Raw genomic sequence first — 72,089 nt, forward strand, 5'->3', positions numbered from 1 at the left:
GATCTAGGAAATACTATTGTGAATTGAAAACCAAATTGAAAGTGTATTTCAAAATATTAAGTATCAAAAAACTAAATTTTGATTCTTTTGCACAATTAGTTTCAAGTTGCTTAGCATGTCGATATTTGACTGGATCTTAACCGTACGTTACCCATCTGAAATCTTAATTTAAACCTGACATTATAATAACCTCTCATATAACGAATTTCGGACATTTAGAAGTTAATACTAAGTAACTTGTTTAAGCCGCACAAAATAATAAAATTATTTTATAAATAGGCATATTCTAAAATTACTATACCAGAGATTAGGAAACTATAAAAAATGAACAGTTTATATTACACATAATAAAATAAATAACAAAACATAATTTATGATCTAGTTTGAGAAAGTTTGACCGACTGGTTGATTATCTCACATGAAAAGTGGTTTCATCAACAGCTTCAGTTAATGAAGTAAAGTTATTAATTTTAATGCTAAGATATATTATAAGCAAGTTACTTGTAAAGTAAAAAACTTAATTTTAAACTTTTTAAACTACATGTTTTGTAATAGAATACCATTAAATAGTATTTGACTTGGAATAACCTTTGGAAACTAAACTTTAATTTTAACATTTTATTTTTTTTTATATATATTCAAAAAAAAAATCAAAAGTTTTACAGTTAATTCTGTGGACAGAAAGCAATCGATTAAAAGATTCTTTTAATTAGCTTAAAGTCTTGATTTGTAACTGCAGCAGTCTTTTTAATGGCTTATTTAATACTGTTTTATTTTTTTTTTTTTTTTAGTCATTAGCCTATGATAATTTACCAGAAGAACATAGTGAAAAACTAAAAGCTAGTGTTGAACTATTAAAATAAACAACACATTCTAATTGCTAATATATTAAAAATTAAGATAAATAAAAAACATTTGTATTAATAATTTAAAATTCCTTAATGTATGGGTTTTTTAACGATAATAAATCAAGTTAGAAAATAAAATTGAGTTTAAGAATCTTTTAAATGAAAAATTTGAAGTAATTTCAAATAGAGACCTCAAATCTATACTTTTTTAAAACCAAAAAAAAAACTTCAAATAAAAACTTTAATGGTCATCAAGATTTATTTATTTATACAGATTAAACAAGTAATAACAAAAAAAAAATCAAACAAACACTTTAATCACTATGCTATAAAAACTTTTAATGTAATGTAAAACGACAAATATAAACTACAAAATTAAACAGGTCAATAAAATAGCAACTGACGAAAATAAAATGTTACTAAGATCACTATTAAGGACTTAACCATTTTAAAACAATTTTTTCATTGAAAAATTATATTATACAAACTGAATAAAACTCAAAAATTTTATAAAACGAGCATAACAGTCCGAAAACTGTACCATATAAAAATGTTGACTATTTAAAGATATTTGAAAAAAACCAGGTAAAATTTTATAATAAAAATAAATTATAAAGGTTGTTTAAATAATTTTAAAATTGAAAATTCACTTAGTAATGCCTCTTAGGCAAAGCTCAGCTGAATGCTAATTGTCGGGTTGAACCCAACGACCCCTTCGGCTTTTTTAAACAAGTCTCTGACAGACCTATTCTTGCTTCTTGTCAGGCAACCGAACTTTGGTTCTCTCTTCTTCAAAATAAGAGTATGGGCGAGCACTTCACGAGACCTATCCACTGGTCCAATGAACGATTCGACTGCGTTGATTGCTTGTTCCAACATCTGTTCCATGGTAGCGTCGAAGCTGGTCTCAAAACTCGTCCCACATTTTTGTCCGTTCTGGTCGGTAATAACGCAGTATAACCACAGCTGATCCATGATGTTTAAACAGTTATACAGATCTAAATAAGAATTGTTATCTAGTAAAAATTCATTAACTAAAAAGTAAAATTATTTTGTAAAAGCTTAATTAAATAATTTTCAAAATATTTTTATAAAAATTATATTCTATACTTTTATATAAGAGTTTGTTGTTAAAAAAATATTGCTTAACATTTCAAACTTTACTTTTACTAATTTAATTTATTTTTGAAGTCACTTAAAATTTTGGTCAAAAAGCTTATTAGATAAGCAATTAAAATAAAGTTTAATGATTGTCAAAAAAATATTGTTTGTTATTATTATACTACTAATTTTATAATTTACATTGTTATGAAGTCAAACAAGTTTTATTTTGTAAGCTACAACTTCAAGTGAAATTAGGACTAATCATGGAAACATTTTGGATTTTAATAAAATGTTGTTTTAATTTTTTGACTTATTACTGTAAGGGAACAAACTTTAAAAAAATATGCATTATAGTACCATTAGTTTCGTAAAAATAATTCAATTATTTATCTCCTTAAAAATAAACACAATAAAATTGATAAACCTTGATGTTTTGAAAACTCAAAAAAATATAAACAATATACAAACAAGAGTGAAAAAAAATTGTCTTTACGATATCTCAATTTAAAAATTATGATTTCATGTTTCTGTATGATTAAACTTGAATTTTGTACCGTGTATCATGTATTAATAATTTGATATCGAGTTATTTAAAAACGTATTAGATATAGTGAACATATATATTTATCTAAAAATCAATTTACATAGTTCGCTTCTATGGAACACAGAAAAAAGTATTAGATGTTTTGAACTTTTAGTTATGAAAATAAATACTAAATTTGATTGTGCAAAAAAACTTATGTATACATTAATATCTAGTATTGTTTTCACAACATTTAGATAAGAAGTAAAAAAAAGTTAAAATAATGTATTTGTATACGTGAAAAACTTTAGAAATATTAGATTTTTTTTTAATTATTTAAAACAATTATTTTTGTTTATTAATTTAAAAAAAAAGATAATGTGAAAGTTTATTGTAATGTTTTCACTTTATATGTATAGTTTATAAACTATTTTATAAGACTTTGCAAATACAAAAAATGATGTAAAGAGTCGTTTAATCAAAACAAATGAGGCAAATATAAGTAGTATTTTAGTTGTTTGTTGTTAATTTTTGTTTTCCCAGTAGTTATAAAAATAATCTTTTACTGCTTTTTGTTACTAACGTAAGTTTTAACTTTCAAAACTCAACGTAAAAAGGCATAAAAATTGCAAACGATCGAGTGGGCATTGAAACGAAATTTTGCTTTAAGTTTTTTACAAATACACAGCGCGGAAAGTGAATTTACAGAATTAACATGATTTATTTATGTTTCGTTTAAACTTAGCTTTTTTCTTTATGTTATGTAAACAGTATCCAGTCAAGAACGTTTCTTTAACTTTTACACAATGTATAAGTCAAAATGTATTAAGGCTTATTTTTGCCGCGAAGACCCTTTGAAAAACGGTCATTTTAGCATTATTTTTGTCTTTGTCAAATAATACCAAACACGTTTTTTTTTTAATTAAAGTTAATTATTATATCGCCATGTTAAATGTTTTGTTGTTTTATTCAAAATTTAAATTAAAGATCTAGGCAAAAATGTGTATTTGTTTCGGTAGAACTTATGACAGCACTATTTTTTCGCCAAATTATGACTTAAATATCAAAGATTTTTTTTAATCTTCTATTCTTACTAACTAAGGTCTATTTAAAATTAATGTTTAATTTTTTGTTAATTTGATGTAGTATTCTAAATGCAACCCCTATTAGTTTATCTGTTTTATGTGTATACCAATGTTTTTCATCTGCTTAATATTCCACCATGGCGTAGCTAATTAGTTAAAAACTTATGGCGCTAAAAAGGATAAAAGTGTTTCAAATTCTAAGAACTTATACAAAGGCAGGGACAAAAAATTGCATTAACATTTAAAAAGCAAACATATTGTTAACAAAAAATCATAAAAAACTTGACGAAAATAAATTGCATATTTTAAATTATATAAGCATAAATAAAAATAATATTACTTTAAAAATAATTTAAATTATCACTTATCCCTATTTACTACATTTATTTAAGGAAAGTTTACTTTGAAAATAAACTAGAAGAAAATAGAAAACTACCTATAGATTTTTATTATTTGTGTTATTCTTTAATCTTGAAACTTAACTAGAATTAAATCTTTGCCACAAATTCAATCTTAATATTATAATTTAGCTTGCTTTTAGGTAAATAATTGTTTTAACTATAAGTTTTATATAAAGCATTCGGGCGGGATTTAAATTTTCATAGCTAGAACAAGAACAAGATTGTTTAAATTTTCAACAGTTACGTCACAATTAAAACAAGCTACTTTAATTGCATATCAATTTTTAGCTAACTTTACTAACTAAATTTTTGCTTAAGCAATGTTCACTTGAAAAATTAACTAGAAGAAAAAAGAAAGCTACATACATAAGCTTTTACTATCATTATTGTTATATTAATTATAAAATTCAAACTTTACCTTAAACTTAATTTAATTTTATAATTTAATTCATTTAGATTTTTAAATAAAAATTTTGAGTAAAAGTTTGTTTTTATTTTAATTTAACTGTTTAAATGCTATTTTCCATGACTGTCAGATATCTTTTTTGATTCATTTAAGCTCTGACGAGGTCTTTGACCGAAACTTAGTTTGTAAAATAAATTCTTCAAAGAATAAATTTATTATTTCTCCTCAGTAGTTGAGATCTTTATATTTACTTTCTTAAAACCAAAACATAAAGTATAACTTAAATTACATTAAAAAATAGCTTTTTTTTTAGTTTCAATAATGGTAGCATGCCGAACCTCGAGCCCCTCATTTAAAAAAACACGTAAGAAATGGATCATTTATAATGAGCGACTGCTGGCCCGCCTACAACAAATTCGATAATCTCGTCGACGCCAACTGGGCTTTCATGAATTATTAATAATTTTTTTTTTTGAAAAAAAACCAGTTACCAAGTTTCGAGCGAATTTTCAAATTGTAAATCTGTAGTAAACCAATAATGGTAAAAATGACAAATAATTAAAATTAATTTTAGTTAATTGTTTTTACAAAAAAAAAAAAAAAAAAAATAAAAATCAATAAATTAAGTATTATATTGATGCTAAACAATATTTATTTTAAAAACTATTAAATTATAGTCCATAAAAAAATACGATTAAACCAAAGTATACAGTGGGGTATTGATTTCTAATGGATTTAAAGAGACAAAAGCTTTACAAAGTTAGAAATAATTTGGTGGTAAATTAATATTATTAAGCACATAGTTCCTATAATTAATTAATAACTTAACAATTTTCAAAATATAAGCAGGTAGTAAACACTAGAAAATTTACAAAAGTATTGTTGTTGTTGTTAACACAGTTATATTATGATGACAAAGAATAAAATGGCTTCTTGTGAGAAATATTTGATAATCGAAAAATAGAATTAGGTTTAGACTTCAGATGTTAAAATTACAAATTAAGATAAAAATAAAACATATTTTGTTAAGAAACAATTAAAGAGAGTATAATCTACTAATAATCTAATTCAAAAAGAATAGAATTATACTAATTCGAAAAAAAAAAATAATAATAATAGTTTACAACTGTAAATGGGTATGTTATAAAGTATGCACAACTCACTTAATATTTTAGTAAAATTTAATTTACTACTAAACAGACTTGAAAAAGAGAATAAAAAAAAACAACAATTTAAGACTGGAAATGGAAATACTATTATACTGCACGTACAAATAAAATAATATCTTAATAAATTATAACTATGTGATATATAATCTACAAATATTCATTTAAGTAATGATGGTACTCATTGGGTTATCAGTTCGTTTCTCTTGTTAAAAGTTTTTTTGTCTGCTACGGCTGTATGGAGACTTTCTAGGTTACATAAAGTGCACATGTTAGAATGGTTTGCGTTTGATTTTACTGATTCTACTATTTCCATTCAATTGAGTCATTTACGAATGTTGTCATTCGTAGTCATTTACGGATTTGGAAACCTCAGCTTAATATATGACGTTATGCAACACTTGTTATTCACGGGGCAGTTTGTTTTTGAGTAAATTTACCTAAAAACTAGCTGTTTTAAGTGTTACACTTATTTAAACTTCAACTTATATTTTATTTTGATTTTAGACTTTTTTTTGACGGCAAGATATAATACTTTTAAGAACAAAACGACTAACAATTGTGTACAAAAATTTTAATATAGATACCATATTGCATACCATGTTTATCTGAACGTAGGTAAATTATTAAATTCTATGTCTCTAGTTAACGGGTATAAATAGGTAAAGCAACTTAATTTAGTTTAAAAATAAACAACAAAAAACTATGTACAATTTATTGCTTTCACAAACAAAAGATACAAAATTGAGCGCGACGCTTAAGTATTCTACAAATTAATCTTATACGATATTCAATAACGATAAAGGTTAAAAAGACGATATTTATGAACGTAGAAATCTTATCAAAATTATTTCATATCGTACTACAGCTTATGTCTTCGGCTTCGAAGTCTCACATAAGCTGTTTTATATCGTTCTCTAGTTAACCTCTGCGGCCGCGCAGTCCCAGGCCAACTATTTTGTATCGTACTGCCATTCACGTCTCCGGCCTTGAAGTCTCACGTGAAAAGCTGCAACTACTTCCACGAAGGAAGAGTCGCCCCGTTGAAACAGCCTAGGTCCGCTCCGTAGGGTAGTTAAAGTATAATAACCTGTTTGTCAATGTGCTTCATCGTTTATATAAATTTTTACTCTTTTTTTTGCAGGTGGCTTGACATGTTGACAATTGCAGGTGTTTTGGCATGTTGGAAGCTGCAAGTGTCTCGGCACGGTTTTAATAGCCAGCTTACATACTCACCTGGCTTTGCACACTGCAATTAATAAACACAAAATTGTATTTATTTTGCCTTTGTCAATCAAAAAATATCGAGTAATATTTAAAATATAAATTAGAAAACTGTTGTTATTATTTATTTGACACTTGTCTTTAAAAATAAAATTAATTAAAAATTTTTCTAAATTTATTCTAATGCATGCATCAATATTTGAACGATTGAAGTGAAATAAGTATAATTTCACATAAATGTCCAACAACCACACCATTTCTTAGTTATAACAAATGCTTAATTATAAATAGCATTTGCTAAGAAGATTAGAATATATATTTTAAGTATCAAATAAGTAACATAAAGATAAGGATAACATTTACTTATTATTAAAATTAGTAAAAAAGTATTTTATGTAATTTTAAATCTTTTTTTATTACTATATGTGTTGTTTTATCTTTTTTTTCATTCTTATAAATAAAGTAAACAAATTGTTAAAAGTTGGAAAGTCCCCAGTCTGCTTTTAACTAGCAGCAATATTAAAAAACAGCCATTATAGTAAGTGTATTTGGTACCTCTCGTATCTTTACGATCTCTCGTATCTTTACGCACTTTTTCTGTGGACACAATGTGCGTAAAGATACGAGAGGTTTCTGTAGTTAGATTTCGAACATTAAAATGTCTATTAAGTGCTAATGAATATGGCAAAAAACTTTTTCAAATAAGTCTTATGAGTTTAATAAAATATACATTATATCACTATAAATTATAAAAGCTGTAGTTTAGCATGATTTAGTATTTATATATTAAACAACTGAATATTTTGAACTAATGATATATGTTTTAAACAACAATGTTTTTACATGTTTACTATTTTGTTTAAAAACAGAATATACCAAATACGTTTTATATTAATTCTTAAACAATTTATATTTAAAAGTTTATGTTTTAAAACAGTTTGTAGACATAATTTAACTTTTTTTGAACAACCAACTAAAAAAAAATATGATTGTTTTTATTTTTACTGCTTAATATTAGTTTGTTTATAAGTAAAAGTAAAGATTTTGACGTCTTTGAAACTTTTTAATTTACTATCATACATTTACGAGCATAAAGTTAATTTTATAGACAAATTTATAAATTTTTCAAAAAACATAAAACTTTAATGTCAATTATTTTCCTTATCTTAAAAGCTATCTAAAAATTTTTTTTTATCTTAGAGAACGCACCTTTGTCTTTAATTTAAGAAAAAAAAATCGTTTGGGGTTTGAATTATTTCATGGCGTCCCTCCAAAAATAAAGGGTTTTTTTTTCTTTTTTCATTCATATTGCCTTTATAACCAAAATTTTTTTTTTTCTAATTTTTTTTTTTGATTTCCCTTGTTTTGCATGTTAATTAAACTCTTAAATAGTTATTTTATAAATAATGTTAATATCTTTTACGATTTGGCCCCTAAACAAAATGATGTACATTACACTATCATTTGCCTTGGCCATTTCCTAGATAAAAAGTTGATAAAAGAAAAAAAACGATTAATAAGAATGTAAATTACAACAAATTTAATTTAACTATAATAATTTAATTAAATTTGTTGTAATTCACATTCTTATTAATTGTTTTTTTTCAATTCTTTAATGCTAACTTAGAATTTTTATTTCTAAAGAAAGTTCACGTTTGTCAAATAAGTTGTTTATTTTCGCAAAGTTAAATAATTACTTTTATTGAAAGTAGGTACCACTCAGTAGGAAAATTAAGCATCACTAATTAGATAATATACTACCAAAAATATTTTATTATGCTTATATGCATTTAGAATTCTTTAGCTAAGTGTAAGTGTTTAAAGTACTGAGTTTTTGAAGGCTTTATTTATAACGACTTGGTTTTTAAATAACTTTAGGTCTCTATTTTACAAAAGTATGTTTAAGTAGTAACGTTTAAAATCATTTTTAATGAAGTTTTATATCGTTACAAATAAGTGGCTACAAAATAATACTAAAACAGTGAAATAGGGTTCAGAAATGTACTATAACTTAAATGAAACATTTATGTTCGGCTAATTTAGAATCGATGTATTACTCAATGTCATACCTAAAAACAAACAAAAAAGTTACTTAATGTTTCTGCTGAGTTTTTCTGTAAAAATGTTAAAACATTTGTTAGTTTTAATTTATTTTTATCTAATCAAAAATACTCTATCTTATTTTGGTAAATGTTATTTAAAGTCATAACTTCTTGAAACAAAAATAACATTTTGTTAGTCTCTTTAACAACTCTTGTTTTTACTATTGATTAACCATATAATATTTGGTGCAAAAAATTTCAATCATTAAGTTATGTGTAAATTGAACATTACGAAAAAAAAGGTTATAAAATCAAAAGTAAATACTAACGATTGTTTTTGATAATTTTTCATGACTATCTGATAATTGAAATTAAATTGACTAAAACAATGTTTTTATCATTAAACTAGTTTAAAATTTCTCATTTATTTTAAATTAATTAGAATAATCTTTACAAAGTACATTTTCTACCAAAAACTAAATGATTTGAGACGTTCCCAAATTTTCATTAAAGACCAATTATAAATTGAACATATGTTTAGATATTATTATTATTGTTTATTGAACGATAAAAAAAGCGCTCAAAAAGTTTGGTCTAAGTATCTGGTGTACAAAGGAACCTTTCGGTCATCGAGTCGTACACCGGGTACGATATAAATCAATGTTTGATCATATTCCCCTTAGCCAAATTGTATTTCAAATACTTTGATGTTGTACATTTAGTTCTTTCATTAACTACATTTTCATCAACTACGTTAAATTTTTGTTGGCGTAACTTGAGTTTTTGTAAACAATAAAATTGATGTTTATTTTAGCTTTTATATTGTCAGATGCTTATTTCTATAAATAGGTCAAAAACTAACTTTTAGATCCCACTTGATTTAATAATACTGTACTTATAATGAAATTGTTTTGAAGATAAATATACTTTAGCCTTTGTTTGTTATTTGTTTTAAAGGTAGATAACCATAAACATGTATATCACAGCATTAAAAAAGTAAATAAGCTAAAGTTAATAACAAAAAATTACCTGAAAAATTCCTTTGTGGATCGAAAAAGTTAATTTTTTAAGTGATTGCATAGTTTTGAAAATGTTTATTATAAAACTAAACATAAAGTATATATAAGTAATATTGCAATAAAGTTATAATAAAATAAGCACTACTGTGCAAAAATACATAAAAACCAAATTTCAAGTGTTTACTTAACAGAAAGATATATACGATTTGTTTCTTGAAGATGCTTAATAATAACAACTTAAAATTAAGATATAAACAGAAATGAATTAATAAAACTTATACATACTTGTATTGAACAATATTGTGCTGTTACACTTTTAAGTAGTTTGTTTCGTTTTACACAATTGCTTTATTTAATCACATTAATGAAGTCTGATAGTTTTAGACTAGTCAATAAATAAATTTTTAATTAATATAATAAAAATTAAAAAAAAGTATTTATTATTTCCAAGTAATAGCTTTTAAATCAATATATTTACTTTAGAAGTATATTTTAAACAATGGTATTTGATAACTTTTGAATTTGTTATAAAAACATTTTAACGTAATGGCGTTCTAGTTTAACATGAATCCAAACCAAAAACAATTTATCAAAGCAAAAATATTTTGTAAACAAAAAGTGGTAAATTACTGATATCGAATATTTATATTAAAAAGTAATTAAATGACAAAAAATAAATATTGTAACTACTTGGTACAACATTACCGAATATTAACATAAATAAAATAATTTCATTGTTTAAATTTAAAACTGTTTTAGCTAAGTAGAATAGCTAAACTCAATTTATATAAAGTTTTAAAAAACCTTTTTTTTGCTACAAACAATTTCAATATAAAAGTTTATATATTTTTTTTTTAATATTTATTTGTATCATTTATGTTTTCAGCTTATAAAAATATGTAGGATTTTGTTATGTAAACAAATTTAATAAATTTTCTACTGAAAACTTTTATAGAAAACCAGTTATTTTTAGAATTAATTAAAACTTTTATTGAATCACAATTGTTGTGTATAAGTATGAAAATAAATTAAATAAGTTTTTATAGACGTCAAAATCTTTACTTCTACTTTATAAATAAAACTAATATAAAGCAGTAAAAACATAAACAATATTTTTTTTTTAATTTATTTTTCAAAAAAAATTAAATCATGTCTACATTAATAAGAATGTAAATTACAACAAATTTAATTTAACTATAATAATTTAATTACATTTGTTGTAATTCACATTCTTATTAATTGTTTTTTTCCTTTTATCAATTTTTTATCTGGCAAATGGCCAAGGCAAATGATAGTGTAATATACATCATTTTGTTTTGGGTCCAAATCGTAAAAGATATTAACATTATTTATAAATAACTATTTAAGAGTTTAAATAACATGCAAACTAAGGGAAATCAAAAAAAAAAATTAAAAAAAAAATATTTTTGGTTATAAAGCAATTTTAATAGAAAAAACAAAAAAAAAACCTTTATTTTTTGAGGGACCCCATGAAATAATTCAAACCCCAAACCAAATTTTTTTTTTCTTAAATTAAAGACAAAGGTTTATAAGATAAAAAAATTTTTAGATAGCTTTTAAGATAAGGAAAATAATTAACATTAAAGTTTTATGTTTTTTGAAAAATTTATAAATTTGCCTAAAAAATTAACTTTATGCTCGTAATAAATACTATAAAGGCTATTTTTTGATATTGTTTCTAGTTAAATTCAGACTGAGGACTTTTTCCGCTTTTAACAATTTGTTTACTTTATCTATAAATATGAAAACAAAAGATCAAACAACACATATATTAATAAAAAAAGATTAAAATTTATATAAGATATTTTTTTTAATAATAAATAGATTTTGTCCTTATCTTTATTTATATGTTGCTTGTTTGATACTTAACATTCATATTCTAATCTTCTTAGCAAATACAATTTATAATTAAGCATTTGTTATACATAAGAAATGGTGTGGTATCTATATCAAAATCTTTTCTATAGCTTTTTACAAAAATCCGCATTTAGTGCTGTAATGGATATCTTTTTTTGAACAAAAATATATAAATATAAGGAAATGTTTAAGAAAAAGTAAAATAGTTTATTTTACTACAACTTTGATCTTATTTTATAAAGTTTAAACTAATCTACACGATGTTTTTCACAGATTTCAAATATTCAAACTTTTTTTTTAATTATAGCAGGTCAAAGTTTGAAAAAAAACTAGGTTTCTTATTTAAAGCACAAGCTAAAACTGTAAAAAAAAGATTATTTCACTAAAAATGTATCTACTCCTATGTTTTTTGAGTAAACTACTTTAAACTTTTGGGAAATGTTCCTTGCAATATTTAGAAAATTCTGTCTGAAGGAATTAAAAAAAAATCAAAAACTGTAGTTAAACAAAAAAAAAAAAACAATTTTTTTTTGTTTTTTGTCATAAATTTTTTAAATAGTTTTAGAAATTTTTATTTTGACAAATTTTCTAAATATTACAAGGAAAATTTCCTGGATGTTCAAGGTAGTTATCTCAAAAAGTGTATGAAGAGATAGATTTTTATTAATTTCTGGTTATTCAATGTTTTAGTTAGCGCTACCCATATGAAACCTATTGTAGTCTCTGGCTTTGACCATTTATGTCTAAATAAATATTTTCAGTTTAAAAAATCTGTAAAAAGCAATTTTTAGCTCAGTTAAAACTGAATAAAATAAGACTAATTTTTTAAAAAGATGACTAACCCTTCCCTATGCCCTTACAATATTCCTAATAATTTTCAAGGTATAGTCAGCCTCTGTAAAAAATCCGAAAAAAATGCATTGAGGAAATCTTTCATGAAGTTCTTAAAAGTTATTTAAAGTTCTACATTTAAGCTAAGAACTTTAAATTTTTAATATGTATTTTATGCATTGTTTGTAAAATATCTTTAAAAATAAGTCTTTTACTGCATTCTAAAAAAACTGACAATTTTTAAATATCTGTAGAAGAAAAAATAACTTAAATATACTAATTTTTTACAGTTTTATGTTCTCTATCCATCATGAACCTTTTTAGCACTCTAAATTTTAGATTTCTTTGTCTCAAAGCTATTGAAAAAAGTAAGTTGCAATTACAAGCTTTGATAAAAATAATGTTTTGTGAAAAAAAAAATCTTCTACCAACGCATTGCTTAAAAAATACTCCTTGAGGTTAATATTTTATTATTAATGAAAAATTTGTAACAAAAACAAACATATGTATAAACACACATATTTAAAAGTAACATTTATATTAAAAAATCTTCAGTTCAGTTATTTTATAATAGCTTTATTTAAAATAAGCCTTATGACTAAAGCTGGTTTTTTTTTAATGTTAGCAAACCTTTCTATATAGAGCCAAATTTTGAAAATTTGTTGTTTAAATAACTTAATCTCTAAAATTATTCTGTAAACCACATTTTGTGTCTTATTTCTCAGATAAATAAGCTACCAGTTAATTTTACTGTTTTTAAACTTGAAATTTATGTTATAAAAGCAACCATAATTTGAGAAGGTTTAATGGAGAAAGCCTAACTAACGTTTGTAATTTGTTTCATAAGTGTTTTTATGTAATTAAGAAGATTTTTAAAGTTGTTATTTTAAAATTATAAGTATTGTAAGTTAAGTGGTTATTATAGATATTATATAGATATTAGATATTATAAGTGATTGAAATGAAGCTTTATTTTTTTTATTACCTGAAATTTTTTGCAGGTATGTTTCTTATACAATAAAAATTCTAAAATAAAATTAAACAAGTATATTTTTAAGTAAGTTTTTGAAATAAAAATAATTTTAAATGTAGTTTCAAACTAATTTAAAGTAAAATTAAACTAGACAATTAAAAATTAATTCTAAACCAATGATACTAGCATATAAGAGTTTCAGCCTTGCTATCAAACTAATAAACAAAGACCTCAACCCACAAAGAGGTTACTCAGATCCAGTCAAAAGAGATGCTACTTTGAAACAACTAAATCTTATGTGAACATGATGTGAGGCAAACTGTCAAAAGAATTAGAAAATGTGGAAGATGCCAGCATAACACCTTATGTTGTTGATGAAGATGAGAGGCTGGTACTCCAGCTTGCAATTACCATCCCAAGCAACGCGTTGTAAGTAACCATTTGTTTTAATTAGGTGCAGCTTTTATGACACTGATATTCGAAAACAAGACGAAAATTCTCCTTTCAAAAAGTTAAAGCATCAAACGGTGATAAAACAAGCAGGACTTAATTTGTTCCAAAAGCACTCAGCTCTTTTAGTTATTTTTTGTTTTAATATATCATTTATTCTAAATAAGTCAGCAGTTTTTACTATTTTTAGACCATCTTCTCTAAATAAAAATATACTTTGGTCTTTTAGTTATTTTTAAAAAAGTTTTATTTAGTTCAAAACTTTTTTTTTAACTTATTTAATAGTATGATTCCAACTTTTCCACTACATACAATTTTTATTGTTTTTATAACTCTTCGTTTTAAAAGATATAAATGTATTATATTTAATTATAATGGATTTTCAAATATTTTAAAATAATTTTCGAGTGAAAAACAAGAAATACAACTATTTTTGTAAAAAGTTTCAAATATAAGCATAGGTAAAACAAATTATTTGTAGTACTATTATTAATACATTTAATAATTTACACAACTTTTCCTTTGTTCTTTAAACAAAGAACTTTGAATTTTTATTAATCTTTCTTTGCAATTAAATGAGTAATAAAATTTGAGGTATTTATCTCAAAAAACATAAGAGAAATAAAAATTTAGTAATATTTATTTATTCAAAGATTTTAAGTTTCTGCTCATATAATGAACATGTTGTACTCTTTGACTTAAGCCACTTTTTTTAAAACTAGTTTGAGTAACAAAAAACTATAAAACTCAACTTACAGCTTCGTTTAAACTCTAAAAATTAAGATTAAAATGTAAAAAATGATTTCACCCTTGTGGCTTTAATTATAAAGACTGGTTATATAAAGTTGAATGATTTAGTTGATTTACAAGTTTGTAAGTTTAAGTAGATGACTTTGACCAGAGTGTATGTAGATCACAGTAAATTACATTTTTATGTTCTGCTTATTCTTTCTCTTCACACAAATTTCTAAAAATACTTTAAATGAAAGTTTATAAAATGACTTGACCAAGCTTACCAAAGAGCAGCAGAATGTCAAATTGCATTTGATAACTGTTTAAATTCAATGTAAAGGTTTGTTTTAAAGTTCTTGTTCATCCAAGCATTTAAGAGAAAGCTCGCAAGGTCACATATTTTACTGATGAAATTTTTATAGAGTTTAAACATAGAGAAAACAAAGAGCAGTCACAAGTTTACTGATGCAATGCATTTCCATATAAACTCTCATCAGTTTGAGCAGGTTGTCATTTCTGTAACACCTTGCTGCTGCTAACATGTAGACATTTGTATTATTTGTTGTTTTTTGTAAAGTTCTTTGTTTAACAATGTTGTTTCTTATAGGCAGCCTTTTTTTAATTCTGCATAGTCAAGAGTAATAATATTTTTAACATTCTTAATAATGTTTCTGTGAGAATTAAAAGTGTAGAAGTTTAGAATAAATTTTAAGTAATTTTTAAACTTGATGTTCTTAATATATTTGTTAGTTTTTTTCAATTGTTCTTAAATACAATATTATTATACAATGTCATGTCTAGTGGTATGTAGAGTAGCCCCTAACTATTATTTAGGTAAATGTTAGAATTTTTTTATTATGGTTTAGTTGTGGTTGTACACTACACTATAACCATGTCTACAATTCAATGTTGCTTATAAAAATATAGGTTTTAGTCTGGTGTTCAATTCAACTTTTAAAAAATTGAAAAGATCAATTTAATTGTAGTTATAAAAGTTTTTATACTGACTATAGAAGTTTTGTTTTAAACTTTTATAATGTATAACTCACTAGTTTTTCTAATTGCATGTTGTTTTATTGCTTTGATTTTGCTACCTGTTGTGTGAATCGTATGGTTCAATACTTTGCTTTTTATGGATCTCAAAAAAGCTTTAATTGTATATCAGGGGCGTGTCTAGATAATTTTCAAAGTGGTTCACAATTTTTCTTTTCTTATTTGCCGCCTAAATACGGATTTTTTAGGTATGTATTGCCAGTTAAGTACGCATTGTGGGTACTATGCAATTTTAGCAAACTACTTACAAATTTTTCATTCAAATTCTAACCTCTTTACATTTAAATATCTATTTATAATAAAAATATTTTTTCAAGTAATTTAATCTATAAAAGATAAATTGTATAAATGTTATGGCCAACAGATATACAAAAATAAAGCAACTTAAATAAAATTTGAATTTTCAGCAATAGATATGTGTAGACATATACAATTGAATTAAAATATCTTTAATTATAATTAAATGTTTGCCTGATGGTGTAGGGATTCTAATAATATTTTGAAATCTCTCTGAGTTGAAAGTTTCAAAAAATCAAGAATCAACTTTGTGGCCAACAGATATACAAAAAAAAAAGTTGAATAAAAATATTTAAATACCATTAAATTGCTAGGTGGTGTAGTGGTCTAAATAGGATTTTGAAAACTCTCTGAATTGAGCTTTTCAAGGTTTAAAAGCTTCACACAACATTATTAGGTTATGCATTATTTTAGGTGAGCCCCAATATTAAGATGAAATTTTAACACATTTGGTATTTTATTTAACCAAAATTTTAAGCTAAAAATACTGATACTTAGTTTTAAACAACCTATATAATATTAAAAACTAAACTTAAAAATTATAAACTAATAGACTTAATTTATTTTATTTTACAATACCATAATCAACATAATCTATTGTGTTAATATACTAACTTTATATTGTAAAATAGAAGCGATTAAATATTAAATTTTTGCTAACTTATGATAAATAAGTTTAAGTTTGTTTATCTATTTATAAAAGAAAAATCTTTAGCTTAAAATTATATTTAAATAAGACATCAAATATATTATAATTTCAGCTTGATATTAGTGCTCACCTAAAGTTAAGCATAACCTATTATTATATACAATCAAGTAAGTAAACATAACTTTAGTGGTTATATTGGACATTTTTTAAGTAAAATTGTACTTACTAGTTGAAAAATAATACTTAATCAAAATTGTTTACTAAGTAACAATTTATAATGTGAACTAAAAGTATCTTAGTAAAAAGTTTCCTAGAAAAAAATGCTACTTCAAAACTTTTACCTAATATGACGTCACAATAAAAATTTTCCTTAAAATCTATTTCAGCTGGGCAAAAACGAGCATTTTTTGTTAAGGAAACTTTTTTATCTTTCAGTGTTATAAATTCAATATTAAAAGTTTACTAAATATTCAAAACAAAGTTAATAAACAACGTTTTTAGTAATACTCTAAGAATCTATTTTTCTTTTCTTTTTTTCAGGGGGTTCACTGGAAACCAGTCAAAACACGCCCCTGTTGTATATGCAATAATTTTTAATGTGTTATATAACTAGAATTGACACTAGTTGTTTAAGGTAATTTTTTTAATATTGTACAGCTTATAAGACTACTACATAATTTAGTTCTTTAGATTTAACAAAAAAGACAAAATTAAATGTTATCGATGGACCTATTTTAGGTAGAGATAAAATTATTGAAACAAGAGATTATGTATATAAGAACAAAAACATTTTTTTAAAGGTGAAATTATTCTGAGGAGGATTCAAAAAAGCATGGCTTTACTTTAGCACGGATTAAAATTTTAACACAGAATTTATTTTGCATTTTTTTACTATGCTTTTATAACAATATACACTGTTATAGTTTAAAATCTTAAAATACTACGCAACGTGTAAACTAAAAGTTAAAAAGCATTAAACGAGTTACAAGCTTAACTTCAGTTAAATATAAACCAAAAGTAAATTAAAAACTTTATTATTTTGTTTAACTAATTAATTTTAAATGTAAATATTTTGACACTTTGCTTAAATTAATTTTAATAAGGCTAAACTTTAAGTGTAAGTGTGAGACATATAAGAATTAAAAACTTACTTATTTAAATTTAAAGCTGATAATATGAACTTTATTTTTAATTTTTTTAAGAGAATAGTTTTAAAAAAGCTAGGACTAATTTTCACATTTATTTATTTTTGAAGTTAATATTATTTAAGTGGTTAAACATTTAATAAAAAACAGTTTATAAAATTTAAAATTATTACTTGCTAAAATGTCACTTTGTACTAAAATGTCACTTTGTACTAAAGTGTCACTATGTGCTTAAGTGTCACTCCGTGTTCAAGTGACACTGTGCTTTTCTTGCACCTACCCCTGAGGAGTGCTAACAATTAAAAAGTGTATATATCAACCAAAATCTTACTCCGAGAAACAAACCAACTTTTTACAAGGCTAATTCCTTTACGAAGGAAAGTAATTAGCAATTTATATGGATTAGGAATAAAATAGTTTATAATATAGGGAAGGTAGGACCAAATGCAGTTGTTTTTATAAACATTTTACACTTAAATAATCTAGCCTTTTAAATTAGTTGTATGTTGTTTGTTAAGAAACATTTAGTAGTGCAATGACTGTTGATAAATACCTATATATTGTTTGGTGTGTAAAAATGATCATATATAATATGTGGCCAATGGCCACATTTTAAATGTGGTAAAGTTTCTAATACTCAATTAGTCGTATCAAGTAAATCTAATAAACCTTTTTTTATCAAAAATTAAAAATTTTGTTGTAGCTCTACGTTTGAATTAGTTAGGCAAGCGGTCGTCAAAGCAGGCACAAAATTAATTTAGTGTGCAGTATACTTTTAAGTTTTAAGAAATCAGTTTTGGGGTGCATTAAAAATAGTCATAAAACTTGTAACTTTTTTTAGATGTTTTTAATTAAAAGCAAAAAAAAAAAGTCTTAATGTTTTCAAAGCTATTTATGAAGCTCTAACTAAACTAACTTGTACATTTTGGTTTACAAATGTTTTTGTTTGCAATATAGGGAGCACAAATTTTAATTAACTTGATCACCATTGTACTAAAATACTTGACCGTGAAGCAGTTAAACTACAAAAAGTAACTGTTAAATAAACAATCATTCAAGCAATCTTTCTAGCAACACTACTAGCATAAGTATAATAGTAGTTATTTGACAATTAAAATAAAACTCACAGCAGTTTTTTTTTAATACGACCGTCATAAATATAGTCACCTCTAGCAGTTCTTTGCACATTGTTTCCACTGAAAAAGAATGTAGTTAAACGATAAGTAGCAAATTCACCTAATATAATTGCTATTTTGTTATTTGGCAATTGATTAAATGCAGTTTGGGGACATTTCCTTTTATTTGTTTACAAAAACGACTTTCATTAGAGTTATACATATATAAAAAAGTTTTTCAAATAAAGTTTTTTTTTTTTTTGTATTTTTCTAGTTTGTTACTTACAATGTGTTGTGTACACATTTTTTGTTTAATTTTATTGCCAAATTTAGCTAAAATGCTCTTTTGATTCATACATAATTCATGAGCGCTGTATAGTATTTTTGTGTTGTTTACTTTCATTAATGTTAGTCAGACTGTCATGTTTCTTTCAGAATTTTTATTTAAAACTTTTGTTAACTGAGGCAAATAAAAATGTTATCCATTGGTAACTAACACTAAATTTTACTAAGTCTAAAAATATAATTGTCGTTTTATACATAAGTTTTGTACAATAGTTAAGAAGTTTCAAAAGTATTTGTAATTCTGAGACTTCTAAAATAAGTAACTAAATAAAAGTGCATAGATTTGCGAGAGGTAACTGTAAGCGAATTTTAAACCTACCGCTTTTATTACTTATATTTTCGCGTTTTGTTTATTGCAATTAATTGGTAAATGTTAATTATTGATTATTAATTAACTAAATGTTAATTGAAATCAATTAACGAGAATCACATAACAAAATACCTAAGCAATTAAAACCTTTAGATTTAGACAGGGTTGCCACTCGGTCAGGAAAAATCAGGAAATCAGGAAAGGTCAGGAAAAAATTTAAAAAATGACAAAAGTCAGGAAAAGTCAGGAAATTTGATAAAATAAAAAAAAAGTCAGATTTTGTCCGTTTAAATTTACAAAATTTCTTGTTTTCCAAAGCCCTCAAATAGTAAAAAATAATTAAAAGTCCTTTAAAGTCAGAAAAAAATCCAAAATTTTCCTAGAAATTTACAAAAATATTAAATTTTATTTCCAATTCCTTCATCTGGTATAAATTAGTAAAATATCCTTTACAAAACTGCAAAAATTTTCTATTAACATATTGAACAAGTACCCTACTTGAACAAGCAGATTTTGTAAGCTTTTTAGTATTGATAATCTGTAGCAAGGACACTTCCATAGTGAAACTGTGATATATACACAAAAGTTTATCTATCATATTTTTAGAATCAAAGTGTTTTTTGTTGAAGTAAATAGTTGTGTTCTTTATAACTAAGAAGTTAGTTTAGTACTTTAGGTAACAAGTTAATGTCTATACTTTACCTCTTTATAATTTTTCAAAGTTGTTTGAATTTATAAAATGATTTATAAGAGAGGTATATGCCAAGAATAAATTTACTTATTATTTGTATTTTTTGTAGAGTAACTTAAGTTTTTAAAGTAAATAAGAGTATATTTATTTGTTACAAATTTTATACTAAATGATAAGAGGAAATATTTTATAAATGAAAGTAAAAATAAATGAGTGCCAAAATAAATGAAGCTCTCAAGTTGTGGCTTGATTTAGCGAAAAGATTCTCTTCAACAAGTGTAGGGGAAGCAGATGAGAGCGGTTTAAGTAAAATGAGGCAAATGATTTTAACTGCCAAGAAAATGAAGTGGAATTCAGTTCAGGTGAAGGAAACCATATCTTCATTAGATGAAGAGGTTGAAGTGCTAATAAAAAAAGACGGAGGAAATAAATTTTAGTACATACATTTAAAAAAACAGTATTTGAAAAGTTCTTAATGTTTTAACTGTAAAAATTCGTTATTGTTTTAAGGTTTGAGTTGTGAAAGCTCCTTATTGATTTAAGGTTTTAATTGTAAAAGTTCCATATATGTCGTTTTGTTTATTTAGATACATTTATGCTAGGAAATTCTAAAAAAATGTGTTCTTTATTGTTTTAGAGTTTCAACTGTAAAAATTTGTTATTGTTTTAAGATTTTAGTTGTAAAGTTTGTTATTAATTCAAGGTTTAAGTTGTAAAAGTTCCTTATATGTCGTTTGTTTATCTAGATACATTTATGCTAGGAAATGCTAAAAAATGTGTCTTTTTTCAGACAAGCTGTGTTTATAATGTAATAATACAAGTATTTTGCTGATAGAGCTGTTTATTGCAAGTACATCAATAATACACAGATAGTTTAAGTGATGTACTAGAAGTTTGATTATAGAATTCAGCATAAAACTGTTGTTTTTAACCTGTATTAAAATTAGATTGAAAGCTTTATATAGTTTTAAGTATTAGATTATGTATTTAAGAATAAGTTTTATTTAAGAGTATGATTAAGAAAAGTCAGGAAAAATTTGGTAAAAAGTCAGGAAATTTTTCTCAGCCTGATCAGTGGCAACCATGTTTAGAAAAATTTAATTATGGCAACTCTGCTTTATAATCGTGTAATCCAATGTGTTTAAATATAAAATTACTATTCAAGTAAGTTTTACTAATTTTTCAATGGACATTTACTTTCAAAAAAGTGCTATCTAAATATTATATCGTTTACATGATCCACTAAACACAAGCTTTTAATAAACTTTAAAAATGCAAACTTTGTTACTACAAACGTTTAAAATATTCTTGTTCAGCCTTGTATTCTACTAATTGAGAAGATCGAACAGTATCTTAATTTGGCATTGTAATTATTGTTTTTCTTATTTTGTATTTAGTTAATTAATATTTTTGTAGTCATAAAAAAAATCTCATCAAAAAGATGTTTCGTAATGTAGTATTCATTATTGCAACTTTAATCAAATGAAAATACCAAATAAACTAATTTTTTACAGTTTACTTTTTTGAAAATGACCTTAAATACATTAAAAAAACTATCACTTTCTGACAAAAGTCTGATAAAGAGTGAAAATGTTGAAGATAAGTTTATAGTTTTGTGCAAGAACTCTACCACAACCAGTTTTAAAGTAAATTCCTTGCAACAAGATATCTCAAAATCAGGTAAAATTTATGTTCAAGGCTTGATATGATTAATCTTTCTATATCTGAATCAATTTTTCCAAACTATAATCTTCCATAAAACTTTTAATAACTCTAACAAAACACTACGAGTAAAACTTATTAGCATACATTTTTGCTTCGAAAGTTTTTATTTTTCATTACTTTAAATGTTGTTTTTTAAGTTAAAACGAATTATTTCAAAAAGTTTTTTTAAACATACAATTCAGTACAGCTTTTTTTTGCTTAAGTTTCTTTAAGAATTTCTTGTTTGAACTAAATTGAAGTTTTACAATTTTTTTTAATTTTGATTTAGAAATTCTTTACAAAAATAAAAAAAACTTTTCTAAACAGGTTTTAAGACACTGAATAAACATTTTTTATAACTTATTTTAAAATACAGTAATCTGCCAACTAGGTAAGCACTTGCTAGGTACGAACTGCCGGTATAGTACGCAATTTAGCTGAAAAAGGCACTATTATGTTTAAAACAGAATTTTTACTTGATTTGAAATTAAAAAACAATTTTAAACTAGTAATGCAAAAGAATTATATCTAAAAAATCCTATTTTATTGATATAAATTGAATTATTTCAAACTAATGAAACCGGAAAATAAGAACTAACTTACAAACTGATACGAAATTAAATATTTAAAACAAACATTTTACAGTTTATTTAAAGAAAATCACGAGCAATGCAATTTAAGTTAAGACAACCCATTATTATAATATAGGAATTTAATACTTAAAAAGTTTCTTAAAATTTAAATAAATGAAAATAGTGAACAGTAAAGTTAACTTCTACATACCCAATGATTGTATCATAATTTAAAAAGCGTATAAAAAAGCAATACAATGAAAAAAAAATCATAAATAAATTTGTTATTAGTGCAACTTTTTGTTAGGGTTTTTTGTTGCTTTTTTTGTTGCTTTTTGAAAAAGTTTTTTAACCCTAAACTAGCGCTTTAGAAAAACACAATTAAATAAAAGTATCAGTTATGTTTTAAAAACTATTTATTTATTTCAAATTAGTAATTACACAATTAGTGAACTATGTAAATTTTAAAGGTATAAAAAACACAAGAGAAATAAAATATTTTTGGTTGAATATATACTACAAAATAAATAAGTACTTATACGTAAACTAATAAATTAAATAAAAAGCAAATATTTTCAGTAACCTTTCAATAGTTATGTTCTGTTCTTATGATGAAATTTTTCTTTGAGAATTTTACTTTTAATTGAAAACTTTAGTAGCTTTTAACATGTTTGTATTTGGTTTATTGTAGCTGATTAAAAACCAATATATCCTAGGTACGCACTGCTGGTTATTTACGAAAATTTGTGTACAAAGTGCGTACATAGTAGGAAGGTTACTGTACTAAGTCAAAATAATAATATACAAGTAGAAAGAAAAGTAAAATTTTCTTTACGGACTTTTAAACGCTGTACCATATAAATTATGTTCAATTTATTAATAGCTTTATAAATTTAGTTAAAAAACTTATAAAGTTAAATGAAAGTAAAATTTTGCCATAATTAGTCATTTGTTCACTAATAAGTACGAAATATTATGTAAACCCCAAAAATAACTAAAAATTGTTAAAACACTCATGAGAGAAAAGCGTTTCTAGTTATTAATAATTAATTTAAAGTTTGAACTACAAAGTGTACACAAACTAAAAGTATAACTAATTCTGAAAGTATGTTCTTTTATTGCTTTATATCAAGATGTTAGTACAAAAAAATAAAATGTTTTCAGGTGACTTGACAATGCCAGAAAAAAAGTTCATCAAAACAATAAAAACAAGCGGACTCCCGATTCTAGAAAACTCAAAGTTGGAAATCTCTGAAAGCATGATAAATATATTAAGTACCAAAAATGTCTTACTTTTTTTAACCCTAAGTAATACTTTCAGTCTACCAAATCTCTTCGAGGCGTCTTTAAACTACTCGTGTCGTTGTTTCACTATAATCACTAGAACAAAAAACTTTTCGGAACTGAGCTTTGCAGTTTTGGCGAGAATATTGGCAAGTTGCCAACTTCACGTCACCTCAGAACTTGAAGTTTTCGACGCGGCCGACTTTTGGGTAGGTTGCAAGAGCAGGGAACGACTCAAGTTCGCAAAAGATCTTTTGCTGAAAGTCCGGCTGCCCCTGTTGTCGCGCCATGCTCTACATTCCGTTTTGAAAAGAACCACTCACATTGATTGCGCGGGAGCAATAAACGACGTCTTGAACGAAACAGGAAGCCTTCATCGGACAAATAGGTATTGCGGCCAAAACTGTTTCGACGTGCTCGTTTGCGGGGGCATCGATCGCCGCGTATACACCGGCTCCGTGGATCACGTCGACGGAAGAAGCTTGAAAAGTTTCAAGCGCCTCGCTTTGCCGGTGAAGCGCCAGCAAATGAAAGCGGCCGTCGTGAAAGACGAAGTTTACTTTTTCGGCGGTTTCGAAAAATGCGTTTCGAGCAACGCCGCAGTTTTTAAGTACTCTCTCGCCACCGGACGCGTCACGAACGCGTGCGAAATGTACGACGACCGCTCGGACTACTGCGTGTGCGCTATGGCGGACAAAATTTACGTGGTCGGAGGATCAAAGAGCTACTGCGCAGAGTTCGACACCGGAGGTCGCACTTGGAAAGAGGTGGCGGGAACGATCGAGCCGAGGGAATGCCCGTCGTGCGCCGCGTTCGACGGCAGACTGGTCGTTTCGGGAGGGAGGAGCGTGGAGCTTTACAGCGATTACTTGTCGACTGTGGAAGCGTACGATGGGAACGAGTGGTCGCCCCTTCCCAGCCTGAACTACGCGAGAAGCTGGCACCACTCTGCCGCGGTCGGCGACAAGCTGTTTGTCTCGCCCGGCATGGGTCACGCGTCCTTCGAAATGTTCGACAAAGTTTCGAACGCGTTCGCCGTGCTCAAGCATCACGTGACGTACGCTTGCGCCGGTCTCTGCCCAATCGGAAGCAAGCTGGTCGTGGTTTCGAGCCCTTCGAACACGGTCAAGTGCTACGACGTGGAAAGCGGGGAGTGGACGGAGGAGGCGTTCGAGGTCACAGGGAGCCTGTATGGTTGCTGCTGCGTTACAGTTCCCCAACTGTTACCGAGCGTTTGAAACAAAATGTATTTTTCAAATGCTAATTATGACGCTTTAAGATTCTTTTTTTGTTTCTAATGACTATCAACTGCATTTGTTTTAGGTTTCGGTTTGCAACTCGACTTTACAACTTACGTTGCGAACTTTTTTTCTAATACTTGTTTGTTTTCGTGAATAAATTGTTTATCTAACTGTTGGATTTTTTTTGAATTGTTATTTAAGATTAAAGAGCTTTTTATGAACTTTGATTACATCTAAAAAATATAGCTAAGATGAGTCTAAATGATACAAATGTTAAAAGTTACTTTATAATACAAACATTACAGTAAAAATTAAAATATGAAAGCTACACAATCACTTTAATGTCTATTTTAAAAATAAAACTTTCTATGATACCAATAATTTTCAGATTTATTATTGTTTTTTAAGTTTTTTTATTCAGTTCCTGGTGCTAAAGTCCCTGCTAACTGTTTATTTACGGTTTATTTTTTACTTATTGTACATGCGCCAGCTTTGTACCCTTTTTTAGGTCCGTTTGTAATGTGGAGGTGTTTCCCCTAGTATTTGCTGGGTCAGCAAAAACTATCAAATCATTATTTATTTTATCTCAAAACCGCTTTACCCAAACATATAAAAAAATTATCAAAAAATATTTTTTCAATAACTGAAAACAAAAAAAAATCAGGTACAACAGCATTTTTATTTTGCTAACTAATCAAATATTAGGGAAAAACTTAATGTTTTAACAAGAATCCTCTTTTATCACTATAATTTATCATTCTAACTCAATGCCCACAGTTAACACTTTCTGAAGATAGAACCCTACAAAAAAAGGTCAACTTTTAGAAGTTAGGATTGATCTCTTATATGTGCGGAAATTTAACAACTAGTAGAACTAATAAGTTGTGAAGCAAATTACTTCATTCGTTTAAATGTTTTGTATATGTGCCGACCACCGAATCATGTTGCAATGTTAGACTTAGAGAGTTTTCAAACCTGTAATTAGGATATTAGGTCAAAGAGACTTAACACGATTTTAATTTTAGTATAACACTTATTACAACTTTTTTTAAGTTTATTAAGAACAAAATTATTGTAATAAAGCAGTATTACTTCTGTCTTTGACCTGAACAAATGCACGCTTTTTATTTGATAAGTTATTTCATTTTATAAAAATATATTTTCAAGTTAAATACGGCTCAAAATATATACAATTATTAGTATAAATTTATAAAATAAACAACTTTTTTGGCTATATAACAATTATAAAACATATACTCCATAAAAAAGCAAATAAATAAATACAAAAATATTTCAAAAACTGAGATTTTATAACTAACAACTCAAAAATGCATAAAGTAAACAAGCTAAAATACCAGAGTCTTTTTGTAGCAATATAAAAATCCCCTACTTTAATTAGTAAACTAAAACTATCATATCAGGGACAAAACTTTAAATGTATAGCTAATAAGTTAAAACTACAATATCAGGGAAAAAAAACTTCAATTGTAGATGTCATAAATATTATTTATTACAATATTTAGTTGTACTATTCTGCATAATTCCCACCCAATCAAATCTGAAGATTGCTTATTGACCAAAGGTAAGGGTTTAGTCCTTGGGGTTAAATAGATTGTAAGAAGAAGAAAAAAAGTAAATTAAATAATTAAGTGCCTTAAAATTTAAGTGGGATGGGAATTGATCGTGTGTGTTGTAGACATAAAAAATTGTATTTAACAACGAGTCATAATTAACTAAAATCATGAAAAAGAAAAGCTTATTAAAAGTATATAAGAAAACTATTATAATAATTAATATAACAAACTTAGTTTTTAACAAAACGACAGTAACTACCACTAAAAGAATTAAACACATCTAAAAAAAAATTGTGCTTATACATCAAAATCTAAAAAAAATAGATATAAAAACAGTTTTTTAGCACATTTAATAATAATAAAAAAGTTATGTATCAAAAAATTAACAAACGAAAAAGACTTTATTAAATTGAAAAAAAAAATTAAAGCAAAACAACAATTATATTTGATACTGATTTTACACGCCGAAACTGATTAAGTGTCGCCGTGCAAAAATGACCACGCGCGCAAAAGAGTCGCCTTGCAAAAATGCCCTCGTGCAAAAGTGACACCAATCCCTATTAAGTATTCACATGTTTTCTCTTAGTATTGTTTATCTCGTTTTATAAGTTAATTTTAAGTTGTATACATCTTTTTTTAAGTTCTTATGTTATTAGGCAAGTTTTTTTTGCACATTGTTAAACATGAAATTCAGTTATCTTTCATTTAATTGGTTGTTTTATTACTAAAGATTTAAATATTCATATGATAATTCAAATGAAAGAAATGAAGTTTTTGTAGATTCGTAACTTTTTTCAGCTATCTACGTCCCTGATATGTAGTATATAGAGGCAATTTTTTATGTTTCTGCCTAGGAGCGTTTAAGGAAAAATGAGTATAAAAATCTTGTTTTAGATGAAATACATACAAGACATATAAATATCATTAAAAAGATCGAAATGCAACTTTACCGTTTATAAATTATTATAAGTGGTTTGTAAAATAACAATGTTTCTTTTTTAAACGAAAATGCCTATCGATTTTGTATTTATAGTAAAGATCTACCGAATCTAGAATTTTTTTTTCAAGTTAAGATCTGGTCGGATCCAAGATAAAATCAAGTCCAATAAACTAATTATGTTTTGAGCAATTTTCATCAATAGAATACATAATTAGCATTTTATAAAAGTTTGTAAAACTTTAATTGTATAAAAGTAACCATAACGTATATAAAAAGTAAATAAAAGACAAAAACAACTAGCAACAACTGAAAGTTATTAAACATTAATTAAAAATAACTAATCTTTATGCATGAACAATAAAAAGTCTTATAATATTTTAAGTTTAATCCATTGGCTTAAACCTTAGTATTTAAACTTGAGTATTTTCCTTATAAAAATCAAAATAAAGTTTTACAGAACTAAGAAAAAAAACAAGTTTTGTTTAGTGGGTGAAACATACTAAATTATGTTTTGAATATCTTTATTAAACTCAGGTTGCATGTTTTCGGTTTCCGCACCGTTTTCATTCATTGTGTGAAATCAATTCGTTAATATTTTATTTTATGCGGTATACTATCAAAATCCACCCGCGTTCAAAATCAAACCGTTTTTTTTTTCTTTTTACACATGTTAATTTATTTTTATATTTTTTGCATTTAAAAAAATTTTTTAAATTATTTTCCTCTATTACTTTATCCCTAACCAACGATCGGTAAGCGGTTCTTGAATTTGACTGCGGGTATTTTGATCGGGTGGATTTTGATAAAAAGAAAAACTTTAAACTGTATTAGTATAGAAACCTTTACTTTTTAAAAAGTGTTGTACAATACGAAAATATTGTATAACGTTTTTTTTCCAAATTTGATTTTTTTTTCAATTAAATTTTTACAATGCGTATGATTTTACTCTAACTTAATTTTTTTATGTAAGATTAACACTACGATTTTTCAAATTACTTTTACAAAACATTTATAACATTTTATTTGGTTGAAATTTGGACTAGTAGTTGCTTCTTTGTAAATAAGTACAAAATTTTCTACATGAATATTTACTTATCAACAGAACTATTTAGTAAAACATGAATTGAAAATGTTAAAAAGAGTTAAGCATTTAAATAAAAAAAAAAAACTGAGATTACTGTCTCAATAATAATTTAATCTGTTTTTTAAAAAAATATTTTTTTTTTAGGTTTTTAAATACTATTTGCTTCTTTATAGTTACACTTTTGGGCTTAGAAATATATTAAAAAAGATAGTAGAAAAAGTTTTTTTGTTTTTACTACTATACATTTCCTATTTAGTGCATAAAGTTTAAATGTTGCAGTACTTATTTTTATATTTTTATTTACAAAAGTTTTGTTAGTGTTAAATTTACTTCTTTAAAAACTAACAAAAATACAAAACATCTTTTTTAATTCAACTATAAACTTTTTAAAGTTTTTAAATCAACTATGTAAAAAAAAAAAATTAACATAAAATACATATAAAGTTTAACGTAAAAGTATTTCAGCTTGTAACAATTTTAGCTTCTTCAAGAAAGTTGTGACCTTTTTATTAGTATTTTCATGTCTGTTATTTGTAGTGTTTATGTCGATTTGTAAATTAAGTTGTAGTAATATTTTTAAGCATAACAACTTGGTATACTTCTTATTTTCTATTTTTAAGTTCTAGGTTTAAAATGTATCTTAATTTTTATATTATTAGACAAGTTTTAGAGTACATTAAAAATAAAACTTTCTTAAGTAAACACGTAACTTAGTTATTTTGTTAAAATTTCATTTCTATTCTTTCAATTTTTGATTGTTTTATTTCTATTATATTGAAGGCTTAAAAGCTCAGATAAAATTTTTAAACTTTTTAGCTCGTAAAAATTGTAAAAGCATGTAGAGTACTACTTGATAACTGAAAGGTTTATCGTACACCAGGTCCTTAGACCAAAGTTTTTGAGCACTTTTTTATCGTTTAATAAACAATAATGGAAATATATTTCGTAGTTAGGTAATAAAGGAAAAATTTAATTTGTATTTTACTTTTTCAAATAAAATAAATAAAAGATGTCTTCAACAACTTCCTGTAATCCTCAGATGTTTGAGTTTTATTCAGCCTGAATCTTTTAATATATATCAACAAGGTCTTTTTCTTTTGACTTAATGAGTTATCTTAATTATTTTTATTAATTGATTTTTTTTTGACTTAATATTTTTTGAATAATTTTTTTTCAATTCTAACCTTAATAATAAATTTCAGGTAAATTTAGGTTTTTCGCATAACTTATTTTTATTCTGATTAAGATTTTGAAAAGGGAAAAAAAAAATTAATTAACAAATAGTAGTTTAAATTATTGTTATGTTGTACTTCTTTGTAATATAGTTGTACAAGAATCTTTAATACTATAAGATAGGTTACATTTGGAGTTAATTTTAATATTTTTTACATATTAACATGTCAGCATTTACCTCTTGAGTTTAAAAGTTTTTCATGAATAAAAATATTATTTTAAGTTTAATACACTTTGTAGTTTTCTGAATATTAATTAAGTGTACTTTTAAGTCGGAAATATCGGAAAAAAAATAAGCGGGAACTTGATTAGAAAACGGTAAAAAAGTAAACGGTTAATAAGTTAGTAAAAGGGTGATATGTAATATATAAAGGCGATTTTTTTATGTTTCTGCCTAGGAGTGTTTAATGAAAGAAATTAGTATAAAAATCTTGTTTTAGATAAAAATACATACAACACATATATGTATAATTAAAAAGATCGAAATGCAACTTTATCGTTAATAAATTATTATAAGAGGTGTGTGAAATAACAATGAGACTTTTTTAGACGAAAATGCCTATTGATTTTGTATTAAAAGTAAAGATCTACCGGATTTTCAGTGCAAAAATACGGCTGTAAAAACAAAAACTAAAATATAAACATAAAATTTAAATAAATAAATAAATATATATATAAATAAATGTTTTTAATTGATAAAATGACATATATTTATTAACAGCAAACAAAACACTTTTTAAAAAAATTACTAAATAAAATAAAACATTTACTTTATGTTTATAATATTAAAAAGAGTTCTGTTTTATAAAACTACATATGTACATTAATATATAAATATATGTTAAGATCTACTAAATAACACAATAACCTACAAAAAAATACAAAAAGATGCATCTAACAAAATGTACTTTAACTATATTACCCCTATAAATCACTGTATTTTGTTTTAAGTAAATTAATATTTGATTTGAGTTTGTTTATCCAAAATTTTTCTTTATAGTCAAGACTCTTAAAATCTGGTTCTTCCAAAAAAGCAACTTAATACGCGCCATCAAAACCAACTCTCTGTAGATCGTTCTTGTGTTTTAAAGATTACTACTAGATACTACTATACATTTCTTATTAAGTGCATAGTGTTAAAGGTTGCAGTGTTTATATTTATGTTGTTAATTACAAAAGTTTAGGTAGTGGTAAATTTACTTCTTAAAAAGTAAAAAAAAATTTAAAACTTCTTTTTTCATTCAACTATAAACTTCTCTAAGTATTTAAATCAACTATGTAAAAAAAATCAACATAAAATATTTATAAAGTACAACGTAAAATTATTTTAGCTTATTACACTTTTACCTTCTTCAAAATAGTTGTGACCTTTTTTTAATTATTTTCATGTCTGCTATTAGCAGTGTTTATGTCGATTTATAAATTAAGTTGCAGTAATATTTTTAAGCATAATAATTTTCTATACTTTTTACATTGTATTTTTAAGTTTTAGGCTTAAACTGTATCTTTATTTTTATCTTATTAGACAAGTTTTCGAGTACATTATGAATAAAACTTTCTTAAGTAAACACATAACTTAGTGATTTTTGTTAAATTTTTTTTTCTATTCTTTTTATTTTTAATTGTTTTATTTCTATCATATTGAAGGTTTAAAAGTTCAGATTGAAAATTTAACTTTTTAGCTCGTAAAAATTGTAAAAGCACGTGGTGTACGACTTGATAACCGAAAGGTTTTTTTCGTACACCAGGTCCTTAGACCAAACTTTGTGAGCACTTTTTTATCGTGTCAAATTTGTAAAACTGTTTTGACATATAGTTTATCATGTTTTCTATACATAGTTTACTTTAAGTATTTTAATCAACTATGTAAAAAAAAAATTAACATAAAATACTTATAAATTTTAACGTAAATGTATTTTAGCTTATTACAATTATAGCTTCTTCTAAAAAGTTTTGACCTTTTTTCAAGTATTTTCATGTCTGCTATTAATAGTCTTTATGTCGATTTATAAATTTAGATGTACTAAATTCTTAAAGTCTTAAAATTGTCTATACTTTTTATTTTATATTGTTAAGTTTTAGGCTTAAACTGTATCTTCATTTTTATCTTATTAGACAAGTTTTAGAGTACATTATAAATAAAACTTTCTTAAGTAAACCTATAACTTAGTGATTTTTTTTAAATTTTCATTTTTATTCATTCAATTTTTTGATTGTCTATTTTCTATTGTATTAAGGGTTAAAAGTTCAAATAGAAAAATTTAACTTAGTTTAACGTGGTGTGCGATTTGATAAGCGAAAGGTTTTTTCGTACACCAGGTCCTTAGACCAAACTTTTTGAGCATTTTTTATCATTAATAAACAATAATTAAAAAATATTTAGTAGTTAGGTTATTTAGGAAAAATTTAATTTTTATCGTATCAAATTTGTAAAACTGTTTTGACATATAGTTTATCATGTTTTCTGTACATGTTTTCTAGCTTCAAACACTTGTCACAAAAGCAAAAGAAAACAAACAAGGATTTGCAACATCGTAACTATTACAACTCTGCAAAACACGACGAGTCTGATTAAAAAAATGTAAACAAAATTTCAAACTCAATAATTCTGAAAGTGCCTACTCAACAGGAATGTAAAATATACTATCACCATTACGTTTTATCGGCAAGCCCAATACTAAAATTATATTTAAAAAAAAGAGGCAATGAATAGTATACGGCAAGTTTATTCATAAAAAATTTCTAAAAGATTGAGTTTCTAGTGACTGGACTGAAGAATGCAATGTTGACATCGAGCATTTTGACGTGGTCGTCAATTTTCCTCATGTTTTTAAAGCACTCCATTTTGGCTTTTTTGAAGTTTTTCATCTCTTCGTTGTGAAGTCTGGATAAAAAAAAATATTTATCTAAACAAAAATTAAAAAAATTGTTAATTTGAAATGAATTTGTTGGAACTTGTTAAATAAATGCTCAGAAGGTATATTTTGACCTCAGTATTCAAAAGAGTAAATAGTATTAAGTTTCAGATTTTTTTAGAAAAATAAAATTTTCTTTAACAATACTTACAGCTGACTAAAATTACAGTTTAAACAAAAACTTATAAAAGCTAGTTTTTAATAATCTAAGAATGAACATATTTTTTTCCATGCTATAAAAAAATAAGCATTGCACTATATAAAATAATTATTATTACCTTCATATTAATAAAATTTATTCATGATTTGTTATATTAGATGATTTAATTACAATAATCCTTAATGATATCTAATTAAATTATATAAAAACTATAAATAAGTATATGTTTACTTATATAAATAAAATATACGTTAAGATTACATTAAAAAAAGTAAACAAAACTAAATCTAACTTCCAGTAAATTTCTTTTGGTCCCCTGAAATGATCGTCATGGAGATCGTTCATTTTCTGATGATGGGCAGCTTCGAAGCTGAAAAAAAAAATTCACTTAGTTGTGTTTAAGACCAAGAAAAAAAAAGATTGAATTTAAAATTATAAAAATTTTTGCTTTTTTAACAGTTCAACTTGAGATGATGTCACAGTTGCAGTTGCTGCTGAGCACTCGAAAACTTTATTTGGACGTAAAAAACAGTCATAAAAACTAACTCTACATAGTTTTCAACTATTGTTTTTTTTACTTGAAGGGCCTGCTTTCTTTGTTCTTTCAAGGCGGCTGCTTGTTGCATCTGTTCTTTCTCTTCTTTGGAAAGCTAAAAAAAATAAAAATATAACGAATTCTTAGTTTTTAAAGACAGTTTTACGTAGCAAACACTTCAAAAGACAATTCTTCATTAGAGTTCAAAATCAACTAAGTTTTAAAATCAAATTATGTAAGGCTTTTTAATGATAATGTGTTTTAAAACGAAAAAGTCTTTCTGAAAAGTTTAGCTGGTCGATTAGAACAGTTTACCTAGGTGTTTATAAAATCGAAAAAGCTTTTCACAAAACAATGCTGCTAGTGTATTTTATATTAAAGTTTTACTTTTTTAAAACATTTAAGATATTGTATGAAACAGTTACTTCATTATAAATTAAGTGCTAGTATACTCAACTAGGGCTAGTATACTTAAGCTTAGTCTGACTTGCATACTTCATTTCTTGCTATATTTATCTTTAATAATTATAACTTTATTTTTTGATTAGTTTGTAATATGTTTGGGTTAGGTGGTTGGGGTAAATGGTATGAAAAAAAATAAAAAAAAGCAATAAAATTACTCACTGACTCAGCAAATATGCAAGTCACATTAAACTTCAAGTATACTAGCCCTAGTTAAGTGTTTAATTTTACAATGGAGCAACTGTTACATATAGTATCTTAAAAAGTTTGAAGAAAATACTAGTTAGCCGGGTATTTAAATGTTTGTAGTTATAAATGTTTAAAATAATAAATAGATACACTCACGAATATATTCTTAACGCTCATAGGAAAACAAGCTCCCCCAAATTCTTTTCCTTTTCTAACTTTGTACACCTTATCATCGTCATCAAAACAATCGGAACTCTGATCATGTTTTTTTGTTATCAGAACTTTTTGAGAACATAATCAATATAGTGTGATTAAGAAGGTAAAAATTCATTAGATAGCTCAAGATTTAAACAGGGTTACCAAATAAATTTGGCAAATTTTCTCCAGGTTTTAAAAATTTTCGCCAGAGCTTTAATTGTACACATTTTTGGATCTGTTTTTAATTTAAAGTTAAGCTTAAGATGAAAAACTATGTATAAATTAAACTGTATGAAAAGATTGAAAAAGATTGGAAGCTACTTTAAATTAGTGATGTACCGTAAATATATAAAATCAATACTCTCAAAACACTACGGCTAAAAATAACTTATCGGGTGAAATTATTAAAAATATACAATGACTTTTGCTTTTCTCTCAATGACTAATAGTTGATCAAATTATACATTTAAATATTTTCAAACCCTCTACGAAACAGAACTCAATATTGGTTTATTAAATTTTCCTCTCACCTTTTTAGAATAAGAAGAGCCTCCAAACTCCTTGTTTTTATTTCTTCTTTCAACCTTATAACGCGTTTCCAAACTATCTCTTTCTTTTTTCGAGGCTTCTGTTAAAAAAATTAATAAAAATATAACAACAAAATAGAAGCTAAAGAGTATAATTAATTGTTTAAAAAAGTTATGCTTTGTCTTAAATGTGAGATCTACTAAAACTAAAAAAATATTATTTTTAAAATATTTGTAGGAATAGCAACTATTTTATTGTAGGAATTATCAACTATAACTTATTTCTAACCATTTTTAATTGTTTGATCATCTTCCTTATTCCACAGTTGCCACTCTTTTCGTGATTTCCCCTGTGTCATCTTTGAAAATGCTTGCATTGACCTGGGAAATCCTTCTTCCTTGTTAGATTGCGCCTTCATCACGTTCATTTCTTCCATGGTTGAGTTTTTCTTTTCTTTTGGTGCTATCATCAACGATAATATTTTGTTTAAACCATTTTTAATTGTTTGTTGATCTTCCTTGTTCCACAGTTGCCACTCTTTGCCTGTTTTCTCCTGTGTCATCTTTGAAAATGCTTGCATTGACCTGGGAAATTCTTCTTCCTCGTTAGCTTGTGTCTTCATTACGTTCATTTCCTCCAAGGATGAGTTTTTGCTTTCTTTTGGTGAATTCATCAACGATAATATATTGTTTAAACCATTTTTAATTGTTTGTTCATCTTCATTGTTCCACAGTTGCCACTCTTTGCCTAATTTCTCCTGTGTCATCTTTGAAAATGCTTGCATTGACCTGGGAAATCCTTCTTCCTCGTTGGCTTGCGTCTTCATTACATTCGTTTCCTCCCAGGTTGAGTTTTTGTTTTCTTTTGGTGCATTCATCAACGATAATATTTTGTTTATACCATTTTTTATTTTTTGTTGATCTTCCTTATTACACAATTGCATCTCTTTGCCTGATTTCTCTTGTGTCATATTTGAAAATGCTTGCATTGACCGGGGAAATCCTTCTTCCTTGTTAGCTTGCGTCTTCATTACGTTCATTTCCTCCAAGGATGAGTTTTTGCTTTCTTTTGGTGAATTCATTAACGATAGTATTTTGTTTATACCATTTTTAATTGTTTGTTCATCTTCCTTGTTCTGAAGCTGCCACTCTTTGCCTGATTTCCCTTGTGTCATCTTTGAAAATGCTTGCATTGACCTGGGAAATCCTTCTTCCTTGCTAGCTTGAGTCTTCATCACGTTTATTTCCTCCAAAGTTGAGTTTTTGTTTTCTTTTATGCATTCATCAACGACAATATTTTGTTAATGTCATTTTTTATTGTTTGCTCATCTTCCTTGTTACAGAGTTGCCACTCTTTGCCTGATTTATCTTGTGTCATCTTTGAAAATGCTTGCATTGACCTGGGAAATCCTTCTTCCTCGTTAGCTTGCGCCTTCATTACGTTCATTTCCTCCCAGGTTGAGTTTTTGTTTTCTTTTGGTGCATTCATCAAGGATAATATTTTGTTTATTCCTTTTTTAATCGTTTGTTCATCTTCCTTGTTCCACAGTTGCCATTTTTTGCCTGGTTTCTCCTGCGTCATCTTTGAAAATGCTTGCATTGACCTGGGAAATCCTTCTTCCTTGTTAGCTTGCGTCTTCATTACGTTCATTTTCTCCAAGGTTGAGTTTTTCTTTTCTTTTAGTGCATTCATTAACGATAATATTTTGTTTATACCATTTTTAATTGTTGGTTCATCTTCCTCATTCCACAGTTGCCACTCTTTGTCTGAATTATCCTGTGTCATGTTTGAAAATGCTTGCATTGACCTGGGAAATTCTTCTTCCTCGTTAGCTTGTGTCTTCATCACGTTCATTTCATCCAAAGTTGAGTTTTTGTTTTCTTTTGGTGCATTCATCAAGGATAATATTTTGTTTATACCATTTTTAATTTTTTGTTGATCTTCTTTATTACACAGTTGCCACTCTTTGTCTGAATTCTCCTGTGTCATGTTTGAAAATGCTTGCATTGACCGGGGAAATCCTTCTTCCTTGTTAGCTTTCGTCTTCATTACGTTCATTTCCTCCGAGTTTGAGTTTTTCTTTTCTTTTTGTGCATTCATCAAGGATAATATTTTGTTTAAACCATTTTTAATTGTTTGTTTATCTTCCTTGTTCGACAGTTGCCACTCTTTGTCTGGCTTCTCCTGTGTCATCTTTGAAAATGCTTGCATTGACCTGGGAAATCCTTCTTCCTCGTTAGCTTGAGTCTTCATCACGTTTATTTCATCCCAGGTTGAATTTTTCTTTTCTTTTGGTGCATTCATAAACGATACCATTTTTTTTAAACCATTTTTATTTTTTTTTTGATCTTCCTTGTTATACAATTGCCATTCTTTGCCTGTTTTCCCCTGTGTCATCTTTGAAAACGCTTGCATTGACCTGGGAAATCCTTCTTCCTCGTTAGCTTTCGTCTTCATTACTGATTTTTTCTGAGAAGTTGAATTTTTTGCATGGCTCTGTAAAAAATGTGAGAAAAAAATTAAAAATGTAAGACCTAAGTTTTTGAGATTAAATATAAGCTGAAATGTAGTTCTAAATAGTTGTTTATATACCAGCTACATTGTGTAGCAAATAAGTTTTAATTTAATAAATAAAAGCAAACTGTAAGCTATTGTTATCATTCAAAACTGAAACCTTCTTTCCTTTTTTCAATACTTTTCGTTTAGTTTCTTGATCGCTATCATCAGAACTATCACTCGAACTATCGCTATTTGAAGCTGATGAATCTTCTATCTTCAAATTTTTCAAATCATTCCTAATCTGTTTTTGTTTTTCAGCTTTCGCATCACATTCGATCAACGCTTCCTTCATTAACCCTTTGATTTCGCTGTGAAAGTTTTGTGGTGTTATAATTGCATACATTTTAATCATGACTGAATAAATATATTTCTTATTTCAAGTTAGTTTCATCTTTATGACAGGTTTAAGAAATTACAGTTTAAAGTAAACTAAAAATGAACCAAACTACTTCCGACAAACAAACAATTAATAGCTATAAATTTAAGTTATTTGGTTGTCCATATTTTTTAACTCTCTCAATTTCCCCTTTGAAGTTATAAATGGAAATAGTTTGAATTTTTAATTTCACTAAAAACTTATGTTATAAAGCTCTATATAAAAAAAAACTTTAACAAATTAAACTTAAATTTTAGTGTTTAGGAAAAAAAATATCTTGATATTCACTTTTTACTTAGTTATATTTTTAAATTAAACAACAAACGTTTTAAGGAATTCTTTTAGATCTTGGTAGCAACCGTCAAAAGCTTTTTGGACTTCTGATGATTTATGATGGTTCTTGTGGTTTCTTGTTGAGTGTTCTGAAGCGAACTCAGCAGTTTTGGTTTTTTGAGTGACGAAATCATTGTCTGTTTTCTGTTTTATAAATTACTGGAATAAGCTTTAGTTCTAAGGTCATTGTTTTTAACTATAATGTTATGCTGTTTGTATTTATAAAACTGCACTTTTTAAATTAAAATGACAGTTTTGATATATACTAATAAAAAAAGCTCAGGTGATCTATTGTGCTATATACGAGATTTTATTTTGTAAACTACGTTCAAAAATTGTTTTAAATATTTAAGAAAAAAATCTGCAAACGTAGCTGTGTTGATTTTAGAGTACAGATATTGTTTTAATTACTAACATCTGACTTTAACTTGTTGTCCACAAATAAGTTGACAGCTTAACTTTTCAAAAAACATTATACTTTGTTTTACGAAACAACGTTACACAAAACATGAAAGCAAAACTTACTTTGTAAGACAACAATTGAATTTTTTGAGAAGGCAGTTCTTCATAGTCCACAGCTGACGTCACTGCTTGTTTTGCCATGTTGTTGCTGTGTCTGTTACAATTTCTATTTACTTAAATCATTTCTTACAATTTTTTTAAAGCCCAGTAACACTTAGTTAAAAAAAAAGTTTTATTGTTAGTTTCAAACGGCTATGAAGATATAACATTTATAAACACATTAGACAAATTTAAAATTAATCTCTGCAATAATTTGAAACTGCAACACTTTAAGATATGACGATAGTCTTACCTGTTTACAAGGTTCAAAAGTCCCCTGTATCCCTTCATACTGCCCTTTTTGACACCTCTTTTGATCAAACCTGGCAATTTCTTCATCTTGATATCTCTCCATGACTGTTCTCCCTATTTGGTAAGTGCATTCACATTAGATATGAAATTTTAGCTAACAAATAATTATAGTTTATTAATAATTTTTGCTTGTAGTCTAAAACAGAAGATCATCTTTCAAAATCATAACTTTAAAATAAATGTTTTAGGCGTAAAACAATTATGCGTGGTAATATAAATTTAATATAACTTTAAGTTAACATTTAATGTAACACTAACGTGAGCATATTTTTTATGAACGTTTTCATCATCAGAGTAGTCACTATCACTTTCATCATCATTATGGTTAAAAAAACCGATGCTTTCTTTCTCACTGCAGATTATTTTGGTTGGTTAATTCATTGTTAGTAACTTTTAAGTCAGCCTTTTCAAGCATGTCTAATGTATTTTCTAGAAGTATAATCTTATAAATTACTTTTTATAGAAGTGCAAAATATATTATTGCATAAAATTTAGAGAAACTGTTAAAAATAAATAGTTTTTCTTAGCTTAAGTTGTTAAAACAATATAACTGCATAAATTGAATGTAAATGAACACTACATTGCATAAAATTGTATAAAAAAATTTTACTTAGTATTTATCTAAAAACATCTTTAAAACCAAATAAGACAAGGAAACATAGTTATACTATAAATTATAATAATACAGGTTTGCAAAAGTACTAACTTAAAAACCATCAATTGACTAGTACGTATATTAAACTTATTTTAAAATAAAATTACCACTGTACGATTGGAAACAATTCAATGATAAATTTAATTATTTTAAAATGTATAAATCATCAATTTTTGTTTAAAAAAACTAATTAAACTTTTTATACGGTACAGTGTGTTTCTTCTACAAACACAAATTATTAGGTGCTGACAGAGCAAATACAACTCATACAACAAAATTAAAATATTTATTTTATACTTAATAACTGACATAATACGATTGTAAATGTTTCTTATTTCTGAACTTTTCTTCTTACATTCACCATCATCTTCATTGAAATCCACACAAATCACACCCGTTGCGCAGTTTTGAACCTGGAAAAAAAAAAAGAAAATAAGAAGTTAAATGGAAAAAAAAGGGTTTATTTTAACTATTCCTACATATCAACCAGTTTTAAACTCTAGACTGGTTTTAATTACAAAATCTATAAGAAAATAAAATACGAGCTCGGTTTGATTTTATACCACAGTTTCCCAAAATTGACAGGATGCAAAACTAAAGATTTGGCCAAAAGTAAAAAAGGTGTTTAACTAGCAAAGAGGCGACTAATTAACCAAACTTTTTAAATTCCAGCCAAGTAGGCGATTTTAAAAATGAGTTTGGACAACCTTCCTAATAATAATTACTTAATAAAAACTTTAAAGTTTAAATTTATACGCTACTAAATAAAAAGAAAGTTTATTAAACTTATTAAAAATCCGTTCTTACTTGTGCTTTAGATTTAGTGATAAAGTCGTTACGATGCTTGGAGATTGTTTTCTCTGCTTTATCCTGTCCCATGCTGTTAAAAACACACATTTTGTTTAATATAAAACAGCTCAAAACGAGAGAGTTTCATACTTATATAAATATGTAGAATTTCAGACATAAACCTTAGAAACATTAAGTTTAAAAATAAGGGGCAAAGTTTTAAAAGCTTAAAGGTATTTTCTAGAGAAATATCAGCAATTTAATGTCTAACACTATTTAATAAATGCTGTTATCTAGTTGTTATACACTGTATTTGTAATAAATTTATAATTTAAACAAAAGTATTACAAGCTTTACAGAATTGATTGATAAAAAAAGTTAAAAATTGTTCACGATGAATATTTGATTTTTTAAACTAAGTTAAACTTTAAGTGAGCAAATGTTTTTTTATAAACTATAAAATAATAAAACAAACTTTTTAACAAGGTTAATGACAACTAGAGTGTCATAATCTAGATAATTCATGGTATCTTTCAACCCATTGTCCAAAACAAATTTGATTCTTTCTTCTACCCCAACTTTCCAATTGTCAGAAAAGAAGTCACATATCGGTTTCTCTCCAATGAGGTCCGAGTTCTGTTTTTTGTATGATATATTACAAATAAGTCTGAGACAAATTTTAGTTCGGTTCAAAATATTTCTTAGTTCAAAACTGTAAACCGTAAATAAAGATACATTTAAACCTTAGGATTTACAGTTTAGAAGATATATGTAATCTAGCTTACTTTAGTAATGAACAAAATAAAAATCTGTTGAAGTTTATAAAAACAAAGTATAACCGTGAGTTTGCACAATGTTAAAACTAATAATCAAAAAGTTACTTGTTAAAGTTTTACTTACATCAAATTGTTGGTCCGAGTTGTCCGGGTTGTAAACAGAACATTCCAGAGCTCTTTTATACGGAACCACTCTGTTGTTTCCTTTGAAGAAACCACCGCCGCATTTTCTTTTAATTTTCATTTTCATGTCTTTGTGGTTTCTTCGGCTGAAATTAAATATAGGTTTGTACAAATAACAGCATTTTATGTCTTAGACAGCAGCTTTTAAATCAACGTGGATACAGTACTTTATATAAGGGTTTGACAGACAAATTGATTTATAAAATTGTGATAAATGAAACCTTTAAATATTTATCTTATTCTAAACTTACGATTTGAATAAATAAAAATTCTAAGTGTATCACTACAAAAAAGTTTCAATTACAAAAAAAAACTTTTAACAATAGTTCATGGTATCCTTGGTTTTCGATACATAAAAGAAAAGTAAAAGTAACTTTTACTTATTCATCATATTTAAAAACTTGTGACTCTAAATAAATTATTTTTAGTATAATTCATATTAAATTGTACCAAAAAACAAACATTTACAAAACTAACTCCCTGACAACGTTGATTGCATCCTGGGATTCTTTATCAAGATACCCCATTACACCTTGTAACCCATTGTTGAATCCGTGCTCAATCCTTTCTTCTACCGGATCTTTCGATTCATCAGAGTCAAAGACACATGCTGGCTTCTTTCCAAAGCGGTTCATACTCATCTGCTTTGCTGGACTGAGTTGAAATGCAATTTTAAACTAATTACATTATTAAGTCTTAAAAAAAACAGCATATTTTAAATCAACGTGAGTATAGTACACTGTATAAGGGTGTCACGGTCCAATTGAATTATAAAACCGTGATAAAACAAAACCTTTACCTGTTTACCTTGTTTTAAATTTATGATTTAAGAAATATAAATTCAGAATGCATCACTACAAAAAACGTTCAGTTACAAAACAAACTTTTTTATAAGGTTTATAATACTACTGGTTTCTTATTTTAAAAAACCAAGCTAAAACAAAACTTTGATTTGTTCATCCTGTTTCAAACTTTAGACTGCGAACAAAACATTTTTTTTAATAACTTTTATATCACAATCAATTAAAAAACAATTTTTTTTACGGATGCCATCGGTATTTAGTTGCACGTGAACTCAATCATCCATCATTAACAATACACACACAATTGATACTTAAATTTTTCAAAATACAAACATGACTAAACTGTAAAAAAACTACAAACTTTTAAGTAAAAATAATTAATTTCAAAAACATTGAAATTTACAAACTTTCCACAGATTCCATCTGTGTTCTGGCCCACGTAAACCCAGTCACCCATGATGTCGTTCTGCGCTTTCATCATCATTTGCTGCATTTTCGCATCGGCCAACTCCTTGAAACATGCCGGCTTCAGACCGAAAATGTCCGGCTTGGGGCCGTACTGATTGAAAAAATAAACATATTTTTAGAGGCACAGTGACTTGTAAATACACACCAATTTAACCGACCGTACTTATTAAAAATTATAGCGTAAACGAGTTTCTACGAGTAAATACTACTTCTGCACTTAACATTCAGTATGAGCTGAAAATAACTGCTGAGTCAACAATAAAAGACTTTTTTTTATTGTTCTCTAACTATATTTATGAAAACTTTATCCTTTAATTATTTAAATAAGTTTTGGTAAGGTAAGTTAGGCGTAAGGGTACAGATCAAAAAAATAATAAATTATTAAAAATACCTGCTGTGTCAGCTTTTTTTAGACTAACCTTTAAATTAACTTTCCTATAAAAAGGTTATCCTCGACTCATAAAATTTGAAAAACAATTATGTTGCAACTTACGCCGTCGTGGTGTCCCAGATATTTCGAAATGTTTGTTGGTCCTTTATATGGAATCGTCCCAAACTCCTGAGGTTTTTTATCAGGAACCACTTCACTGTTTTCTTCAAATTCGCAACCTGATTCTCCATTGCATTTTGCTTGCAGCTCATTTTGGTTTGCCGGGCTAAAATTAAAATGCAAGTTGTGATTTTATAATTTTTTTAATATTTACTCTAATATTAAATCAATTTTTTTAGTACCTATGTAGGTACTACAGTAGAACTGGTTTATATAAGGCAAGTGAAATTTTCTATTTAATTATTTTGTTCGTTTATTACAGCATATATCTCATTAAACGAAAATTAAAAAAAAATAGGGAATATCACCTAAATACTACTATTAACAACTTTAATAAAACAACTTTTAAATTTAAAATAAATTATTTACACATAAAAGATTTTTTTTCGGTTTAAAAAAACTCACGTTAAAGTTTCAAATGTATAATTTTGATTTATTTAGTTTTACTGCTGATTCAACTTACTCTTTTAAGTATTGAGACACCATTTCAAGAATTTCAAGCTCATCAACTTGATTCTTTCCCCAAGGTAACCTCTTGTATGTTTTTTTCTGTAAGGTAATATTTTTTTAAATGTATTGTTAAATATTTTATAACTTTATGTTAGTGTTTAGCTTTTACTTAGCAAGTTTTCTAAATAGTTTTGACAGTTTTTAACTTTGTGATTTTTTGTTTATGATTAAAAAAAACTATAGTTGTTTATATACGTATATGAGTAAGAACTTTAATTAGTTTTTTAAACATAAACTGAGAAAGTTGATAAGTTCACATTATAATAAAGTGTATTAAAAAAACATATAAAGTTAAAAACGGCATAAAACATAGATTAATTAGTTAAAAACACAAAAAAGTTTAAAGTGTGCATAATACTTGTTTGAAAATTTTTTTTTTTAATTAAATATTTAACAAAAAAATACTTACGACTTCAAGAACCCATGAACTGCAGCATGTCAACAAATATTTAATTAGTTTTTTGCACTCCTCCAAATCCAAATTTTGAGAAACAATATAGTCAATCATGCTATGAACCTATTAAAATCAGAAAACACATTTCTATTAGCACTGTATAACTACATAAAGTATAGAAGAAAAAAGACAATAAAATTCTATAATGAATATTAACAATAAAAAAACAAATAAAGTATATTAGAAATATTAAGTTAATACATTTGATTAAATTTTATATTTTATTGTAATTATTAGTGTCACTTCAGTTTATTAAAATACAAACACTTAATATTTGTCTATTTAAAGCAGCAGTTATAATTTTTTTTTCCATTTGTTACCCCTTATTTGATGATTGTTACCACATTTACCCCCAACCTACAAAATGTTTTTTAATTTGGAGAAAAAAATAAACTTTTTGAACTTAAAGCTTTTTAGTATAAAAAATCATAAAAATAAAAGAGTTTATTTAACTTAAAAAAAAAAATACAGTTAAACACTAACTAATAAACAACCAATACAGTTAACAAACATTAGTTTACATAACATGTAATAAAAAAATTTAGCCCCAAGGGTATATTTTTCCCAGTTTAAGTATTGCTGATTTAAATTATTTTATATTTTACCATAAATATTTGCGTCGTATGGTTGTTAGCAGGAAATGTTTCCAAATTGTCAACAATATCTTTCGCCATTTGTTTAGCTAAACCGATTTTACTATTGTCGAATGAGCTGTTTATCTGTTTTATTCATATAACAGGATATAATTAACTAAAATTTATATGTTTTTAAAATTTGTATAGATTTAGAAAAACAACGATAAAGGTAAAAAAAAAACTTTTTTTCTATGTAAAAAGTAGTAATTTTAATTAGTAGTATATACATTTACTACAATAGTATTTGTTTTTTTAATAATAAGTAAATATATTTTTTCATGTGTAATAGAAACAGATTAAGAACTAAAAAAAATGATTTAAAATGGATACTAAAAAATTTGTTTATTTTACATAGATCGTTTTACATTTGATCGTGAATGATTTAATCTCTTTTTTATTTCGTGACCAATAATTAATGAATAAAAAAATTTATCATTAGTCAATTTTTAAATAAATTCAAACAGACAAACCTTCTTTGAAAGCTGTTTTTCATAGTAAATGCTCCAATGAGAGATATTCAGTGGTGCTTGCTGTTTAAGTAATATTTTTTATGTCATCAACTAGAAATGTAAGCTTAGATAAAAATTAAAGTAACAAATAAAATAGAAAAACTTAAGACAATTTTTGTGCCCACGTTAATCTTAAATTATTATTTTAAGACAAACTTATTTAGTGGAATGACAAATATCTGTATGAAAAAGCAAATATAAAAACAACGCAATAAGTGTTTCAATGGATTTTGCTGCTTATAGACAAATTTCACAACTAAAGTGATAATGATTAAAATAAAAGTTGAAAATTTTACAATTATATTTTTAGGAGATTTTTGTGATTTACAAAATAAGTTAAATTTATAAAAATCTCGAAAATATTAAAAGTATTTAAACACAAACGAAATATATGTCTAAATTTTAAATTAACAAACGATACATTTAAAGTCTACTGCAAACAAAAACAATCAATTTTTCTACATTAGGCATATAAACTTTCAATGAGTGTCAAAGTTTTTTTACTGTTACAATGAGAACTACAATTGTAAAAACAATATTAAACTCTTATAAATATGAAATGAGTTCTTATTATTTACTCATTTATTGTTATACTATGTTAATTTTACCGCTTCATCGTCCTTTATTTTAATAGACTTGAGATATTCTGATAATTCTTCACTGCTCAATTCCTGCATCTTCCTGAAAGTGGGATCTCTCTCTTCAGGATTTACCTTTTGGGGCTGAATAACCTGCATGATATTTTTAGAAGTTTTTTGTTTAGTATTTTTGTATCAACCTAATTAAGGTACATTAAGCTGTTAATATATTTTAAACTAACTTTTTTATTGTATTAAGAACTTTTTTCTTAGTAAACTCTTTAAACCAATTAAAACTAATCATAAGTTTGCTAGGCAATTTTTTCGGATACAAGCAAAACTAATTATGTTTTGAAACCAGTGCTGTTATTATTCTAAAAATTTTATTTTTAACTAATAGTTACTTTCTTTTTTTATTATACATACTTTGCAGTTAATTAAGATAATTAGTAGTAAACAGCAAAAATGTTAGTATCTTTTGACCAAGAGTAATTTAATTAGTTTACCGCAGTATCATGTGTTGTTTGGTCTTTAAGCTGTTCACTTCTTTTGTCAAAAATCTTCCTGAATACGCCATCTGTGGTCAATCTGAAAAAAATGTCAGATAAAAATTACGTTGAGTGTTTTAGAACTTAAATTGCAACATATACTAATGAAATATAAAGTTAGAAATTTATACGGGTAAATTGAAGTTAAATTAGAGCATGTTTGTTAAAAATTTTACGAGTATAAAAAGTCAAATATATATTGATGATCCAGTCTATTGCCTACAGTAAGTTCAACTAAAAAAAATTAACAAATATAAGCACATACATTGTAACGAGTGCATTACTATTCAAATTCGGACAATTCAAATTTTTTTTTTAAGAATTTTAGATGTCAAAATTTAAATTATCATTTAATCCATGTAAAATGAGTAATGCATCATAAACCTGTTCACTTGCTTGTTGGAACCCGTTCCCCTAATATTGTCCATTCTGGTGTTCTTATAATTTTGCATTTTATACACTTAAATATACTGCTTTCTGAAGTGTCAATGGTTATCAAAGTGCAAAAATCAAATTTTATAACTAAATGAAAATGAAAAAAAAAAGTAAAAATGTAAAACTTTTACAGCAGTTTTCCTAAGTACTTATTTTTAGGTACACACTTTCTGATGAGTAAAAATTTTTGAAATGTTATAAAAGCACTTACTTAAAAATAATTCTACTGTTATTGCAACATACTATATACTAAATTGTTGTTCAGATTAAAAGAGCTTAAGCACTAAAAGTTTTTTATGAAGTTAAACAAAAACCAAAATTGACTGATTTTAATGCTTTACAATTATTTGTTGAACAAAATAGCTTCTTTTATATTTATCTTTTTTCAAACTTTGTTGAAATAATTAAATACTTCTTTGTTTTTTTGGTAAACTCTCAAAATTTGTAAATTTATTTTAAACAGTGTTTTTTAAACGAGCAAAAAACTATAAAAATAGTGTATTTCAGTTTTGTATAGGTAAACACTTTATTAATTATTTTTAAAATGTTATAGAGCTGTTTTTTTAAGTAGTAAATTTAAGCTTTATAAACTTCATGTAAACATGTTACATATTTACTATAGGTAGACTAAGTAAGAAAAATAAATATATAAAAATCTAAGACTATAAAATAGTAAGAAAAGTATAATAAATTCCAAGACAACAAGTGATTAATCATTGTAGAAAATAAACAAAATAGGATTTAAATAAAATTTCCGAATATATGTCTAGATAAATAAAATGGTCAACACAACTAACAAATTACTTATACAAAATTTGTGGCTATATAAAAGCTGATCTCTGTAATGGATTAGCTAGATTTTTTAAAAGTGATAATATACTTTTATAACACTTTTTTTTTTGTGTTTCTAACTAAAAACTAAAAAAGAATATCATTTTTAAAGTTTGTGTGAGAATCTGCATTAATTTACAAAATTTAATAATTTTTAAGATTTATAAAAAACATTAGTTATAATTCAGTTTTCACAAATTGTGATTAATTAAGAGTTAAAAAGTATTTAAATGTAAGTACAGCATTAATCAACGAAAAATAAGTACATTTTGATTAAAAAAAAATTATATACACTCTTATTAGGGTTGCCACTTGTTTTTTACAAATTTTTTCCAGGTTTTTCAAAGTTCTTCAAGGTTTTTAAAAATACACATTTCTTATTTTATTTTCAGTTTAAAGTTATGACCAAGGTAAGAAACTTTGTTAAATACAATGAAAATATTGAAAAGATAATGTAAGCTACTTTAAATATGTTTTTTAACAAAAAAAAAATTCGCCGATTTAAATTATTTTATCTTTATGGTAGATTTTTAGATCAAAATAACGTTGTTCAGATTGAAATTCAGTAGAGTAGAATTTTTTTTAACAATATTAATTTAACATACATATTTTAAAGGTACACATCTTAACAGTAAAACTTATATTTTAACTGTATATTATTAACTATATAAATAAAATATATAAACAGAAACTTATAAAACCTTTCATATCGACAATCCCCAACTCGCATCCCCTCATTTCACCCGCGTGACCGCTGAAATAAACTGTGACGTCATAATCAGCACTCCCACCTTTCACATACAAGCTTGACTCGCACGGCCGCACGGTGTCGCAACTGTTCTTCATTGTGACGTCATTTTGGCGCGCACCGGTCGACTCGAGGTCGCCGGTCAGCATGCTCGATATTTTCCCGCCATTTTGAACGACCCACGTGACGTGTGAGTAGTAGGCCGGTCGCGTGAACAGACTGCGCACCACTCTGGCGGTGAACTCGTGGGATGACGTTTCCTCGTTGAAACTTGAAGTCACTTTGAAGTCTCTGCTAATTTCTTGACTGTTGCAGGCTGGCAAAAAGTTTCCGACTTAACGATTGGTTTCGTTTGGTATTAGTATAAGTAAATTAAATGCTTTTTGTTTGAACTAAATTGTTATAGCTCTTTTATGTCTTTTTCAAACTTAAACAGTTTTTTTTTTTTTGGCAGTAGTTAAATATTCAACTTTATTAGAAAAATATTTCTTTCAATACAAATAAATATTTTTAAAACTAAAACTAGTCATATGCTTAAACCGCTGCATAAACAAATAAATAATTACTAAATAAAACTAAATGTATTGCTTTATACGGTAATAAAAGTAATATAACTCGAACTATTAAGTTTATATTTAATGTCTGGGTTAAAGATGAATATAATCAATATATATATATGTAAAGATTTTTAAATGTCATTAGATTTAGTAACTACATACTCTTACAATAGCTGAAAAACTGGAAAACAATTATCACAAAGATAATACTTTAGTATATACAAAACGAAATCTCTACTTTATAAACTGTGAATAGAAAGCTTGGAAACTTATTTGTAACTAAATATGTCTTATTAATTATCAACTTTGTAAATAAGTTCTGTTTATATAAAATTATAAAATTTTAGTTTGCGCTGATTTTATGAAAATAAGTATTTCGATAATTAAACTTACTACATCTGTAAATCACACATTTTAAATTGTTTTGTTACTTTTTTTTTATAACAATTAGTTTTTATACCATTTTAACACATATGATATGTTTGAATTAAATTTAACATGTACCAAATAGTTAGTTAAACTAAAATAATGTGTAATTATACAAAACCCTTTTAAGGTTTTTACAAAATTTAAAAAACCGTTTATAGGTTAGAAAACCTTTTTTATCATTAAAACTAAATATAAAGTGAACAATTTTATACAGAATCTTATACTTATGTAAAATGTATATATAGTTGCTTAGTCTATCTTTTAGTAGAAAACAATTCGAATTGTTAGAATTATTAGAAAACAAATTGAACACGTTTTATTTATTATCTATCAAAAGCTTTATTATTTATTAGTCAATAACATTACACCACCTGTTAGACTTTATTTCTTAACTAATGTCAATAATTGGGTTTTAGATGATTCAAAGCCAGTAATAGTTAATCTTAATTAGATATAGCAGTTAAATAGTTGGTCAAGTTGTTGAGAAGCAAACTAACCTGGGTACAAATGTGAGTTCACTCTATGCACTAGCATCCACACCGAACATTGACGCAGTAAAAAGTCTTTTGACATTTTAACTAGATGTTTTATTAAAAGTCAAAAAAAATGTAAAAAATCTTTATTGGTATTGAAATTTATCCCAGTATAAAAAAATATTTTATTCAAAAATTACTTTGTCTTTGCATTTGTTACTTAACCTTTAAGTTCCTAAACAGAAATATCATAAATAATGTACATCTGCTTAGTGTGATTTATATTTCATTTTTTTCAAATATCATGTTGTATAGTCTTTAAAATAAGAAAAGTTGTAGTAAATATTAAAAGACACAGTAATATGAATGTATTACTTATTGACTTTTTGAAACTTTAGGGAAAAATATTTACAAAATTATTCCATTAATTGCATTCAAATCTTATGTGTTAACAAGTTGTATAAAATATTTTATAATGCTTTAAATCTAACAAGTTTTGTTAAATAAAAAAACTATAAGAAGTTATTCTTTCAGTTTTGAAAGCTGTACTTTTTTGCTTAACATTAAAACACATTATAAAATCTTTATTGTGTTTATAAAACTCGATATTTTGATACATACTTTGTGTTTTATTAATAGTTTTTGATAAAAAAAAAACTTTCAAATAAGAATTATAAAGTCACTTTAACTACAAACTTATTAGTTTTTGTTTTTACGTTGAAACTTAAAATTATCATTTTTTATCTTAGTGCAATGTAGACTAAGAGTGGGCAACACACAGTCCAAGAGCCTGTCGATAGATGAAGAATTTATCAAAACTGCGGTCCGCAAGCATGTAAATCTGGCCCTCTAAAACAAATTTACGTACAGAAATAATTTGCAGCTGGAAATGAGGAGCTGAAAGTAGTAGTATATAAAATAAGAGGTCAATTAAAATTTCATCTTAATAAATTTGAAATTGAATAAGATTTTAAAAATTAAATGAAATTAAAATGCTCGCTTATTAAATTTTTCCACATCTGTCCCGTCGGCTAAAAACGTTGCACAGCCCTAGTGTAGACTGTAGTAAAAACTCTCAGACAATAAATTACTGCAATAATATTGTTCGAATGAGTAATTAAACCCTAAAATGGAGTTGTGTTTTAAAAAAAAACTTTATTTTTTTAAAAACTAAATCTTAAATGTTGTTTTATATTAGTTTTTCAACAAAAACTAATATAACTTTGTGAAAATAGTCTAAATATCATAATACATTTTTTTACTACCAGTTATATATATGTAATGGTTTACTTATTTAAAATACTTTCTTGAAAACTTCTATTGTTAAAGTTTATGTATTTCTTTAAAAAAATGGTTGTTTATTTTTATGAGTTCGTATACATTTTGTTACGTATTTTAGTCGGTCTAAAATTTTAAATTTTCACATTAAATAAAGATTATTCAAAAATGATGGTCATGATTGTGAAGTATTTTTATTAAAAAGGTTTATTCATAATAAATATGAACTATGAGAATATTAGTCGTTGTGCAACCAATAAACAATAGTTTGTTTAGTTGTTTTAAACATGGTAAGAATTAAATAAAATGTTATAAAAACAAACTAGAAAAAAAAATCTTAAAAAATATAACAAGAGTCTTAAATATAAAAAAACAAGTTAAATATCAATTTCACACGCACATATCTTATTTTTATCTTATTAAATAGTTTTTAATGTACTACAAAAAAATAATAAAAGTATAATTGGAAAATTAAAAGTAGCAAAAAGACATGATTTTAATAGTTTTTATTTATCAACATATTTTAATTTCGATAGTTTTTAAACAGTGAACTCTTAATTTAAACAAAATAGTTGTTTATCTGGAATTAATTTTATGGTCTTGTAACAAATCTAATTTAAAATTAAACTTCAAAACATTTAATTTTTACTTTAAAAAAAAAAAAAAAGTAAACCTAATATATTGCTTTTAACAAAATAGTTTAAAAAAAATGGTTTGTCATTTATTTATGTCATAGTAAATACTTTAAAAAAAAATTTCAAAACTATTTTAAAACCTCTTCATAAACTTATAACAAACTTTAATTTCCAAGTAAATACAACAATTTTCGTTTGAAAAACATATTTACTATAAATTGTTTCTATAGCTAACGAGCATAACAAAAAAATTAATCTTTTTTCTAAAATGTTATAAGGGATTTAAATTTCTATAGAATAAAACTAAGCTTATTTTTAAGAATGTATTTAAGTTTATACATTTTATATTTTTTATCATAAATATTAAAAGACATGTTTGTGCTCAAAGTTTTATACTTTTTGAATTTTACAATATGAAAATAATAAAAATTTTGAACTACTTAGTCAAAATTACTTCTAAACTGGTTGATTATTTAACGGTAAAACAAAACGTAACAACGGATAAGAACTTTCTCTTATAAAAGTAAACTATTTTTGTACTGCTTGTTAGAAATAAAAATTATGAGCAAATTTAAAACAATGTTGTTTATAATAAATTTATCGAGCTAACTACAACACTGTTTAAGTTCTGTCAACTTTTCCTTTTCGAAAAACTTGTAATTGCAAATAATAAAAATTGATTTATTTGACTTTAAATTTATAACTCTTTAGGTTTTACTTTGAAATTTTTAACAATAATTTTTTAAACTTTACAAATTATATATTTTAGATAAATTCTTAACTTTGAACAAATTTAACAAAACAAAAATAGTTAAGTATTAATTTAAACAGAAATATATAATATCACACATCAGAAAATAATTTTAAAGATGTATAAATTTAATTTTTATGGATATTTTATACACTAAAACGGATTTATTCATTCTTTATTTAGAATAAACTTAGTTTTTAAAGTTAAAACAGAAACAAAGTTAGATCTTAAACCACATATTATCCGAAGTATATGCATAATTTTTATCTAAACAAAAAAAATGTTTTATTGGTGTTTTGAAAATTATTCTGAAACACTAAGCTAAAATGATGAAAATATACCTACAAAAGCAATATTTTCAAATTTTTAATAAAATAACTAAAAAAAACGTATAACAACACAGATAGAAATTATAAAATATTACTAAATTAGTATACTTCAATACATTTTAAATTACTAGATAGCTTTCAAAGCTTAAAATAAGAGAGGCTTTAAATCATTTAAAGTTTTTTTAGTTGTTTTTCAGCCATAAAAAACAATCAGCTTAAATACTTTGAATTAGAGAAAATAGTTAAACATTATTTAAATAAAAAGCTTTTAAATATTGTTTGATCTGGTTTACAAATCGTTCAAATGTTTCGTTTTATTCCAGCATTCGGCATCTTCTGATTCATAATACCATTTATGAATCCAATCGGAATCCTTTACTTTTAATTTGCTCTTTTATACATAATTTTCAAAATTTAAATGCTTACAAAGCGAACACAGTCCCGTAGAAAGGTTACTTCCGTACAACTGGTTTTGATCTATAAGCCTCCAGTTTAGACATTCAGCATAAGTCGTATCGTTTTGGTCAAGATAGTTTAAGTAGGTAATGAGAATTGTGAAGTTTGATGCGTAATCTTCAAGGAAAATAAAACTGTGTCTCGGCAGAACAGCTTCGTAGTCTTTTTTTTACGAACTACACACAATAGGAACGGTTCCGCTCAAAAACGCGTTTCTGTAAACTTTTTCTGTAATGTAGTCCTTGCAGAGGTAGCTGTTTTCAAACGCCAGGTAAAACTTCGAAGCTGCCAGGAACTCCAGCATCTCCTTACTACCTTTCTGAGGTGCTGGCGGGTTTCCTGGAAAGCAAGCCCCTCTCAGGTCAATTTTTATTCCGGATTCGACCATTTTGTTCACGAACTTCATTCGAGTTTTGGCGCCTTTTGTGTACTTACAGTTTGAAGTGATCCATGAAACCAGTTTTGTTTTCTTCTTCATTGTTTCAGATATTCCGTAGTCTCTATGATTGTTGAATTTCTTCTTAATCTCTGATAGAACTTGTGTCATGGTGTAATATGGCTCTTATATATCTGAGTCTCTTCTAATAAGCAATAAAGTTTGAAATAATTGAAAAAAAATATTATTTAAATGATTTAGACAACTTAAACTTTCAAAAGCTAAATAAGAATAAGTAAAGTTCAAATTCTTTTATTAGTTATGTGTTTTAAAAAGTAGTATTATAAACTATTGAAACATTTAAAGAAGTGAGATATGATAATAAGCCTTATTAATTTTATGTAACAAAATAATGCAAAAAATAATGCTTAGTATATGCATCATGATTAAATAATGTTTTTAAAGCATATTAAAATAAATTATATTTAGAAATATTTACAGTAATATAAAGTCATTAACGTTAACAATTTACTTTATGATATACAACAAATGAACCTGTAGGTATTTGATAGATTATAAAAGTTTTCTTTCAACTTCATGGTTTTTCTATGTGGACTTTCCATTAAGTGCATAAGGTATAACTGCCTTGAATTCCTGTAAGTAGACATATATTTATTTATTATTTCAACTCGTTGATGAAATGTAAGAAAAACAAAATTCACCGCTTTGAAGGTAGCTTTATATTTTCTTTTAAGAAAAACTGATGAAAAATAATTGCTTCATACGTATCCCTTTCTATCTTAAAAAACATAAACAAAATTTAATTATGTTTTTAAAACGGTTAAGGGTATAAAAAGCAGGTTTCTTTTATTATTCTAAATTATAATTTTTCCAAAACTTTTTAACTAATATTTTCATAATTTGTGTAAAAAATATTTGTTTTTAATTTAGCACAAACAAATGTCAAAGCTTTTCATTTTGTTAAATACGAAAAGACCAAACTTTTATTTAAACATGGCAACTTTTTACTGACATTTATAAATTAGTTAATCAAATTACTACCTAACTAACGAGATATGAACTGTTTAATAGTCTTATGATTACGTTTTAAACATCAGTTTATTTATATATAAATAAAAAGTAGTACACTTTTTATTTATTCTATATTTACGAAGCAACATGCATTTGCTTTGAGTAGAACAACTTATTTTGATTTAAAGTTTTAAAAACGTTCCGATAAACAATCTAGGATAGAATAAAAACTCTGATATATGGATGAATTTATGATATTCGATGTGATTTAATAAAAAGCTTTAGCTTTGAACATAAGTTTTTTAAATAGTTAAGTTTCCTCAAGCGTAAATGCTAAGTACGGATTATTTTGTGAAGAAATAGTTTTTAAGGAAGCATCTGATTTATATTAAAAACAAACTGTTTAGCTAATTTTATAGATTTAAAGACGGGCTTTGTTAGCGAGTGAGAAACAAAAAAATGATCAGTTTAAAAATCTAACCATAAGTATTTGTGATAAATATATTCCAAAAAAAAACTAAACAACTTAATAGAAATGTTTTCATTAAACCGTAAAATTTAAATTATAAAACTTTAGATAAAACTTTTTTCAAATAATGACAGTAAAATATATCATTTATTCAGTAATGGTGACATTTAGTTTTAGTTTCAGTAGAAAAACATCTTATGTACTAATCAATTAAAACATTTCACCATAGACTTATTATCTGTCACAACACAATTTTCACAATTTTCACCTAATTTCCAGGTTTCCATTGTTTTTATCCGAGGACGATTCCAAAACAAAATTGTCTGAAAGTATATTATATTGAACTATTAAAAATAATAAAACATAAGTTTTTTAGTAAAACTTAGAAATTAAACTTTTATTTTAAACAATTTGACAGTATTGAATTTGATAATATTAAATTAAAGTACTACATGAAGATCAAGCATACTTTATGAGTTTTTTGTTTTGAACTCTGAAGTTTTTCTGTTGCAGTTTCTAATGATAAAGTATAAAACAGGGGTCGGCAAACTGCGGCCCTCGGGCTAAATGCGGCCCTCGAAAGGTAAGTCTGCGGCCCGCCAGCACGCTTTTTTTTAAATGGAGTGCGGCCCGCAAAACAAAAAATATGCGGCCTGCGAGCATGTAAATGTGGCTCACTGAACAAAAACATATCTATTAAATATATATAAATAATCTTTTTCGTTGATTTGTTGTAACTTGATTAATTTAGCTTTATGTCCCTGTATAAAATTTTTAAACCATAAATATTTTTACTGCTCAGGCTTAGAGCTGTGAAAAAAGCAGATTAGCTTTTTATAATTTTTTTCTCTGTTTAGATAATAGCTTCCTTCTTACAATAACAACTGATAAACTAAGACAAAGTTTTATAAGTAATTTTAAAAAGTTAGTTATGTAATACATACTTATTAAATAGATAAACTAAGAGCAAATGTATTGCATTTTTTTAATGTAATGCACAGTAGTTAAGTAATATATCCTTTCTTAAAAACTTGATAAATTTTTAAGCATGTAATTTATACTCAAGTTCTTCTTATAGACGCTATATCACTATATATTATATTTGAGTGTGCACAAAAACATTTGAAACAACACCTTTTGTATTTATAAATAAAATTTCTGTGCACTTTAAAATCAGTCCTATGCACACCAATTTAAACAAACGCACATTTTTGGAACCGTTTTTTTTTTTACTTATACTTAATTTAAATTAAGTGTAATCTTAGCACAATTTATTTGTATTATAATTGTTTTTTCTTTTTAATTATATTCAAGTGTGTACCGACACAATTCAAACAAAATAAGAATATGACATAAGATTTTTTTTTTCAGAACACAATTCACTTATAAAAATAAATTTACTGTGCACTTTAAACTACTTTCTATGCACACCAATGTAGACAGATGCTCACTTTAACGTTTTCAACTTTTAATTAACTTAGGCTAAGTTTAAGGTTAAAAAGCATAATTTTCTACTATAACTGTTTATACTTTCATTTTAATTAAGTGTTTGTACAGACACAATTCAAACAAAATAAGAAAAAGACATAAGGTAATCAAATTTTAGGTTCAGAATACGTTTTTAATTTATCTAACAGTTTTTCTGTGCACACTTATGTACACAGATGCTTATCATATTTAACTGTGCACATAATCTTTTCAAACAAAGTAAAAATATGATACAAGTTAAGACTTTTTATTTTTAAAAAAACATCGTTGATTTTTAATTCAAACTTTCAGTGCACACAAATTTATTTATATGCTTATTAATGAAAGTACACTGAAGCACATTTTTAAAAATATTTTAAACTAACACCAGGGTTGTTGCAACACACTCAAAAAACTCAGGATATTAAGAATATTTTAAAAAAGCTAAATATGACTCAGGCAAGTTTAATTTTATTATAAAATGCTCAGAATAGTTTTTAGATTTCTGAATATTTCAGACCATTTGTTTTCTCTATTTTATTTCTCGAACCAGATTTATTTAAGGACCTGATTTTATTGATATGGTAAATTAACAAAATAGTTTCTGAAATTAAAATCAAAGAAGACTCAAAGAGAAGCAACCATGGAATAAAAAATAGATAATCAGTGTAATTTAAACATAGTTTTCCACTACGACTCTTTCTATATAAAGTATTTAAAAATGTACACTGCACAGACACATTTGAAACAATATATGACATAAGTTGAGTATGTTCAGTATACATTTTAGGTGCACAAGTATTCAAACTCAAACAATTTGAATTCCGACAAATAAATTCTTAAAAAATCATTTGGGCCACAACTCAAAAAGTAATGAGTAAACAACAAAAATTAAAACAAATCGTTTATAATTATACCGGTTTATGTAAGTCTTATAAAAATCTACAAGTTATTCTTTTCGTTTTGCAAAATGTTTATTATTTCTCAAAAACTATTTAAAACTTTTCAAAAAAGAAAAAGTGGTTGGTAGATATTAATAGGACCTACATACGTATATTTTTTTTCAAATATATATTACTTTTTAAATATGGTCTTATAAATATTTTCTATTAGTTATCATTGTCGGAATTTGATTTTTTTAAATTTAAATTCTCATGAACCACAAAATTATTTTTTTTTCTAACAATCCTACATACTTATTTAATTCCTATGCTTCTGGGGACAATTAAACTTCTAATAATAAAACTTATGTTTATTTTTAATACTTACTTTTTTATTGTAAAACAACAAAACAGTCAACAATTGTTTTATAGAGATATTTAAAGCTGATAATTTAATTTATAATCGCACTTTTTGTACATTTAACTAGTTCCGATGTTTTTTAAATAAAATACTTCAATTGTTTATAAAGTTTCAAAAAGCCCTAGTTTTCATTTATACTGCATACTATTTATTAAAAAACTATTTAACAATGAAGGTTCATGGCTATTCGCACCGTTTAGTCCTTAAAAAATTTATTAAAAAAAAGTATACTTAAAAGCTTATATTTTAACACAGAAACTTGTAATACTATACTGTAAGTAATTTAAAGTGTTTAAAATTGTTTTTAATAAACCACTTATTTTTTAATACAATGTTTAGTTTCAGTTGATTAATAAAAAATATAATCTTATTCTTAATTTTTAGAAAACTTACACTTTGCTGGTATTATAACATTAAGAAGTACTTACCGACTATCATTTAAATGTAAATGTGAAAGCAAAAACAAGAATAAAAAGTAGTTACATGTTCTTTAAATTAAGTTTATCTTTTCTTATGTGATAGTAAGCTTGTTATTGAATAAAACTTTTAGTATTTAACTAATTTTGTGTTGCTTTAAATAAATTATAAAATCTACTGAAGATTGTTATTAGTTTGAAAAAATGTTACACTTTCAAAATTTTATGTAAAGAAAACGCTTGTTTTTGAGCTTCATACTTCAATAAAATTAAATAAAATTTAAGTTATGTATTTTTTAAAGTGTAAAAAGTAAAAAGTACGGCAAAGTTAAACTCAGTTATGATGAACAAGGGAGTACTTTATTGTCATAAAATAAAGAGCAGGGTCATAGTTCGACTGGTTTCCTGTTTCCCGTGGCAACCCTGACAAAAATAAGTATAAAAAAATGCTTATATTGTTTAATTGTAACATTATCTAACCTGAGACTTTCCAATTTTACATATTCAAGTAGATTTAATTTGCTTTTTGGCTAAACTGTTGAATAATGTTGAACTAGTATGACATGGTTTTGTAAGTATTTATACTAAAATAAACAATTAGCTTAATCAAAATTATTGAAAAAATATGTTTGAATGTTATAACAACTCAAAGTGTTTCATTTTTGACTTTGGAAACTTTCACTTTTGCTTATTTTTGTATCAAAACCATAATTTAATTTTGATTAAAATTTGATGTTTAGCTAAATTATTTTAACTGAAAATGTTTGACTTATTAACTTATTTATATATAACTAGATATGTTTTACTAATATTAAGACAAGATATTTACTAATTTGATTAGTCCTCGTGTTCAGTTTTTTACTTATTAATGTTTTTGTCTTTCATCTTATCTTCACAATGTAAGGCTAAACTTCAGGTTGTCAATAATAACATGATTTAGATGTACGTTTCAATTGTATTACTAAAGTTCAAAAACTGTTTTATAGGTTATATATATTTTATTATGTTTAACTATTATTTTTTTAATTTTTTAAAGTTAAAAAAAATATTAAACAGTTATATAGCAGACACTTATGAAAACATCTAACGTGTTTATTAAAAACTACAAGTGAGAACACATTGTTATCGGAGAAAAAAAAAAATGCTACCACTGAAACAAGTTTAGACACGCCCAAGAAGTTGAAACTGATTCATTTTCTTTTTAAACTGTTTATATTCATAAATATTAGAACTAATTTTTAGAATATGTATGCACTTGGCGTTTTTTTTTATGTTTTATCACATATTTGTCTTGTGTTTCACTGATTTAATTTTTTAAATTGAAATCTAGTCAGTTGTGAAGTGAAGATTATATATATTATATTTTATTTAATAACATATTAAGTAGCTAGAAATAAATTATTGTTTTTTGTTGGTCTGTTTTAATTTAGAGCTTAAGTGTACTAAGAAAATTATTAAGGTTTCATCGTATCATGTTTTATTACTAAAAAAAGATAAGCCTATAATTAAATAAATTTTTACAAAACTGGTCTTTGAAAAATATTTATATTATTATATTTTGTAATGTATACCTTAAAACTAAGATATTTAAAACATAAGAACATCCAAAAAAATACTTTATTGGTTTGTATATACATGATTTGATATGAAAAACTGACATAAGCTAAATATTTAAACCATTATTGATGCTAAGTTTAAAGTGTATTTTTAATTTTAACTGTTTTCAAGTTATTTCTAACCTTCCAAACATCAAGATTATAACTTTATAATATTTTGGTAGTACAAAATAAAGTGTTATTGAAAAACAATTTAAATATCTTAATTTAATACGTTAACACTTTTTATTTTAGAATAAACAGTATTAAAAAATCTAATAGCTAAAATAATTCATGCCGGCGTATTAGAAAAATATAAGAAAGACTCTAATAAAATTGATATTATTCAGGGTTTTTGTTTTAAAATATTTATTCCCTTTTGTATTTCACCTTCGGATAGGCTACATATTATTTTAAGTTTTTTGTTCAAGTTAAAGTTTTAATTTTTATTACTTTCTATTAGATTTTTATTAGTTTTATTTAAACCTTTGTTCTGTCTGGGCAAAATTAGTTTAATAAATGTAAATTTTACGCGTATAATTTAGATTTTATTTTATTCATACCAGAAGCGTGTTTTGGCTAGTTTCTTGTTTCCTGTGCACCCATTAAAAATGAGAAGTAAAAGAAAAAATAAAACTATTCAACTAAAATATTATTAAACCCAAGACTTAACATATTCAAATATGTATGAATTGTCTGAAAAAAATCATAAGTTTTATATTCACGACTGAAGTAAATAGAATAGACAGACTAAATTATTAAAAAAAAAAATTCTTAATCATCATTACATAAATATTTAAATATTTGCAAGGATATTGCTAAAAGTAAAAATATTAGTCAAAAAAGTTCTTTGCTCATAGATGTTACTTAATTTTAAATATATAGGCTGACGTTGAAACAAGATCAATAAAACTTGCCTATACACAGATTCAAATTTAAAGTTTTAACTTTTGCTAATCTCCGGAAAAATATTTTATATATTTAAAGCTTTTATTACTAATATTATAACTGGTGTTGAAATACTATTACAAATGTTTTGAGATGAGTTAATAATCCTACAAACTTAATTAGTTTAAAATAGTTAAACATTTTTACTCATAATTTTTCATTTCAGCAAAAACGTTCCCAGGTTGTTATTAAAATACAACCTGACCATGTCATCAAATCAAAAAATGGCAATTAAATGCACCAAATGTTGGAACCACAACATTGTCAGCAGGCTTCGTGGTCACAAACAATTCTGCCCGTTCAAGGACTGCAACTGCGACAAGTGCCAAGCTGTTACCAGGAAAGAAAAGCATCGGTCTGAACAGGTGATAGCATATTTTTAGAATAATGTAATGATTTTAAACTAAAACTTATAATTATCCAAAAGCTCGTCAGAGCACAAAATAAACTGAAAATTTCTGAATTCTACTTTTAAGTCCTGTAAATTAGAACTTATACTGTACAAAGATATAATACCATCCTGTTAATAAGCCAATTTCGTCTAACTTTTTAATTTACTGTCTAAGTTTATTATTTGTTAATGCTATCATTCTGTTAATTGTTTGTTCTTTCTACATTTAAAAAAAAAGTTAGTTATGTCGAGTTGTAATTTGTTATTATTAATAACTATGTTTTTTTTTCAAATAGAAATAAAATGTATACTGTAGTATTTGTTCAAGAATGCAAAAAGAAAAAAGAAAATTGCTGAACAGAAAGTAAGAGCTTACAGGATAAGAAAACAAAAGTCTACAACTATTGGTAAGTTGAATAGCTACCTAAATAATTAGATAAAAATATAAACTTTTAATAATTATAAAACTAAAAGTTTTAAAATTATATTACAAAGAAAGATTTCAAAGACAAAACGCTACTGTAATTTACTAGTTATAGCAACAGGGGCGTGTTTTGACTGGTTTTCAGTTTCCTGTGCACGCCCTGAAAAAAGAAATATAAGGAAAACAAGCTTAGATTATTCAATTAAAAAATTATCAATAAATATTTTTAAGAAAGTAAACAATTTTGAATCCCCAATACTAAGCAAATTAATTAACCAAGCATTTTTTGAAAGTGTTTATCCAAGTAGCCTAAAACTTGCAAAAGTAATACCAATTTTTCAACCAGGATAAAAAGTATAGCCAGGAAACTTTACATCCATTTCACTTCTATCCAAAGTAAATAAAATAAATGAAAAAGCAATTTATAATCGCCTGTATAGTTTTTTTTTCTAGAAATAAAGTTTTAAATAGTTCTTAGTTTGGTTTAAGAGAGGGTTATTCCACGACTTTATCACTGTCAGAAATTGTTGAAGGGGTTCTGTCTAACTTTAATAAAGGAAATGCAATTTGTGCTGTCTTTTTAGATTTGAAAAAAGCATTTGATAGTATAGATAGAAAGAATGTTTTACTTAGAAAGTTAGAATGGTTTAGGAGGAATTATTCATCTACAAATTAGTTCATATTTAGATGGAAGGAAACAGTTCGTTAGCTTTGTAGGATATGAGTCAACCTGGGAAAAAAAGTGAAGTTGGGGTACCACAAGGCTCAGTGTTAGGGCCGTTGTTATTCCTAATTTACAGTAATGACTTACAAAGTAACATTAGTCTTATCGTCCTCATCTTGCAGATGGTACAATGCTATACAAAAACTCACAAAAATCACATACTTAAATGATAGTTAAAATTTTAACACAGAAATAAATAATGATAGTGTAAATGAATTAAAAACTAAGAAAATATATTAGATTTTAAAAGTCTTAATCTACATGAGTTAGGTCTGTTTATGTTTGACAATAATTTGTTACCAGCTAAAATTAATAATCATTATAAATAGGTAAAAATTGTCCATAATTATTGTACAAGATCTTCAGAAACAGATTTTTTTCTACCTAGATTCAACAGCAAAGTAGGTCATAAATCCTTATCCTACTAAGGTAGTAAAATATGGATTAAGCAACCAATATGTCTAAAAAATATAAGTCATGTTGAAAAGTTCCCGGATGAACCTAAAAGTTATATATTAAATAGTGATTATCAAGGTGATTAGTGATCATTGCTACTCGTCTACTTAATTTTGTTTAAGATGTTAAGAACATTTGTCATTTGATACCAAAAATTATTATTTTTTGTTTGAAAGTTGATTTGTTTGGTTTAGTCTAGATTGCAGCATTTTCTAACCGTTTATTCTTTAAATTGTTTTATAATACACATATTTGAATTAAGTTCAGAATACTTAAAAACTTTAATTCTTTTTAATTTTTATTTTTAGCATGCCAATTTACAAAAAAAAAAAAAACAGTTATAGATGTATGAACTTTAATAAAAATTAAGTATGTAAAGTAAGCTCAGATAACTGTTTCAAGCATGCTTATATTAAATACCTCTTTTTTTAAGTAAATCAAAAAACAAGTTATCTTTTGTGTTTACAAATATTGTTTGCTTTCTTTTATTACAATTTTAGACTTAGGCAACTCAACAAAATATTAAAAAAATTTAATTCAAAATAGAAGAATATTTGTTGTTGTTATTATTGTTATTTATTATTATTATTTGTTTTACTTATTAAGTGCATAGTATTTTTATTTTTAAAAGTTTAATTCAATTATGGTATAATATATTTCTTTAAAACTATTAAAAAATCGTACAGTATTTTATTTATCTATTCAAATTTAAAATTTATTTTACTGTTTCAGTTCAATTGTTAATTAGAAAAGAAAAATTACACTTTTTGCACAAAATACTGATAAAATTAAACATAAAAATATTTCAGCGTATTATTTTTACTCTTTTTAAAGAAGTTGTAACCTATCTTACAAGTATTTACATCTTTGCTCCTAGTATTGTTTATCTCCTTTTATAAGTAAATTTAAAGTTTTGTACTTTTATTTCTAGTTCTTACGTTTATTGCCAAGTTTTTAAGTATGTTTTAAAACCCATAATTCAGTTAATTTTTGTTTAGTTTTATTTTCTTTAATTTCGTATAATTTACTGTTTTATTACTAAAGTTTTAAATATTTAGATGAAAAAATATTGTGTGTAGTAGCTCGTGATAAATTATATAAGCATATGGTGTACGAATCGAAAACCGAAAAGTTATTTTGTATACCGGTTTCTTTGACTAAACTTATTGAGCGCTTTTTCTGTCGCTCAATAAACAATATGTATCTAACATAGGGGTGGGCAACGTAAATAATTGACGGGCCGGATCCAAAACAAAATTAGTCCTCAGCGGGCCGGAGCATTTCGAGTAAGTGATCTAACGGATTCAGTTAGATCCTTTTTTAGATCCGAATCTTTATTCAAAAATATTACCCGGATCCCGCTAAATATTAATTTTAGACAAGGTTTCCAATCCGAATAGAACTAATTTCAAAAGACTTGGATCCGGCTGGATGTTCATTGATCTGGTGTTTTAAAATTTTGAATCACTTTATTATTTACCAAGGATCGCAAGTATAAAATTTTGAGTTAATTTTTATTAAGTACTCATAATTCTATATTTATTAAAACTCTGGACCAAAATAATACTAGTTAGTTTCATAAAAACAATAATATACTTACTAAAAGTTACTCGAGTCTAAGGTTTCAAACTAAAATATTAAACATGTTTAACTACTCGAAATTATCCAACTTTGGTAATCCTTAGCTCGAGGCTACATTAATAAAATTATTCAAAAGTTAAATCATCACAATATCAAACTACTATCTTTTAATTAAAAAAAACTTACAAAGATTCATTCAAAATTTTGTTAGACTGTAAATTGGTATTACAAAGATACACAATTAAACTTCCTAAACAAATCAAATTTAAAGTTAATAACATATTGTTTTGAAATATTGTCATCAGTTGGTAATCATTAAACTTAACAATTTAATTAATCAAAAATTTCTTAATTAAAATATCAATAGCAGAAATGAGTGCAAACTGTAGTCTCAACTTGGGATATTGTTCTAAAATGTAAAGTTAAGCAGTTTTACTTAAAGTAGGTGTCAATGTTATTAAAAATCTACTTTTCTTAACATTTATAAGAACAACTCACTCTACATCTGGTAAAGACATTAATTTTTTACATGTCATTTTTTATGAAAATAATTATGATAGGAAAGATCATCAAAGTTAGTTCAGCAAACATTTTTTTTGGATAACTTGAGAAAGAATTAATTCAATTGACGTGAAACAGAACAAGGTACTATAACAAAAGAGTGTTTTTGTTACTACAAAAATTAAAAGCCATTTTTAAAAACTTTTTCAGGTTAAAGTCTTACAGTTTATTTTGTAAAAATAATTTAAAAAAGGTTTTGTACAAATTTTGTAATATTAACATTGGCTCGTAGAATTTCATGAAAATTTTGAAAACGCCTAGCGGGCCGGATCATCTACTCGCGGGCCGGATAAGTTTTGTCCGCGGGCCGGATTCTAATTAAATTTAAAAAAAGGTTTGGGAGCCGGTCATTTTGACTCCGGGGGCCGGATCCGGCCCGCGGGCCGTACGTTGCCCACCCCTAATCTAACAGGAGACTTTACATATTTGAGTAAATTTATTTGTGTTTTTATGCAAAGTTTTTAAATATGGTTGACAATGTTGAAATGAAACTAACATGACGTAGTTTTGTAAGTATTTATGTTAAAAAAAGTATAAAATGTAAAAAAGTGTCATAGTTGCAATAGTTGCACATATGAAAAATTAAATTCTTGATACAAACGAAGCCAAACAAAATTGTTTAGGAAAATTATTTCTGAATGTTATTACAACTCAAAGAGTTTCATTTTTCAAAGGAAAATTTCATTTTTACTTGTATTTCGTTTTTAAAAGTACAAACTTTTCATTAAATTTTATGTTTCGTACTTTTTACTTTAAAGGTTGCAATCAAAGTTCTCAACTTAAATAAAAGGAGATTTATTAATGATAAATTTTGAATTTTATTACAATTTATTTATCATTGTAATAAAATTTAAAGTTTATCATTAAATTCTATGTTTAGCTAAACTACTGGATTGTTTGACTTACCAATTTAATTTCATATAGTTGAATATGTTTTACTAGTGTTTAGAAAAGATAGTTACTAATTTTGTTTAATCCTCGTGTTCAGTTTCTATTTATAAATGTGTTCGTCATTCGTCTTAGCTTCACAATGTAGGGCAAACTTTTCAAATTGTCAATAATGAATAACCTAGTTGTATATTTTAATTGTTTTACTTAAATTTAAAGAACTGTATTACTTATCTTATCAAGATTTTGCATTCTGATTGACTGGTATTTTTAAAAGTCACGTAGCTAAGTAAATTTTAAACAGTTATTGAAAAATTCTAAAGTTTTTTTAAAAGCTACTACAGAACATTAAGTATAATTATGTATTTTCTTGTTTAATACGTATTTACAAAAATGTAAACTTTCTATTGAAGCTCATACATAAATTTTTGAAAGACACATTGAACTACTACTACTACTAGCTATTTTTTTTAGAATGCAAAAAAAGTACTATAAAATTATCACTAAATTTATCAAACAGCAAAATCCAATAGAGCAAGTTCTTCAAGTGGTGATTTGGATATTTCAGAGAAAAATTACCATAATCAAAATACTACTCATAATTTTCCAAATGGTCAGTTTATAAGTAGTTTTTATAGTTTGTATATTATTTTTTTATAAAGTAGATACAGTTGTATACGAAAAATAGCTTGAAATTATTTTTTACTAAATAGTTTTTAGTTTAAACTATACTTGCCTTTATATAAAGGAGTTTCTCTTTTATTTAAAACCTATTGTTGTACAAGTGCACTATTGAATTATTTGTACATTTACTAAAATTGTTTTTTATTGTTGCATAATGTCTAAATAATGTTATGTTTGTGTAAATATAAATTAAATACTAGTGTTTGTGAAATTTTGGGCTGTGCAACTTTTTATTATCAAAAGAATAAACAACAAAACTAAAAAAGTCTTACGTTTCGTTTACAGGAGATCTATCTGTGAAAAATGGAAATGAAAAATCTAAAGATAAAGGTGTTGAAATAGAAGCTACAAACAATTCTAATAATTTTTTTTTCAGAAAAAATGCTCAAAACATAGGTAAGACTTGTTTTATGTGTGTTATTTTTTATTTTAGCAATAATATTTTACGGTATTTGTATTTCTGTGTTGAATAAGCATTCTTACCGTCGAATAAAACTTTAAGAATATTAGGTCACTCAAAATAAAGCGTTTATTTTTTATAACCCTTGCTTCTGGTTTAATTTAATGTAACTTCGTGTTTTGATCAGGATCGTTTTTAAATATTTTGTTGTTTGGCAGCGACATTGGCGAGCCTGGCAGCTTGTCCCGCGGTGAGCCCAATGATGCCGTTTCCACCAGCATCGTTGATGAACCCCTTCATTTTGCATGCCGCAAACACGTATGCCAATTACAACCTTATTCAGCAAGACTTCCTTGCAACTTTGAAAAAAAGACTGATTGAAGAAATTTTATTGTCAGATATAGCTGCGAATAAAAAATAACCTACGAAATACGACTTGTTATGTTTTTAGAACTTTAAGTTGGATTTTTATAACTTAATCTCATATAATGAGACTATTTTCTCAGCTCTACGTAAACTGATTTTTAGTAAATCATTGTTCGACAAATTTACGGTTTTAAATATTAATAAAAATTATAAAATTATAAAACCAACTTTTTTGTGTTTTTTTTAAGGTGAATAAAACGTTCATTTGGTCATTTTACATAATAAACTTTAACTAAGAACATTAAAACCTTTTTATCGTGTACTACTAATATTTGTCTTCAGTGATTGTCAAATTAGTTTAACATTTTAGCATTTTCGTATAAATGTTTAAGTGTCCAATACAAAGCATTACTACTAAAAAGTTTAACGTTTAACCAAAACTTAACATTGTCTTCTTATAGTTGAACATACTAAACTTGAGTTTAGAACACTGAAACTTTTTATTCTTTTTTTTATGGTAAACAAAAATGAAACTCACTCTCCCCCCTGCAAAGATACACGTGTTCTGAAGGTCAAGCGAGTGAGTTTGAGCTCATCACATGTTATTCCACCTGCCCTGTCTTTCAGTTTATCAAAAAAATATTTTTTTAATTAAAGAAAAATAAAACTGTCAACAAACTAAAAATGTTATAACTGACTAAAATAAAAACTAATACTAACCCTTTATTGATAAACCCCCTAGTGACACGCCATTTGGCAAACACTCACAAGGTTAAAATCTCAACACCAAAAACCACAAAGTGTGGGAAAACTATAAAGCTCAAATCCCCAAGTAAGTATCCGCCGACGCTACAACAAAAAAACGTCAACAATCCAGTCATATGATCATATGATCTAATGGTTCATGTACTACTAGGTCTCGTTCCCAATAAGTGTAGATTTAATTGGTCATTTCACCGTTTTTTGGTATAAATGGTTAATTGTCCAACACAAAGAATAGTTACTATATAATTTAACGTTTAACCAAAATTAGCACTTGTTTTTTAAATATTTTAACATACTAAACTTTAACTTAGAACGTTAAAACTATTTTCTTCGTTAATTACTAGGTCTCATTTCCAATGGGCATTGACTTAATTTAGTAATTTTACAGTTTTCGCATTAATTGTTAAGTGTCCAATACAATGCTTAATTATTATACATTTATATTGCTTTATCTCTTACGGAGACTAATACCATAGTGGGGCTAATGGCATGTAAGATGGCTGCAAAGCTGTTATATATTTTGGTAAAAAGTATGAATTTTCATCTCGGCCGGATTTTTCTGACTCTAGACGAGTGCTATAGATTCTTGTAAACAACCGGTCAAAATATAATTTTGTGATATTGGTTTACATGCCTTCTGTTCATTATCCAGAACATTTTATTCTTCAGTTTTACACAATTTATCTCATATATTTTGAAATTTAAACATTTTTATGCTATCCAAATATATTAATGAATTAAAAGTTTGTTTTTATAACTAAACATAGTATTGAAAGAAAACTAATTTGTTCTCTTTATAAACTTAATTTTGAGTCCCTTGAGAATTAATTATGTTTGATACTTATTTTTTAATTTAATTTTGTTTGGCGCTATATCGTAAAAATGACCAAAGACGTTGGTAGACTATATTAAAGTCGTACAATTGATCATCTTTGCAAAAACAAAAGAATAAAAGTTTTTACTTCTTCGTTTTCACTCAAACTTGCGAGTCTGTTTGTTATCAGTCTTGTTATTAGGGACGAAAAGAGATGAATCAATATTTTTTTTCAACCCACCTTTTTTTTTGTTTGGATACATCGTCATCCATTTTGTTACTGTCTATACAATCATAACACCTAAAAACATAAAAAAAACTTAAAAATAAGTAAAATGTAAAATTTATACACAGCACACTAATTTTAAACATTGAAGTTTTACATGAATTGAAAATTGTCAATTAGAAATTGTTAAACTTAAGGTATAGGCTCTTTCTTTATTAATACCTCGAAAAAATGCGTGGATTAGAACCCAAGAGTAGTCGATTTCAATTTTCCATGCGTTCAAACTTGTGAAAATGTTTAAAAAACTTATAAGAATTTAATAAATATTATTTGAAAGTATTCTAAACTTAGCTTTTGTACAATTTATTTAAATACTGATATGTACTAAAATGCTAAAAGTCAACCGCTGTATTTGGAGGAAAAAGTTATTCAGCCACAGTTCGACCTGTTCCACGGTATACCCAGCTGAAAGAAACTCTGCTGCAGGTAAGGGTGGTTTGTATTGACCACTACCTAAACGGTTAATAATTTTGCTTTTATGTTTTTGTCATCGTGTATATTTCAGTTAAGAAGAAAGTTGTGCTGTAGACGTAAAATTCACCAGCCATGAGTGAGCATAATAAAGTAGCAATTTTTTCATCCCATCCACTTTACTGAGTAGAAATGTAGCGAAACTTTTAAGTGGTTTCTTAAGTGGTTTTTTAAACTTTGAGTGATCTAAATAGACTATTATACATAGAGAGTTAACATAAAAAGATTAAAAGTTATGTAGAAGTTTCATTTAGGAAACATTTTCGCTTTTCCTAAACGCTTTTCCATACAGCTAAAGCTTTTCTAACGCTCACTAATTCGTGGAACCAATCCCTTCTTTTCTTTTTATTGTGCTCAAAAAGCATTTTTCTTTCTACAGCTTCAGATAGTATATTACCATAGTTTCTAGCGTGACGTTGTTCATTTGATGTGTACCTGGCATGCAGTAGTATCAACACTAATATCATACAAATCAAACAAAGCTTTATTTTATACTCAATTTTGTACTCTCAATTTTAATTTCATGTGGCGTTACGCGTCTTCTTAAAATTTTGTTTAAAACTTTAAATCGCGTAGGTTGCCTTAACTGATCGCTTTTTAAAAATTTTCCGATCAAATATGTAATGATATTTGTTTTCTAGGATGTTATATTAAATTTTTCAGTTTGAGGTCTTAGCAAAACAACATATTTTGCTTTACCACCAAAAATTCCTAAACTTATTTTAATAAAACCTTATAGATTGACTGAATAAAGTTCAAGTTTTTTTTATGACTAACCTGAAACTTTGCATTTGGCTTTTGCTCTAAAAAATGCACTATTTTTATATTGGAATGATATTTTTTACACCAATTGTAATAAAACACATTGTTATTACAGTGTTCATTATTTTCAGAAAGAACCTTTTTTAAATGAATAAGGAACCTCTCTTCAGATGTACTGTTTTCAAAATTATACAACCTTCTTACAGTTGTTATGCCGACATCATAACTAAGCTTATATGGTACGTAGCTTAGACTTCGGTACTCACTTATCTAGAGTTTAAAGTAAAATTTGCGAAATGAAAAGTAAAAGCTATTGAAAAAGCTAAATATTAATAAGTATCGATTGAAACTACTGAAAACAAATCTAAAACTTCAAATAAACTAAACTAATATCAACTTTTTCTTTTTCGTTTGGTAGATTGTCACTTTCATTAGATTTATCTTTCGACAAAATAGAAAAATGTATTAAAATTGACTTATTTAACACTCATGTAAAAATATTTATGTTTTATCGTTTACCTCTTCGCTTTAAAAATCTTTTATCAATTACTTAAAACTTTGTAACTTGTTTATTTACTTTTTGCTTTTTTACTTGTATTTTCAAGTGATTTGTTGCAACAATCAATCTAAAATAATCATATAAATCTACTACACTGTATAACATCTTATTACACACAACTACATATTTAATACTTGTTTAACAAACGACAACTCAATTTTAATTGATTTAACTTCAATAAAAAACAGAGTAACAGTGTAGCTGTTAAACGATATATGTAAAACTTAAAGTACCTACCTTCTTTCAACATTTATGTTTTAATGAGTGTTTTCAACTCTTTGTGAATAGCTTTTAATAGCTTTTTGCTTTTAGACAAGCTTTTGAGTACTTTTGTAAATAGACGATTTTTTAAAAACCTTGCAAATAGCTTGAGTAGAAAGTTTGAGCTTAAGTCTCTTTCAATTTTTTTTTGGTCTGTTTTATTATAATTTCTATTATATTGAATACTGTAAATGTTTTCATAAATTTCTAATTATTAGTCAACTTAATCTGATGTTTTTTATTGAAAAATATCAAATAGATTTGTTAATAAGCTTGTTTTAGTTCGTCTACCAAGTTTTTAAGAATAGGTTTTAAGTATTTTGATTTAACAAAAAGTTTTATGGTGCTAAATGCTGTGACATAATAAAATTAATGTTTGAAATATTGTGTATTTGTTTTGTAACTTCAATTCTTTATTTACTAATAACTATAATGATTTAATTATACCACTTGTACGTAAAAGTATTTTTTATAGATGTGTGTGCTACTGATAAGTTTTAAATTTTTGTTATAAAATTATAAACCATTCTTTTACAATATGCTCAGGACAAACGACATACATTGATACTTCTAAAAACAATGATAATTTGTTAAGAATATGATATTATTTTAATGAGTATTTTTTAATTAACATTTTTTCATTAACTCTATTGTTTTAGTTGAA

The 72,089-nt window shown here is 25.7% G+C and overlaps 2 protein-coding genes across 2 annotated transcripts; one reads left to right on the forward strand and one right to left on the reverse strand.

Moving 5' to 3' along the window:
- Positions 1-20,496: 20,496 nt before the first annotated feature.
- LOC145833146 (kelch-like protein 25) lies at positions 20,497-25,085 on the forward strand. The gene is made up of 3 exons (XM_082940346.1): positions 20,497-20,587; positions 23,728-23,803; positions 23,885-25,085. Exons 1-3 carry the CDS (start codon positions 20,497-20,499, stop codon positions 25,083-25,085), a joined length of 1,368 nt encoding a protein of 455 aa, XP_082796472.1.
- A 28,511-nt stretch (positions 25,086-53,596) lies between these two features.
- On the reverse strand, positions 53,597-53,974 carry LOC145833147 (alpha-(1,3)-fucosyltransferase 4-like). The gene has a single exon (XM_082940347.1). It carries the CDS (start codon positions 53,972-53,974, stop codon positions 53,597-53,599), a length of 378 nt encoding a protein of 125 aa, XP_082796473.1.
- Between the last annotated feature and the right edge of the window lie 18,115 nt (positions 53,975-72,089).

This window comes from Thalia democratica, chromosome 4, assembly GCF_965202585.1.
Source record: "Thalia democratica chromosome 4, ktThaDemo2.hap1.1, whole genome shotgun sequence".
Classification (NCBI taxonomy): Eukaryota; Metazoa; Chordata; class Thaliacea; order Salpida; family Salpidae; genus Thalia; species Thalia democratica.

Coding starts and splice junctions, on each gene's coding strand:
- LOC145833147 (XM_082940347.1), bottom strand. CDS start 53,974: ATGACACAAGTTCTATCAGAGATTAAGAAGAAATTCAACAATCATAGA.
- LOC145833146 (XM_082940346.1), top strand. CDS start 20,497: ATGAGTGCCAAAATAAATGAAGCTCTCAAGTTGTGGCTTGATTTAGCG. Junction 20,588..23,727: donor AGGGGAAGCAGATGAGAGCG/GTTTAAGTAAAA, acceptor AAATGTTTTCAG/GTGACTTGACAATGCCAGAA. Junction 23,804..23,884: donor CCGATTCTAGAAAACTCAAA/GTTGGAAATCTC, acceptor TAATACTTTCAG/TCTACCAAATCTCTTCGAGG.